Genomic DNA, 72,089 nt, shown 5'->3' with positions numbered 1-72,089 from the left:
TATGCTATTACAGTTGTCCCAATTTCTTTCCCTTTGTTCCCCTCCACCCAGTGACCCCTCCCTCCAGTTGTCCCCCCTTAGTCCATGCCCATTGGTTGTGCATATAGTTCTTCTCAACATCTTCCTATCTACTCCGCTCCCTCCTACTATGCTTCTTAATTCCTGCACCATCTCCCTTTCTTTCCCCCCTTCCCCCTCCCCACTGACCGACCCCCAAATTGTTCCCCATACCTATAATTCTTTTCCCACTCTCATTGCCTACTTAGTCGGCCTCTGTTTTATTTCCCTAGTTTCTGTTGTTGGTTGTTGTGATACAGTTTTCATTTTAATGTTCATAGTTTTGATCCTCCTTCTCCTAAACAAGTCCCTTTAACATTTCATATAACAGTGGTTTGGATCTGAACTCCTTCAGTTTTACTTTGTTCTGGAAGCAATTTCTCTGCCCTTCTATTCCGAATGACAGCTTTGCTGGACAGAGTAATCGTGGCTGTAGATTTTTGCTTTTCATTACTTTGAATATTTCTTGCCAGTCCCTTCTTGCCTGCAGAGTTTCTTTTGAGAAATCAGCTGATAGTCTTATTGGGACCCTTTTGTATATAATTCTCTTCTTCTCTCTTGCTGCTTTTAAGATTTTCTTTTTATCCTTAGTTTTTGACATTTTGATTATAATATGTCTTGGTGTGGTTCTCCCTGGGTCCAGTTGTTTTGAAACACTCTGGGCTTCCTGGACCTGTAAGTCTATTTCCTTCCCCAAGTTAGGGAAGTTCTGCTTCATTATGTTTTCACATAATTTTTCAATTTCTAGTTCTTCTTCTTCACCTTCTGGCAACCCTGTGATTCGGATGTTGGCCCGCTTATAGCTGTCCAATAAGTTTCTGAGCCTCTCCTCATTTTCCTTACTTCTCGTTTCCTCTTTCTGCACTGGTTGATTGTTTCTTCCCTATGTTCTGATTTGTTGATTTGATCCCTGGTTTTCTTGCCCACACCACTAGTTTTGTATGTGTTTTTGTTCATTTTAGCAGGACTAGCCTTCATTCCTTCCCCATCTTGTTTAAGATCTGCTGTTAGGTCTGTAAGCATTTTATAACCAAAGCTCTGAACTGAGCCTCAGAAAGATTTTCTTTCTGCTGAGCCATTAGATTAGATATTTGCTATCTGGTCAGCTGCGTCACCGGGATCTCTATTATAATCTGTGCCATCCTGACAGTTTTGTGTTTACCTTTGCTTCCTGGGCAGGGCTGTCACACCTCCTACACTATAAGGGGCAGAGCCCCATGCACTCGTCAAAACCGGGCGACCCATCTCACCACACTGTGGTGTTTTCTGCGGGGGTGGGGGTCCAAGATGGATTCCTGCCGTTCACTCTCCGCAGAGAGACTGGGAACCTCCTCTTCCGTCCCCGCCCCCTCCAGGCCTCACAGTCCAAGGGAATGGAGGTCTGGCTTCCCCAGCTTTGGAATTGTAAGCTGACGGGTCTGGTCTGCAGCCAGAGGTGCTCCCCAGGCGCTTCTTGCCTCCCCCTAAATACGGGTATCTGTGCTTACCGCTGTCCTGCCTCTGTCGCTGCTGCTGCTGCAGACAGCACAGCTTGAACTCTCCTCCCAGCTTTGCCCCTCCTACCCCTCCAGATGAGCACCACTTCTTTATAACTTCATATGTTGGATTTGCATTTATTTTCTGGAACTTCCGGTTACTTCTGGTTTTGCAGTAGTCGTATTCCCTCTTACTTGTGGAGGGAGATGGAGCGTGTCAGTCTAGGCCTACATTTTGGCCAAAAGTCTCCTGTGTTTCTTTGCTTCCCTGTCCCAGGGAGAGCTGTCGCTCCTACTATGTTGTGAGAGGCAGAGCCTTAGGCAACGGTCAGTATGGGCGACCTGTTTCACCACGTTGTGGCGCTGTATTCAGGAGAGGGGTCTGAGAAGGAACAATGCCACTTGCCCAGCACTCGCCCCTTTTCCAGGCACTTCTCCTACCTCAGCCCAGACCAGCGCCCCTCTAGCTGCTGCCCTGGCCATCATTCCCAGAGTGGGTGGGTCTGCAGACATTCTAGGACCATGGGGGCCCTTTAAACAAGGAGACTCTGCTGAGAGACTGACAATTTCTGCCTCCGTCCCAACCCCCACTGGTTTGCACAGTCAAAAGCAATGAGGCTTGATTTTCCCCGCTGCTGGGACCATAAGCTTCAAGGTCTGGTGAGGAGCTGGGAACATTCCCCAGGTGTCCCTCCTGACTTAAAACATATAACTGCGCTTTCCGCCAGCCTGCTGCTGTTGCCACTGCTGCCACTACCACACTGTGTCCTCTCTGCCCCGGCTCCACTTCTCCTACATGTCTGAATAAGTATTTCTTCTTTATATCTTTCTTTGCTGGACTTCCGTGCACTTTGATTTTATGGAACTTCTGATTGTTTCTAGTTTTGAGGTAGCTGTATTCTTTCTTAGTTGTGGAGGGAGACACAGCGTGTCTGTCTATACGCCTCAGTCTTGACCGGAAGTCGATCATGTTGTCATTTTAATGTTCATAATTTTGATCTTTTTCTTAAGTAAGTCCCTTTGACATCGCATATAATAATGGCTTGGTAATTATGAACATTTTTAGCTTTACCTTGTCTAGGAAGCACTTTATCTGCCCTTCCATTCTAAATGATGGTTTTGCTGGATAGAGTAGTCGTGGTTATAGTGTCTTGCTTTTCATCACCTTGAATATTTCTTGCCAGTCCCTTCTTGCCTGTAAAGGTTCTTTTGAGAAATCTGCTGATGATCTTTTTTTTTTTAATTAATTTATTTATTTTTGTTTATTTATTTATTTTTTTATTTGTAGAGAGAGGGAACAGGAGAAATAGAGGGAGAGAAATGTCACTGTGTGGTTGCCTCTCACTTGCGCCCCCAACTTGGGACCTAACGTGCAACCTAGTCATGTGCCCTGAGTGGGAATGGAACCAGCGACAATTGGCTCGCAGGCCGACGCTCAATTCACTGAGCCACAGCAGGTAGGGCTTTCAGCTAATAGTCTTATAGGAACCCCTTTGTAGGAAACTCTCTGCTTTTCTCTTGTTGCTTTTAAGATTCTCTCTTTATCTTTAACTTTTGGCATTTTAATTATGTGTCTTGCTGTGATCCTTATTGGGTCTAGCTGTTTGGGACTCTCTGTGCTTCTTGGACTTGTATGTCTATTTCCTTCACCAAATTTGGAGAGTATTCCTTCATTATTTATTCACATAAGCTTTCCATTTTTGCTCTTCCTCTTCTCCTTCTGGCACCCCTATGATTCAGATATTGGCACGTTTAAAGTTGTCCCAGAGGTTCCTAAGCCTCTCCTAATTTTTTTCAATTCTTGTTTCCTCATTTTGTACTGGTTGACTGTTTTTTTCTACCTCATGTGAAGTGTTGAATATGGTCGGGGATGCTGAGATAATTCCAGCAAGCAGGATGAATGGCCAGTACGCTCGGAAGACTGTGGCTCACTCAGACCATCAGCCCTGAGCAGTGCAAGCACCTTCCTTTTATTGGATTTTGCAGATATGCTAATTAACAGGGAGGGTCCAGGAATGAGCTCACAGGCACATTCCAGGAATGATTACAATGTACTTGAAACTTACAACAGAGGAAGCTCAAAAGGTCAACTGAAGAGAATACTACCTGACAAACAAGTCTATATAGCATTCATAGACACGAAAACAGAAATGCAATCACTTACTCTTTTAAGGCTAAGGAACGGATGCACTGTTCAGAAAGCAATTAAGGTTAAACACCATTTGTACTTAGTTTTGTTTGATTTCCTTATCAACATCAGGGAAGATGGAGTACTCAGCAAGATTCTTTTTAAGTCACAGGATGTCTTTAAGATCCTGAGGCCTGAGCAGTCAGAGACTGTCGGCACTGGTGAGTCCAGCTCGCTGCTTGGATCATTAAACACCTGGACCAAGAGGCATGTAAACATACCTCAAATTAGAAGTCTTGATTTCCAGCATCACTCATGTTTCAAATCATTGATTTGAACTCCAGTTTCCTTCCCTTCATGATTTGTTTTATGTGGGTTTTTCTTTGTTTAGCTTAGCATAGCCTTCACTTTTACCTTATGCGTTTGCCATACTCAGGCATATCTGTCAATGCTGTAAGCATCTTTATCACCAGTGTTTTGAACTCTGAGTCTGTTAGGTTGGCTATCTCCTCATCCCTTAGTTCTCCCACTGGAACCTTGATCTGTTCCCACTTTTGGGCTATATTTCTTTGTATCCTCTTGACAGACTCCTGTGTTTGTTTGCCTCTGTGTCTTAGGTGGAGATGTCACTCCTGTTACATTGTAAGGGACAGAGCCTTAGGTATTCATCAGTAGAGGGCCACCAGTTTCACAACGGTGGCACTGTGGGGGTGGGTCTGAGAGGGGACAATGCTGCTTGCTCAGCACTCGGCCCTTTTCCAGGCACTTCTCCCATTTTGTATGGGACTGGTGCCTCTCTAGCTATTGCCCTCGTTGTGGTTCCCAGAGTGGGTGGCTCGGCAGATGTTCTAGGACCATGGGGGCCCTTTAAACGAGCGTACTCTGCTGAGAGACTGACAGTTTCTTCCTCCACCCAACCCCAGCTGGTTTGCACAGTCAAAAGCAATGAGGCTTTATTTTTCCCGGCACTGGGACCATGAGCTGCATGTTCTGATCTGGTGCTGGGAGTGCTCCCCAGGTGTCCCTCCCAACTTTTAAAAATGTGTGACTGTGCTTCCTGCCAGCCTGCCACTGCTGCTACCACGACCACACCGCGTCCTCTCTGTCCCGGCTCCACCCCTCCTACCTGTCTGGATGAGTATTTTTCATATCTTTGTTTGTTAGACTTCCATGCAGCTTGGTTTTCTGGAACTTCTGGTTATTTCTAGTTTTAAGGTAGTTGTATTCCTCCTTAGTTGTGGAGGGAGATGCAGCGTGCCTGTCTAGGTCTCCCTCTTTGCCAGAAGTCTGAAAAAAAATTTTTAATTAAAAAAAATGCTGTAAGATACCACTTCACACCCACTTAGATTACTATACTCAAACACACACAAAATAAAACAAACAAATTTTAAAAACCCTGTAAAATAGGGGTTGACAAGGATATGGTAAACTGAAACCTTCATACCCTGCTAATGGGAATGTGAAATGGTTTAGTTACTTTGGAAAACAGTTTGTAGTTCCTCAAAACATTAAACAGTTGCCATATGACCAAACAATTCCACTCCTAGATATAGACTCAAGAGAACTTAAAACGTATGTACAGAAAAAAAAGACAAAACTGGTACACAAATATTCATAGCTAACAAAATAGGTAAGTTGAACGTAATCAAAATTAAACTTTTGTGCTTCATGTGATATCATCAATAAAAGGAAAATACAACCCACAGAAAGGGAAAAAATATTGGCAAATGATATATCTGATAAGAGATTTGTGTCTAGAATTTGTAAAAACTCATACAATTCAATAATAAAATATTTATTACTAACTAAAAGTAGGGAAAATAAAAAAACAATGCCCATCAACTGATAAAGGATGAAAAATGTCAACATCAGTGCAATGGAATATTTGGCCATAAAAACATAGTAGTGAATTGACCACATGGACTTCCGGTCAAGATGGCTCACCTCCTCACACAACCACTTCAGAATTACAGCTAAACTACAGAACAACTATTACTCAGAACTGCCAAGAATTCAGCTGAATGGAAGTCTTATCACTACAAAATTAAAGGAGAAATCACATTGAGACTGGTAGGAGGTGTGAAAAGGTGGAACAGGGTGGCCCAACACTCATGTGTAGCAGATAAAAATCAAGAGGGATATCTTGGGAGTGAGGGGTCCCATATCCATACCAAGCCCCCTGAGCCCAGTGTTCCAGTGCTAGGAAGATAAGTCTCCATAACTTACAGCTGTAAAAACCAGCAGGAATTGAGGCTGTGAAAGACAGAAAAGTCTGGAGTCTCAGGCAGTTCCTCTTTAAGATCCCATGTACAGACTTACTCAGACTCACTCCCTCTGAGCTCCAATGCCAAGGCAGAAGCTTGAAAGGCACTAGAGTCATATGGGGAGGAACTGAAGTGTCTGGCATCAGGGTGAAATTGGGGAGGCAGCTTTCTTGCAGACAGAAATGCTGGAAGAGGTCATTGTTCCTTTTCTGAGCTCTACCCCCAAAGAGCCAGCAGACAAGTGCCATATATGAGACTCCATCAAATAGGTTGTTACACAATAGTCATGGGGATGTAAAGTATAGCACAAGGAATATAATATCCAAAAAGCATATATGCATGACCCATGGATATATGAGGATTGCCTGAAGGAGTGGGGGGGGGGTGTCAGTAGAGGGGCAAAGGGGGAAAATTGGGACAACTGTAATAGCATAAAAATAAAATATATTATAATTTAAATTTTTTAAATAAAAAAGCAATTGAGTTCTAATACATGCTACAACACAGATGAACCTTGAAAACATGATTTAAGTGAAAGAAGCCAGTCACAGAAGAACATGTATGATTCCATTTATGTGAAATACCCAGAATAGGCAAACCCATAAAGACAGAAGTAGATTAGTGGTTACCAAAGACTGGGGGACATATGGAGAGTTAAGAGGAAATGGATAGTGACTGCTAATAGGTATGGAGGGAAATGAAAATGTTTTGGAATTAGTGGTGATTGTCATACAACATCTAAATAGTTTGATGTGAAACAATACCCATTTAAAAACATAAACAATACTTATTTTCATATTGAACCCATCCAATTCAAGAGAAATTCAAGCCAAAATAATAATAATAATAATTATTATTATTATAAATACTTCAGTTAGCAGTTTTTTTAAATTTTGTTTTATTAATAAAGACTGTAAGTCTACATTCTTTACTCCTTTATTTTATTAAAGCTCATATACCCTTAAAGTCAAGATTTATGATATATCCATATTCTATATTGGAACAACTGCTCTTTGCTTGACTGGTATCAGTGTACATTGTTTATTTCCTGTAGGACCTTTCTCACATGCAGGAATTATTAAGAAATTGATTTATTTACTCTTTACTATCTTTCTCCTCCACTAGAATGTGCACCTCATCATAAGAGGGGCCATGTCTATCTTTTCACCAGTTCCTAGCATAGTGCCAGACATGGAATTGGTACTCCTAAATAAAGAAGTAAATGAATGCATTTGGTGCTTGTTTGAACTTAGGTAACAAATACCTGCAGTTATGGATGTCATCATTTAGTGAGTTATCTATCTTTGAGGGAGAGCTATTATTGTACCTTTTTTTTTTTTTCTTCTGGTTGTTATAGCAACCCACTGGTTTCCAGAGCAACGAGTTAATTCTGAGGCACTTGTTTTCCTGGAAGACCACAGTATTTTCAATTATGAAATAATAACACTATTACAAATCACATTTCTCACCCTATAAAGGGGCACTGAGAGATTTTCTCTATCTTTTACAAAGATGGCAGAGAATTAGAAAGAAACAAATCTGTTCAAACCAGAAAATGGTAGGAAAGGTAAAACAAAACAGTATGGCAAATCTGAACCTTTTCTTATTTCCTCCACAAACATCTGTGAATTTGGTTGGGTTTTCTATCCAAGTTTTTATGGAAGTTTTGAAAGGTAAGTGGTACAAAACAAACTCTAAAGAGCCCTGTTACACCTTAAATATTTTATCCTTGCCTGTTTAAATTTTCATATAAAATTAGGAAATTCTAATAGTCTTACAAAAATAGAGATTTTTCACTGAAAAAGTCCAATATAAGACACCTCTCTATCCTTCCTAGCAACCCTCACATTTTAGGGAAAGGAACTAAGAAAGGTTTTATTAAACTGGGTTAGTCATCAAAGAATACCCATTATTATTAGTTCAATAACACAGGTTTATCTGGGCCATGCAACTAACCATGAACGTAGCTTTTAAAAGGCAGAGTCTATTTTCTAATGATGTATACATGTACTAGGGAGAGTCAGGCACCGTTCAGTTGCAAGCTAGATTAATAAATACTTCACTACACCCTTCCTCTGTGCAGTTCTGAATGCTTTTCTCATGCATAGAGTTGTAATACCCACTAGTAAGCAGTACCATTATCTTATCTAAAGAAGTTATATTGCAGTTGCAAATAACATCCTGGGCTTTGACATTATAAAACCAGTAACCATCTAAATGTTCTATATTCAGCCATCTTCAATAACATACAATGGGGATAATGGAGATACTGTTGGGGGGACAAAGAGAAAGATAAGGAAAGTATAGCATATAGTGTTAAGATAGCAGATTTAGTATCAGAATCCCTGGGGCATTTTGATAACATATTTATAAGAACTTTATTTTTGTCTTCTAGAAATATGTATACTTGTTTATTCTTTTAAATATGCACTGAATCATATACAACATTAAATCAAATGCCAAACCTTTGAGATAGCTGAATCTAGATATCCAACTATTGATAGATATTAAAAATGGTCCACTAAAATGGAAGGTTTGCCATGGAGGATCAAATATTCAGCCACACAGATCATATAATAAACGCTTGATAGAGTCATAGTCTCCCAGGTGTAATTCTCTGCTTTAAGAGTTTAGATATTCAATTATTACCATACCTTGATGTGGCTGGGTTAGGGTACTGGCTCAAATTAACCAAATCATCAAGAACCAAATGTACAAAAGTCATACTGAAATATTAACTTATAATTAAAAGATATATGATTTTTTAAGTGTATTTTATTATGTTGTTACAGTAGTTCTAATTTTTTTCCCATTTGCTCCCCTCTGTCCAGTACCCCCTTTCCTCCAGCAATCCAACACCCCTTAGTTCATGTCCATGGGTCGTGCATTTAAGTTCCTTGGTTTCACCCTTTCCTATATTATTCTTAACTTCTCCCTGTCTATTTTGTATCAACAAATTATGCTTCGTAATCCCTGAACCATATCCCCATTTCTCCCACCCCACCCCCAGCTGATAACCCTGCAAATGGTCCCCATATCTATGATTCTGTTCCTATTCTGGTTTGCTTAGTTGGATTTTGTTTTTGTTTTTTAGATTCAGTTGTTGATAGTTGTGGGTTTGTTGTCATTTTAGTGTTCATAGTTTTGATTTTTTTTTTCTTAAATAGGTCCCTTTAACATTTCATATAATAATGGCTTGGTGATGATGAACTCCTTAAGCTTCACCTTGTCTGGGAAGCACTTCATCTGCCCTTCCATTCCAAATGATAGCTTTGCTGGATAGAGTAATTTTGTCTGTAGGTTGCTTTTCACCACATTGAATACTGTTTGCAAGTCTCTTCCTGCCTGCAAAGTCGTCGTCGGCGGCAGCCGTCCGTCTCGAGAGATGATGGTGTAGCTTCTTAAGAGTCTATCTGCACCGCCGAGAATGGCTGTGCAGTCCGACTCGGGAGTGACACGGTATCTGTCTCCTCCCGTGTTGAATCGACATCTTGCGATGACGCTGGAGTGTCCTCTCCAGTGAAGCTGAAGCTACAGAGCCTGGGCAGGGTGATATGGAGGGTCTGCTGTTGCCCATGCAGCAGACTCCCCCTCTCTTCGCAGCTGAAGGGTCCAAGGGAAAGATGGAGTCAATACAGCTTGGCTTCAGGTGCGCCGCAGGAGTTGCCGGTGTTGACTACAACGTCAAACCGCCTTAGGGACTCCGGCTACGGATTTTCTGTCGGGGTTTACTCCCTTAGCCTTTCCCCTGAAGAGGTATGCCGCAAGGCAGCGGAGGTTTTTTGGAGTCAGTGTCCTCTGAGAAATCAGCTGATAGTCCTATAGGCACCCACTGTAGGCAACTCTCCACCTCTCTTTTGCTGCCCCCAGGACTCTCTCTTTATCTATCACCTTTGGCATCTCAGTCATGATGCGTCCTGGTGTGATCCCCTCTGGGTCCAGCTCCCCTGGGACCATCGATCCTTCCCGGACCTGTATGTCCATGTCCTTCATGAAATTTGAGAAGTTTTCCTTATTCTTTTCAATTCTTGCTTCCTCATTCTGCACTGGTTGAATGTTCTTTTCTTCCTTATATTCCAAATGATTGATTTGAACCCTGGTTTTCTTCCCTTCACCATTGGTTTTGTGTGTATTTTTCTTTGTTTCACTTAGCATAGCCTTCACTTCTTCTCTTATGCATTTGCCATACTAAAGCATATCTGTCAAGCCTGTGAGCATGTTTATCATCAGTGTTTTGAGTTCTGACTCTGTTAAGTTGTCTTATCTCCTCATCTGTTAGTTTGGCTATCTCCGTGTCGCTTAGTTCTCCCACTGGAACCTTGATCCATTCCCTCTTTTGGGCCATACTTCTCTGTCTCCTCATTTTGACAGGCTCCTGTGTTTGTTTGCCTCCGCGTCCCAGGTAGAGCGGTAGCTCCTGTTATGTTGTAAGGGGCAAAGCCTTAGAGATTCGTCATACAGGGCAACCTGTTTCACCACGTTGTGGCACTGTATGTGGGGGAGGGGTCTGAGAGGGAACAATGCTGCCCTCCCAGCACTCGCCCCTTTTCCAGGCACCTCTCCCACTTCTGCACTGGACTGGTGCCTCTCTAGCTTCTGCCCTGGCCATCGTTCCCAGAATGGGTGGGTCTGCAGATGTTCTGGAACCATGGGAGTCCTTTAAACAATCGGACTCGGCTGAGACCAGCAGTTTCTGCCTCCACCCCAACCCCCACTGGTCTGCACAGTCAGAAGCAATGAGTCTTGATTTTCACTGGTGCAAGGACCATGAGCTACGAGTTTCGGTGAGAAGCTATGAGTGCACCCCAGGTGTCCCTCCTGACTTTTTAAAACGTGTAACTGCACTTTTCACCGGCCTGCCATTGCTGCCACTGCTGCTGCTGCTGCAGCTGCTGTCGCCGCCACCACACCATGTCCTCTCTGCCTGGCTCCACCCCTCCTACATGTCTGGATGAGTATTTCTTTATATCTTTGTTTGCTGGACTTCCATGCAGTTTGATTTTCTGGAACTTCTGGTTGTTTCTAGTTTTGAGGTATTTGTATTCCTTCTTAGTTGTGGAGGGAGATCCAGCATGTCTGTCTACACGTCCATCTTGGCCGGAAGTCCAGAAATATATATAACTTTCAAACAGACTAGATAGAGACTGATGATTCCTAACCAACACATATTTTCTGATCCAATCTTCATGAAACAAATTACTGTCAGAAGGTTGTTTCATGGACTTGGATTTAGAGTTTACAGAGTAAGTTTGAAAATTTTAAGAATAGTATCAAGGCAATGTGAAAAGCAAGTGCATTTGCCTTCACTGCAGGATTAGACCTGAATGGACAGTCTTTGGATAGAGTTGAATATACAATGCCCAGAATGATATGGCCAAGTCTTTCCTAGGCTTCCATGTTGGAACTCCTCCCCATCCCCCTGGCTACCACATACTTTCTTTTACCATTCCACCCTACTCACCCTCACACACACACATTATTTCTGTAGCTACATCATTTGCTTAATCAGATTAATGGTAAATTTGTGGAGTGGGACATATTTTGCCACTTTAAGATTACAAATCTTTTCTGATTATTTTCTTTCTAATTTAATTCTTTAAGGGGTACCATAAATATCCCAGTTTTCAATTTTATATGTGTCTAGAGGGTTGAAGGAACATGCATATATTTCTGGTCTCCATGTACTACTAAATCCTTAACTTATTACCAGTATATCATTAATCATAGATCAATGTTTTGGTTGTCTTAATATCGCTAATTTTTATGAAATGGCAATATGCAGAGGGTACAGAAAAGGACATCTTTTCGATGTTTATGATGAATTTTATAAATTTGGAAATGAATCAGTTATATGATTTCTGGTGTAAGTTCAGTAAAATATTGAACATAATTCCATCCTGTTTTTCCCATGGTTGGAACATGTAAATATTGAAAGATTAATTACTACGGTCTCCTCAATTTAAAATGGAATTTTATTTTTATTTTTTTAAATTTTTTATTTTTGGTTTTTCAATTACAGTTGTCCCATTTTTCCCCATTTCTCTCCCCCACCCAGTCCACCCCTTCTCCCGTAATCATATCGCTCCCCGTTGTCCGTGTCCATGAGTCATTTATACACGTTCTTTGACTAAACCCTTCCCTTACTTATCCCCCTTCTCTCCCTCCCCCCTCCCCTCTATTGACTGCTATTCTGCTCTTTGTTCTATTTAGTTCTTTTGTTTGTGTTGTTCTTTAGTTTCCTGTATTAGGTGATATCATATGGTATTTTTCTTTCTTTGCCTGGCTTATTTCACTAAGCATAATTCTCTCTTGTTCCATCCATGGTGTTGCAAATGGCAGGAGTTCCTTCTTTCTTTCTGCTACATAGTATTCCATTGTATAAATGTACCACAGTTTTTTGATCCACTCATCTACAGATGGGCACTTAGGTTGTTTCCAGCAATTAGCTATTGTAAACAGTGCTGCAATGAACATAGGGGTGCATAAGTTCTTTTGAATTGGTGTTCAAGATTCTTCGGGTATAATCCTAGTAGTGGAGTCGCTGGTTCAAAAGGCAGTTCCATTTTTAATCTTTTGAGGTAATTCCATACTGTTCTCCATAGTGGCTGCACCAGTCTGCATTCCCACCAACAGTGCAGTAGGGATCCCATTTCTCCACATCCTCGCCAGCACTTGTTGTTTGTTGATTTGTTGTTGATGGCCATTCTGACTGGTGTAAAATGGTATCTCATTATGGCTTTTATTTGCATCTCCCTGATGGCTAATGATGTTGGGCATTTTTTCATGTGTCTATGGACCTTCTGTATGTCCTCTTTGGAGAAGTGTTTGTTCAGGTCCTTTGCCCATTTTTTAATTGGGTTGTTTGTTTTCTTGATGTTGAGTCATATAAGCTCTTTATATATTTTGGAAATAAGTCCCCTGTCTGTGATGTCATTGGCAAATATGTTTTCCCATATGGCTGGTTTCCTTTTCATCTTGCTGATGTTTTCTTTTGCTGAGCAGAAACTCTTTAGTTTGATGTAATCCCGTTTGTTTATTTTTTCCTTTATTTCTCTTGCCTTAGGAGATGTATCCGTGAAGATATTGTTATGTGAGATATCTGAAATTTTCTTGCCTGTGTTTTCCTCTAGGACTTTTATGGTGTCGTGGCTTACATTTAAGTCTTTGATCCATCTTGAGTTTATTCTCGTGTGTGGTGTAAGTTGGTGGTCTAGTTTCATTTTTTTGCAAGTCCCTATCCAGTTCTCTCAGCACCATTTGTTAAAGAGGCTCTTCTCGCTCCATTTTATGTTCCTTCCTCCTTTATCAAATATTAATTGACCATATGTTCCTGGATTTATTTCTGGATTCTCTATTCTGCTCCACTGATCTATATGTCTGTTCTTATGCCAGTACCAGACTATTTTGATCACAGTGGCTTTGTAGTATTGTTTGATATCTGGTGTTGTGATTCCTCGTGCTCTGTTCTTCTGTCTCAAGATTGCTTTGGCTACTCGGGGTCTTTTTTGATTCCATATGAATTTTTGGAGTATTTGTTCTAGGTCTGTGAAATATGTCATTGGTGTTTTAATAGGAATTGCATTGAATCTGGAAATTGCTTTGGGTAGTATGGACATTTTGATGATGTTGATTCTTCCCATCCAAGAACATGGTATTTGCTTCTATTTATTTGTATCTTCCTTAATTTCTTTCTTCAATGTTATGTAATTTTCAGAGTACAGGTCTTTTATCTCTTTGGTTAAGTTTATTCCTAGGTACTTTATTTTTCTTGTTGCTATAGTAAATGGTATTTTCTTTTTTGTTTCAGTCTCTGATATTTTATTGTTGGTGTACAGAAATGTCTTAGACTTCTGTATATTAATTTTGTACCCTACTATTTTGCCAAATTCACTTACTATATTGAGTAGTCTTTTAGTGGCGTCTATAAGATTTTCTAGGTATACTATGATGTCATCTGCATATAATGATAGTTTTACTTCTTCTTTCCCAATTTAGATGCCTTTTATTTCTTTTCCTTGTCTGATTGCTGTGGCTAGAACTTCCAACACTATGTTAAATAGGAGTGGAGAGAGTGGACAACCTTGTCTAGTTCCAGATTTCAGGGAGAATGCTTTTAGTTTTTGTCCATTGAGTATGATGTTGGCCTCAGACTTCTCATATATAGCCTTGATTATGTTAAGGTATGCTCCCTCTATTCCCATTTTGCTGAGTGTTTTCATCATAAATGGGTGTTGTACTTTATCAAATGCTTTTTCTGCATCTATTGATATGATCGTGTGATTTTTGTCTTTCATTTTGTTTAGGTGATATATTATAGTTATTGATTTGCAAATATTAAGCCATCCTTGCATCCCTGGGATGAATCCCACTTGATCGTGATGTACGATCTTTTTGATATATTGCTGGATCCTGTTTGCCAAAATTTTATTGAGGATTTTAGCATCTATGTTCATCAGTGATATTGGCCTGTAGTTTTCTTTCTTTGTTGTGTCTTGACCTGGTTTTGGGATTAGGGTAATACTGGTTTCATAAAAAGAGTGTGGGATTTTTCCCTCTTCTTGGATTTTTCCGAATAGTTTGAGGAGGATAGGAGTTAGCTCTTCCCTAAATGTTTTGTAAAATTCACCTGTGAAGCTATCCAGTCCAGGGCTTTTGTGTACAGGGAGATTTTGGATTACTGTTTCCATTTCCTTCTTTGTCATTGTCCTCTTGAGACTTTCCACTTCTTCTTGATTCAGTTTTGGAAGGTTGTATGCTTCTAGAAATTTGTCCATTTCTTCTAGGTTGTCAAATTTCTTGCCATACAGTTGTCTGTAGTAATTTCTTACCATCATTTGTATTTCTGTGGTATCAGTCGTGATTTCTCCTCTTTCGTTTCTGATTTTGTTTATTTGGGTCTTCTCTCTTTTTTTCTTGATGAGCCTCGCTAGAGTCTTGTCGATTTTGTTTATTTTTCTGAAGAACCAGCTCCTAGTTTTGTTGATCTTTTGGATTGTTTGTTTAGTCTCTATGTCATTTAATTCTGCTCTGATCTTGATGATTTCCTTCCTTCTTCTTGCCCTAGGCTTTGTTTGTTGTTGTTGTTCTAGTTCTTGTAGCTTTAGGGATAGGTTTTATATTTGAGATTCTTCTATCCTTTTCAGATAGGCCTGTATTGCTATGAACTTCCCTCTTAGGACTGCTTTTGCTGTGTCCCATAGGTTTTGGGCTGTTGTGTGTTCATTATCATTAGTTTCCAGAAATTTCTTGATTTGTTCTTTGATGTTATTGTTAACCAATTCATTATTTAATAGCGTGTTATTCATTCTCCACGAGTTTGGGCGTCTTTGATTTTTTTCTCTGAGGTTGATTTTTAGTTTCAAGGCATTGTGGTCTGAAAAGATGCTTGATATAATTTCAGTTTTCTTGAACTTGTTGAGGCTTGTTTCGTGTCCTATCATGTGGTCTATTTTTGAAAATGTCCCATGTGCATTTGAAAAGAATGTATATTTTGCTTCTTTGGGGTGGAAAGTTCAATATATATCAGTTAAGTCCATGTGGTTTAGTGTGTTGTTCAATGCTTGTATATCCTTGGTGTTTCTTTGCTTGGATGATCTGTCTATTGTTGATAATGGAGTGTTGAAGTCCCCTACTATGAGTGTGTTGTTGTTGATATCCTTCTTGTGGTCTTCTAGTATGTTGAGTGCATATATGTTTATCAATGTTATATCTTCTTGATGGATTGTCCCTTTAAGTATTATGAAATGTCCTTCTTTGTCTCTTTTTATTGTCCTTGCTCTGAAATCCGTTTTGTCTGATATGAGGATTGCTACCTCGGCTTTTTTTTCCAGTCCATTTGCTTGGAATATTTTTTTATATCCCTTTACTTTCGGTCTATGTAAGTCTTTTGTTTTGAGGTGTGTTTCTTATAGACAGCAAATATGTGGGTCCTGTTTTCTTATCCATTCTATTACCCTATGTCTTTTAATTGGATCATTTAATCCATTTACATTTAAGGTTATTATTGACGTGTATTTATTCATTGCCCTTTGTACCTCTGTTCCTCTTCTCTTTTTTTTTTCTTCTCTTCTTTTTTCTTAGAACACTTCCTTTAGCATCTCTTGCAATGCTGGTTTGCTGGAGATGTATTCTTTTAGTCTTTCTTTGTCTGAGAAACTCCTTATTTCACCTTCTATTTTGAATGAGACTCTTGCTGGGTAGAGTATTCTTGGTTGTACGCCTTTGTTTTTCATTGCTTGAAGTATTTTTGAGCATCCCCTTCTGGCTTGTAATGTTTCTGTTGAGAAATTGGTCGATAGCCTTATCGGAGCTCCCTTGTATGTTATATGCTGTTTTTCTCTTGCTGCTTTTAGGATTCTCTCTTTGTCTTGGAATGTTGCCATTTTAATTATGATGTGCCTTGGAGTGGGTTTTGGGGGGTTCCTCTTCATTGGAACTCTCTGTGCTTCCTGAACTTGTATAACTTTTTCTCTCATCAGGTTCGGAAAATTTTCTGTCACTATTTCTCCTATCAGTTTTTCAATTCCATGTTCCTTTTCTTCTTCCTCTCTTATTCCGATGATGCTGATATTGTTTCTTCTCATGCTATCCTGTGATTCCCTTACATCTTGTTCATATTTTTTCAATCTTTTTTCATTTTGCTTTATTGTCTGGGAGTTTTTCCTCTAGATTATCTTCTAACTCACTAATCGGATCCTCTGCTTCGTTTAGTCTGCTTTTGACTGATTCTACTGTGTTTTTCAGTTCAGAGATTGAATTATTCATTTCTTTCTGGTTCTTGTTAATAGTTTGTATGTCTTTTTTTATGCTGGTGTAGTTCTCTGCAAGTTCCCTGCAATTTTCTTGGAGCTTCTGGTAACTTCCCTGGAGGTTGTCATAGTTGTTTTTAAGGTTGTCAAGTATATTGAGCTTCTTCACCACCATTGTTTTGAATTCCATGTCTGACATTTGGGCTATGTCTATTTCATCTACCTCTCTTTCTGAGGATTCCTCTTTTCTTTTCATTGAGAGGTTATTTCTGTGTCTTACCATATTGGATTCTTCTTGTTTGTTTTTATTTTGGGGGGATGGTCTGCTTTGACTTCCCACCTTTGTGGTGTGAGATTCTTTATAGGAGATATAGGGGTTTCAGTGGTGCAGTCTCTTTGATCTCCTGAGCCTGATGTTCTTGGGTTACCCTTTATGTCGTTTGTTTATGCTGTCTGGTTATATTCCAGATGTTCTTTGGTAGGATCGTCCTTCTGGCTAGTTGATTGAGAGTTACTCTATCCACTTTGTCTTTAGTTCTTTTGTGGAGATGCTGTTAAAAACATAAGCACACAGCCCAGGCAAGAGACCCACAACCTCAAAAATACCTCCCACCCTCTATCCCGCTATCATCAGCCAACGAGCCAGTATTAATATAAATGTAAAGAGATTAGAGCTTTTATACTATAAGAAGAATAGATAAGAGTTGTTTTTAGGGAGGAAAAATATGGTTTTTGATAGAGGGGATGATAGATTAATAATAGTTGAGACTATGCAAGCCAGTAGGTAATATTTACAGTGTATGTTAATAAAAATAGAAGAAAGGGATGGAAAAATGCAGAATATAGTAAGAAAGTGGGATTGTATTGTATTGGGTTTATATAGTAATTCTATTTATTTAGAGTGAAAGGGGGGCTAAACTAGACACACAAACAAATAAACAACGATTAAAGAGAAAGAATGAGAAGGAGAGATTATATAAAACGCATTAGAGATATAGTTTGTTTTTCTTTTATTTTTTCTCCCCCTTTTCTCCTCTCCTCCTTTCTCCTTTTTTTAGGGAAGGGGAAAAAAAAGAAAAGAAAAAAACAAAAGGAATGTTTTTACTCAGTTCAGCCTTGGTGTGTCGTCTTCTTCTTCTGCATCCACAGCTGGTTTAGTGTGGAAGTTCAGAGGTTCTTGTTCCTTGCAGCAATGGTGTGCGCCCGCGGTGGCTGGCACAGTGCGCTCCCTTGCCGCCCACTGGAGCCAGGTAAAGTGCCCTTTCACGCACGGCCCTGCACACGCGGGGCGGCCCGAGAGTTTTCCTGGGGCCTGCCCAGCTGCGCTGTGCTCCGGGAGCTTGTCTCTTGCCTCCCAGTGCGGGGTCCCAGACACTTGGGCACAGTGGAAGTGAGCGACTGGTGCCTATTGTAGCTGTGCTGAGGTGTTTTTGTGCTCATGTGCCTGTGCGCATGTAGTACAGCCTGAGAGCTAACCTTAGTCCCACTGAGCCAAGCTCCAGGAGTTGGTCTCTCGCTTCTCAGGGTGGGGCCCCGGACACTCTTGCACAGTGGAAGTGAGCGTCTGTGAGTCTCTGCTGCCTGCGAGTCTCTGCCGCCTGCTGTTCCCGTGCCGCAGCCGCCCGCCTTCTTGCACCCCTCTGGGCGGGCACGAGCAGAGCCTGAGCAAGTGGTCTGTGTTCCAGCCTGGGGCCTGGCACCCACTGGAGCTGGCTATGGGTGTCTGCGCATGGTCTTCTGCATGTTCAGTGGGCCATCCCTGTGCCCGTTGGGGCACTGATCTTATGTTTGTTGGGGCATGTCCAAGGGGCACCTGGACTCACACCCCGCGCACCTGGGCCAGTAAATGAGGGCACTTCCCTATGCTCGCCTGCGTGACCCAAGGAAAGGGTTGGGGAGTGGACGAGCGCGCCTCTGCGCCTGCACTCCTCAAGAATGTCCTACCACCCCCAAACTTTCCACCCCTCTCTGCAGTCCACAAGAGAAAAACATAAAGGTAAATTATGTTCTCACTTGCCCAGCAGCACGCTGTCTCCTGTCCTTCAGCGCCAATGCCACTTGGTCGAGTCCCGTCTCTGCCAACAGACAGAGATCCGCTTTCCTCCTGACTCCCCTCTGGGGAAGCCTGTGGTCGCCAAAAAGCCTTTATGTACTTCCAGCTGCAGCTCAGGCAGCCACCCCAGTCAGGAATCCCATTTCGTCCCTTTTTCTTCCGCTATCCTCACTAAACAGGTTGTTCCCAGATGGTTTTTCTCTAATCGAGCAGTTCCAAGGCTCAACTCCTGCCAGTGTCCAGCTGCTCACTGAGATGTTCTGTGTGCAATTAGTCCAAACTACAGACGGGTCTCGGGAGCCTGAAAGCGCAGCCTCCCCTCACTCCTTCGCCATCTTCCTCTCTTCTAAAATGGAATTTAAAAAAGCACAATCTTGATAGAAAGTATAAAGCAAAATTGTTTTTTGTGTAGAAATGCAGTAATTGCACAAATTTTAGCAAAACTTGTCTTCAGATTTCTTAGTTTCATTAAATAAGTAAAATGTTGTATGTTAGCATATAATTTAATGTTTAGCATGAAGGGGATACTCTATGTATATATTAGTGCCTTAGAATATTATCAACGAAATGTTCAACATACAATAACAGGTATCAGTCATACCAAGAACCAAGTAAAATCACAACTTGAGTAAGAAAAGACAATTAACTGATGTCAACACAAATAAATCAGATGTTGGAATTATCTCACAGTCTTTAAAGCAGTTTTTAAAATTCTTCAATAACTTACAAATTCTCTTCAAACAAATGAAAAATTGAAAACCTAAGCAAAGAGATTGAAATTATAAAAAAGAATGAAATGAAACTATAAAGCTGAAAGATACAAAAACAGAATAAAATAAACTCTACTGCAGCAATTTTAAATCTTTTTGATCTCATGACACAAACTAATTGCTAAAATTCTGTAGTACACCAAAAAAAATATATTTTTGTTGATCTGACCAAATAAATTGGTATAATTTGGTTCATTCATACAGGATGGCTTTTTTAAAAAGTATAAAGTATATTTTATTGATTATGTTGTTACAGTAGTCCCAATTTCTTTTCCCTTTTCTCCCAGCATCCCCCTTCCCTCCAGAAATCCCACCCCTCTTAGTTCATGTTCATGGGCCATGAATATAAGTTCTTTGACTTCACCCTCTCTTATATTATTCTTAACTTCCCCCTGTCTATTTTGTACCAACCAATTATGCTTCTTATTCTCTGCATCACTTTCCAATTTCTCCTCAATTTCCCCCGCAGCTGATAACCCTCCAAATGATCCCCATACCTATGATTTGTTCCTATTCTGGTTTGCTTAGTTGGATTTTGTTTGTATTTTTTAGATTTAGTTGTTGATAGGTGTGAGTTTGTTGTCATTTTAATGTTCATAGTTTTGATCCTCTTTTCTTTAATAAGTCTCTTTACATTTTATATAATAAGGGCTTGGTGACGGTGAGCTCCTTTAGCTTTACTTTGTCTGGGAAGCACTTTCTCTGCCCTTCCATTCTAAATGATAGCTTTGCTAGATAGAGTAGTCGTGGTTGTAGTTCCTTGCTTTTCATCACATTGAATACTTCTTGCCAGTCCCTTCTTGCCTGAAGTTTCTTTTGAGAACTCAGCTGACAATCTTCTAGGCACCCCTTTGTAGGTAACTCTGCTTTTATCCTTCTGCTTTTAAGATTCTCTCTTTATCTTTCACCTTTGGCATTTTAATTATGATATGTCTTGGTGTGGTCCTTTTTGGGTCTAGCTTGTTTGGAATTCTCTGTGCTTCCTGGACTTGTATGTCTATTTCCTTCGCCAAATTTGAGAAGCTTTCCTTCATTATTTTTTCACAAAAGCTTTCAATTTCTTGCTCTTCCTCTTCTCCTTCTGGCACCCCTATGATCTGGATATTGGCACGTTTAAAGTTGTCCCAGAGGTTCCTAAGCCTCTCCTAATTTTTTTCAATTCTTGTTTCCTCATTCTGTACTGGTTGACTGTCTTTCTCTTCCTTATGTTCCAAATCATTGACTTGAACCCCGGTGTCCTCCCTTCACCATTGGTTTTCTGTGAATTTTCCTTTGTTTCACTTAGCATAGCCTTCACTCCTTCCCTTATCCGTTTGCCATACTCAAGCATATCTGTCAAATCTATGGCCATCCTTATCACCAGTATTTTGAACTCTGCGTCAGTTAGGTTTCCTATCTCCTTATCTGTTAGGTTGGCTATCTCCTTGTCACTTAGTTCTCCCACTGGAACCTTTATCCGTTTCCCCTTTTGGGCCATACTTCTCTGTCTCCTCATTTTGACAGACTCCTGTGTTTGTTTGTCTCTGTCTTAGGTAAGTTGTCACTCGTTACATCGTAAGGGGCGGAGCATTATGTATTCATCAGTACAGTATAATACATTTCACCACGCTGTGATGCCGTATGTTGGGGAGCGGCTCGAGAGGGAACAATGCCACCCACTCAGCACTCACACCTCTTCCAGGCACCTCTCCTATCTCCATATGGGACTGATGCCTTTCTAGCTGTTGCCCTGGCTGTGGTTCCCAGAGTGGGTGGTTCAGCGGACATTCTAGGACCATGGGGGCCCTTTAAACAAGCGGTCTGTGCTGAGAGACTGGCAGTCTCCTCCACCCCAAACCCACCAGCCTGCACAGTCAGAAGCAATGAGCCTCTATTTTCCCCAACACTGGCACTGTGGGCTGTGTGGCCTAGTCTAGTGCTGGGCGCGCTCCCAGGTGTCCCTCCCAACTTTTTAAAATGTTTGACTGCATTTTCCACCAGCCTGCCACTACTACTGCCACCGCTGCCGCAGCTGCTGCAGCCACCACACCACGTCCTTTCCACCCCAGCTCCACCCCATCTCCACCCCTCCTACCTGTCTGGGTATTTCTTCTTTATATATTTGTTTTTTGGACTTCCATGCAGCTCAATTTTCTGGAACTTCTGGTTGTCTCTAGTTTTGAGGTAGTTGTATTTCTTCTTAGTTGTGGGGGAGATGCAGCGTGTCTATGTAGGCCTCCATCTTGGCCAGAAGTCCAGGATGACTACTGTTGCATTGCTATTGTCATTTTTTTTACTTGACAATCTCAGGGAAAAGAGGTCAGTGCCACTAACTAAAAAGTCAAGTATTGTGTGTTTTAAAAATTGTAGTGTATTAACCCGTACTTAAAACAGATTTTCCCTAATCTATTCCTGTCCTCCCAATTTCCAAATCCTGCCACAGTTTTTTACAGAGCACTTATTGCCACTGGCCAGACCAATATTTTACTTATTTTTTTCTGTTTAATGTCTGCCTTTCTCCAATAAAATGTAAGCTTGATGACAAAACATGCAGTTTTGTCCATGTTGTTTTTACTGCTGTGTACCTAGCATCTCAGAGAGTGCTTGGCCTATGAAAGATCCTTATTGAACAAATAAAATGAACATTAAAAAAATTTGTTGTGTAGTCTTGGCTGGTGTGGCTCAGTGGATGGAACACCAACCTGTGAACCAAAAGGTTGCCGATTAGATTGCTTGTGAGGGGAGAGCACATGCCTGGGTTGTGGGACACGTCCCCAGGTGGGAGCATGTGAGAGGCAACCAATCCATGTATCTATTGCACATCAATGTTTCTCTCCTTCTCTTTCTCCCTCCCTTCCCCTCTCTCTAAAAGTAAATAAATAAAGTCTTTTTTAAAAATTGTCATGGCACACTGGGTGAAAATCACTACTCTACTGATTAGGCCGAACTGTAGAATGGAGATGACAGAGGATAAAATCATTATCCTTCAAGAAAGATCAATAAAATTTACCAAGCAACAGAGAGAAAAATAAACTAGGAAAAAAATGAACTATGGGACAATAATAAAATAACCAACATTTGTATCACTGAAGTCTCATGAGGGCAGGAAGAAAGTGAGATTGAAAGAATATTTGGAGAAATAATTACTGAAAACTTCTAAAATTTGTTAAAATACATGACCTACAGATTCAAGAAGCTAAGCAAACCCTAAACGAGATAAACATAAAAAATCCATTCCAAAATACATCATAATTAAAGTTCTTGAAACTAAGATAAAGAAAAAAAGTCTTAAAAGGAGAGAGAGAAATGACACATTACCTGTAGGACAATATCAATTTGAATGACAGTGTATTTTTCATCTGAAACCACGGAGAACAGAAAGTACTGCCAACTGCAACGCTCGCATCCAGCAAAACCATCCTCAAGGAATGAAGGGGAAATAAAGGCATTCTCAGATGAATGAAAAATGAAAGAATTTTTTGCCAGCAGACCTATATTTAAAGATTGCAAAGGATATAATAAAAGAAAGTATCTTGCCCTGGCTGAGTAGCTCAGTCTGCTGGAGCATTGTCCCATATACCAGAATGTTGTGGGTTCACTCCCTGGTCAGGGTGTGTACGGGGGGCAACTGAACACTGTTTCTCTTTCACACTCTCTCTATCCCTTCCTCGCTCTCTAAAATCAATAAACATATCCTCAGTGAAGATTTTTAAAAAGGATCTTGTAGTGTAAGGAAGGAAGAAGGAGCAACAGAAAGAGCAGAAATATGAATACACACAAAAGCATGTTTTATTATACAATGGTATATTTTATAAATAATAACTTTTATAAATCATGTTTGATGGTTGAAGAAAAAGTAACACTATCTAACATTCAAGATAACAATGATTAAATATAAGGAAGGTAAAAGTAAAAGGGCCTAAGATGAAGAAGGTCCCACAATTATCTCAAAATGGTAAAATGTTGATTACAGAAGACTATGATAAGTCTCATAGGCATATTTTAATACCAAATCAACCACTAAAAACCATACAAAGAGATGCACTAAAAAGTACTACAAATAAATAAAGACTAAATCCCCCAAATGTTTGAGTAACTCACAGGAAGTCAAGAAAGAAAAAAGAGGAACAAAAATTAGAGGAAACAAAAAGAAAATAAATAATAGGTGACATAATGCTAGCATATCAATAATGACCTTAACTGAAAATAGTCTAAAACACCAAGCAAAAGAAAGAGATAAACAGAGTAGATTTTAAAAAAGACCCAATTATCTGTTGTTCATAAAAAATCACTTAAAATTCAATGACATAGGTTAAAATAAAATAATGGAAAAAGATACACTATGCAAATATTAATTTTTAAAAACCAGGAAAGGCTATGTTGCTATCTGAAATAGTAGACTTCAGAGCAAAGAAAATTACTAAAGTGGAGGTGAGATGACAAATGACTACATTAAATAGTAATAATATCAGTGGACTAAGAAAACATAATGATTTCAAATGTGTAAGCACCAAACCACAGAGCCTTAAAATACATGAAACAAAAACTGATAGAGCTGAAAGGGAAAACAGGCAGCTCCACAATTATCATTGGAGAATTCAGCATGACCTCTTAGCAACTGATATTATTAATAGACAGAAAATCAACACGGACATAGAAGATTTGAACAATATGACTGAGGCAGTATAGTAAGAATCTAGGGTCATTCCTTGTCAAGTGGAATAAGGGCAAACTGAGACAAAATAATTAAACAAGGCCAAACAATTTGAGTAAGTTACAGTAAATCACAAGGTTTTATCTTCCCTAACAAAGGACACATAGGAACAAATAGTTTACATATTCAAGACTGTTCTGGTGGAGACATGAAAAGCAAGGACCTACAAACAAGATTTTTCTATCCAGCAAAGTTATCATTTAGAATGGAAGGGCAGATAAAATGCTTACCAGACAAGGTAAAGCTAAAAGACTTCCTCATCACCAAGCCATTATAATATGAAATGTTAAAGGGACTTATTTTTTTAAAAAAGGAGATCAAAACTATGAACATTGAAATGACAACGAACTCACAACTATCAACAACAGAATATATTTAAAAAAAAAAAAACTGAGCAAACAACCAGAATAGTAATAGAGTCATAGGTATGGGGATCATTTTGTTAGAGAACCCCTAGGCTGCTCCAATTGAAAACAAACCCACGAGCTCTTTAGTTAGGGGCCCGATTGCCCGCCGCCAAAATCGTGACTCTTAATACCAGAGTTTGGTGAAAAGAAAAAGAATAGTTTATTTAACAGTTATATAGATTTAGTTATTTGCGGATTTCTGTTAAGTCTTATGTTCTTTAAGACACCCATAAACACATATTCTTGCCTCCCTCTACCAAACCAAACCAGGCTAGTTTTAGAAAAGTTAGAGAAACCGTTTCCCTACTTTGCAAACACAGTTCAGCTTTACCAGTAGCTGCCAATCATTCAATTCTGATTGGGGAGACCTCGTCTGTGTTATGGGGTCCACCAGCTTTTAATCCAGAACCTCGTGGATTCTCAGCCTCCTTGTAAACTGTATAGTTAGTCCTTTTGTGATCCGCACAGTCAGCCTCAGCGTCAGTCAAATCCACACAGTCCGCCTCAGCCTTAGTTAAATCCACACAGTCCACCTCAGCCTCCGTCCAATCCACACAGTCCGCCTGCCTAAAATGTCTGCCGCTTATTTTTAAATCCCTGACTACGTCCTCTGATGCAGTGGGTGCGGTAACCAGTTCTGACCATTCACAGAACCTCACACAGGCTCTGTGTGCTTTCTCCATACCATCCCTTGGTTCAAGTCCCCTCCCATCTACCTGAGGCTTTGGATGCATTAAAGCCATTTTGCATAAAAAAATGACACTAGCCACCAGCCTCAGGCATGTGGAAGCATTCTAAAAGCTGCTTCCTTCTCCCCATCCCCCAGCAGCAAACTCTGGGGATTTTTGGACTCCCCTGTTTCTGTAACAATTTGGAGGGTCATCAACTGGGAGGGGGAAGTGGGAGAAATGGGGAAATGGTGAAGGGATTAAGAAGCATAATTGGTAGTACAAAATAGACAGGGGGAAGCTAAGAATAATATAGGAAAGAGTGAAGCTAAAGAAATTATATACATGACCCATGGGCATTAACTAAGAAGGGGTGGGACTGCTGGAGGGAAGGGGGATACTGGGTGGAGGGGAGCAAATGGAAAAGAAATTGGGACAATTGTAACAGCATAATCAATAAAATATACTTAAAAATAAATAATAAATATACTTAAAATTAATAATACTTAAAAATACACTGTGCCAGATATATCCTTTATAAAGCTGACTATGTTAAGGCTGAACTTGAGAAACTGGGGCAGAAGTATCAAGGAACTCTTAAGGATCACCAAGGATCCAAGATTTGAAAAATTACCATGCAGACACAAAGGGAATCTATGCAGATGACTCCTTATACAGAGAGTAACTCAGCACAAGTGTTACATTGTGTTCAATGGTTTGTTACAGAAACAGGGGAGTCCAAAAATCCCCAGAGTTTTCGGCTGGGGGATGGGGAGAAGGAAGCAGCTTTCAGAATGCCTCTGCATAACTGAGGCTGGTGGCTAGTGTCTTTCTTATGCAAAATTGCTTGGATGATTCCAAGGCCTCAGGTAGATGGGAGGCGTCTTGAACCAGGGGATGGTATGGAAAAAGCACACAGAGCCCAGGTAAGGTTCTGTGAATGGTCAGAACTGTATGCAACACCCACTGCATCAGAGAACGCAATCAGGGATATATAAGCAGCTGCGGACATCTTAGCTTGCTCTCGCTCTTGCGAGCTCCCTCCATGTGACTTGGAGGAGGGGGCCTCCAGGCTGCTTTAAGAAGAGGCTCTCCCCATGCGGTTTTGAGAAGGAGAGGAGAACCGTGCAGTTTGCAGGAAGAAGGCAGTTTATAAGGAGGCTGAGAATCCAGGCGGTTCTGCATTGAGAGCTGGAGGGCACCACAGTACAGAAAGGACCTCCCCAATCAGAATTGAGTGATTGGCAGCTGCTGGTAAAGCTGAATTGTGTTTGGAAAGTAGGGAAGCGATGTTTCTGACCTTCCTAAGACTGGCCAGGTTTGGTAGGGGGGAGGCAAGGATATGTGTTTATGGGTGTTTTAAAGAACATAAGACTTAACAGCAGAAATCCGCAAATAATCTAAATCTATATATCTGTTAAATAATTCTTTTTCTTTTCACTAAACTCTGGTATTGAGAGTTATAATTCTGGTGGCGGGCAATTGGGCCCTTAACTAAAGAGCCTGTGGGTTTGTTTTCAATTGGAGCAGCCCAGGGGTTCTGTAACAGGTTGGCCTATACCTTAAACAAGAATCAGGAAAATCCCTGGAGTTCCCAACATATACATTTCTAACCACAGGTATAACATTGAGTAGATGCCAGATGATTATGGAACTCCTGAGTTCTAATTCTTAAAAGACAAAGTTCTGCTTTTCTTCAACCAGCTTTCTCTGTTGCCAGTTTATTAAACATACTACAACATGAATTATTATTCCACTCACCCATTTGCTATGTTAAGAGTTGAGTGTGTTAAATACACTCACTTTTTGATGTTTTTAAAATGATATTTTGTATCATTTTAAAATTTGTTGCATCTTTTTATAAACCAGATAACTTCTCACAACTTTAAAAAATTGATATATCAAAGAGAAAATTTCAGAGAATATTTAAAAATAGAATTGATTTTCAAGTGCAAATATTGACTACAACATACCAAAATAAGTTGGATTCAGCTAAAGCATTCTTGGAGTGAAAATTGCAGCACTAAATTGCTTACATCAGACATGATAAAGGAATTGAACTAAAAAATCTAAGTTCCTGCCTTAAAGCACTAGAATAAAGAAGACAAGAATAAACCCAAGTTAAGTAAAAGGAGCAAAAGGTCGGAGCAGTTGAAATTGAAAATAAAATGTTAGAGAAAAATCGATGGAATAAAAGACTGGTTCCTTTTAAAAATCTATAAAATCACCAGGGATGTGCAAAAAAATGAAACTAGACCACCAACTTACACCACACACCAGAATAAACTCAAGATGGACCAAAGACTTAAATGTAAGATGTGACACCATAAAAATCCTAGAGGAAAACATAAACAGGAAAATTTCAGATATCCCACGTAACAATATTTTCACTGATACATCTCCTAAGGCAAGGGAAATAAAGGAAAAAATAAACAAATGGGACTATATCAAACTAAAGAGTTTCTGCTCAGCAAAAGAAAACATCAGCAAGATGAAAAGGAAACCAGCCATATGAGAAAACATATTTTCCAATGATACATCAGATAAGGGATTGATCTCCAAAATATATAAAGAGCTTACACATCTCAACACAAAGAAGACAGACAACCCAATTAAAAAATGGGCAAAGCCTGGCTGCTGTGGTTCAATGGATTGAGCATCGGCCTGCGAGCCAAGTGTCGCTGGTTGGATTCCCAGTCAGGGCACATTACTAGGTTGCACGTCAGGTCCCCAGTTGGAGGCGGGAGTGAGAGGCAACCACACAGTGATGTTTCTCTCTCTCTCTTTCTCCTTTCCCCTCTCTCTAATAAAATAAAATAAAATAAAGAAACAAACAAATAAATTATTTTTTTTAAAAATGAGCAAAAGACCTGAAAAAACACTTCTCCAAGGAAGATATACAGAAGGTCCAGAGGCATATGAAAAAATGCTCAACATCACTAGCCATCAGAGAAATGCAAATAAAAGCCACAATGAGATACCACTTTACAGCAGTCAGAATGGCCATCAACAACAAATCAACAAACAATAAGTGCTGGCGAGGATGTGGAGAAATGGGAACCCTAGTGCACGGTTGGTGGGAATGCAGACTGGTGCAGCCACTATGGAAAACAAGATGTAATTTCCTCAAAAAACTAAAAATGGAACTGCCTTTTGAACCAGCGATTCCACTATGAGGATTGTACCCAAAGAATCCTGAAACCCCAATTCAAAAGAACTTATGCACTCCTGTGTTCATAACAGCGCTGTTTACAATAGCCAAGTGCTGGAAACAACCCGAGTGCCCATCTGTAGATGAGTGGATTAAAAAACTGTGGTACATTTACACAATGGAATACTATGCAGCAGAAAGAAAGAAGGGACTCCTGCAATTTGCAGACAACATGGATGGAACTAGAGAGAATTATGCTTAGCGAAATAAGCAAGGCAATGAAAGAAAAATACCATATGCTATCACCCAATACAGGAGACTAATGAACAACACAAATAAATGAACAAAATTGAACAAGAAACAGAAAAACAGTTATCGGGGGGGAGGGGGTTGGAGGGAAGGGGGTAAGCAGGGGACGGGTTTAGCAAAGGAACTAATATAAATAACCCATGACCATAGACAACGGGGTAGGGATGGACCATGGGAGAATGGGTGGGCTAGGTGAGGGTAAAAGTGGGACAATTGTAACAAAAACAATAAAAATAAAACTAAAAAAAAAAAAAGAAAAAACCTAACAATTCCTAGATGTAAACATGTTATTTTCAACTGTATTAAAATGTAATTTCAATGTAATCCAAAATAAATAAATACATAAATAAATTTTAAAAATTTATAAAATTGATAAACTTTTTGCAAGACTGACAAAAATTAAAAGAGAGAAAACACACATTACCAATATAAGGAATGAAACCTAACATGTCCCCATATATCCTGCAGCCATTAAGATAATAATGGAATACTACAGAAAACATTGCACTCAGAAATGTGACAACTTAAAAGTAATAGACTCCTTTTCAAAAACCACAAACTATCGAACAACTAAGATGAAATAGATTATCTCAATAATTCTATAAATAATAAAGAAATTGAATTTATTTAAATAACTTCCTCCGAAAGAAATTTCCATTCTGGATGGTTTCACTGGAGAATTCGACCAAACATTTAAAGAGGAGTTAACACCAATCTTACATAATCACTTCCAGAATAGGAGAGAATTTTCCAATTCATTTTTGAAACCAGTATCACTCTGATATCAAAACTGTTGTGTCTACAGAGGTGAGACTGAACACTCTGAGGCAGTGTATAAAGCAAGCAAAGGTTTATTGTTGGCGGTCTGGCTGAGACCTGGGTCTCAAACAAAACACCGACCTCGAATGGGGTTTAGGGCAGGGTTTATACAGGGTCTTTTCCTTCTTCTGTGAGTAGTAGCCTTGGGAAGCGGGGACTGGGCAGGGCCGCAGGAATGTCTTGGCAGTAACAGGAACAGAGATTTGCAGGGCCACAAGGTTATCTCTAGCTGCAACTGCAGCCTCTTAGTCACAGTTGAATTCTTGTAAACCAATTATCTCTGCAAAAGGCTAAACATTTTGCAAGACATAACTTCACAAGAGTTATAAACAAGTCACCATGATATAGAAGGGGAGGTAGGGGATATGGAAAGGAGCTGGGCGAGGGTCTCTCAGCTTGTAAATCACTGGGCGGTTATAACAAAACCATGCAAAACCAATACAAAAGGAAAACTACAGACCATACCTGTCATGAACAAATACAAAAATACAACAGATACAAATGTGTACAACAATCTATGAAAAGAATTATGTGCTGTGACCAAGTGGGATTTATTTCAGGTATGCAAGGCTGATTTAAAATGTGAAGAATCAATGTCATTTGCCAGATCAAGAAACTAAAAAATAAAAATCATATCAATTGATGCAGAAAAAGCATTTGACAAATTCTAACACCTATTCATGATTTAAAAAAAAAAATTGTTGAATTTACTGAGGTGACATTGATTCACAATAAAACATCATCTGCACACTGCATCGCGCACCCATCGCCCCAAGCAAAATATCTTTTTATCTTCATTTCCTCCCTTTGCCCACCTCAACCTACCCTCAACCCCATTTTACCTCTAGCTATCACCACACTGTTGTCTGTATGTATGTGTTATACATATATATGGGTTGGTTGTTGTTTTTTTATTAATCCCTTCACCTTTGATCCAGTTCCCAATCCTTCTCCCCTCTGACAGCTGTCAGTTTGTTCCATGTGTCCATGCCTCTGCTTCTATTTTGTCAGTTTATTTTGTTCATTAGATTCTACATATAAATAATATTATATGCTGTTTATCTTTCTCTGACTAGCTTATTTCACTTAGCATAATAATTTCCAGGTCCATCCATGATGTCACAAAAGTAGTGTTGCACTGTGTGAATGTACCACAGCTTTTATTTTTTAAACATACTTATTTATTTATTCTTTAGAGGGAGAAGAAGGGAGGGAGAAAGACAGGGAGAGAAACATCAATGTGAGAGAGAAACACAGATCAGTTGCTTCCTTGCATGTGCTCCTAACTGGGACAGAACCTTCAACCCATGTATGTGCCCTGACTGTGAATTGGACTGGCAACCCTAGCTTTGTGGCATGTCACCCAACCAAATGAACCGTCGGCGGCGGCAGCCGTCCGTCTCGAGAGACGATGGTGTAGCTTCTTAAGAGTCTATCTGCACCGTCGAGAATGGCTGTGCAGTCCGACTCGGGAGTGACACGGTATCTGTCTCCTCCCGTGTTGAATCGACATCTTGCGATGACGCTGGAGTGTCCTCTCCAGTGAAGCTGAAGCTACAGAGCCTGGGCAGGGTGATATGGAGGGTCTGCTGTTGCCCATGCAGCAGACCCCCCCTCTCTTCGCAGCTGAAGGGTCCAAGGGAAAGATGGAGTCAATACAGCTTGGCTTCAGGTGCGCCGCAGGAGTTGCCGGTGTTGACTACAATGTCAAACCGCCTTAGGGACTCCGGCTCCGGATTTTCTGTCGGGGTTTACTCCCTTAGCCTTTCCCCTGAAGAGGTATGCCGCAAGGCAGCGGAGGTTTTTTGGAGTCAGAGTTTTCCTTCTCTGACGTGCCCTGACTGGAAGATCGAACTAGCGACACTTAGCTCGCAGGCCGACGCTCAATCCACTGAGCCAAACCAGCCAGGACAAAATGAACCACACTGGTCAAAACTGTATCACAGCTTTTTTTTTTTTTTATCCACTCATCTATTGATGGGCACCTGGGCAGTTCCCAGATCTTGGCTATTGTAAATAACACTGCACTGAACTTTGGAGTGCATATATTCTTTCTAATTACTGTAGTGGGATTGCTGGGTCAAAAGGCAGTTCCATTTTTAAGTTTTTGGGGAAGCTCCATACTGTTTTCCACAGTGGCTGCACCAGTCTTCACTCCCAAGAACAGTGCACAAGGGTCCCTTTTTCTTCACATCTTCATCATCACTGTTGTTTGTTGATTCATTGATGGTAGCCATTTTGAAAGGCATGAGGTGATATCTCATTGTGATTTTAATGTGCATCTCTCTGATGATTAGTAACACTGGGCATATTTTTCAAATAAGTTTTCAATTTCTTGCTCTTTCTCTTCTCCTTCTGGCACCCCTATAATTCAGATGTTGGTATGTTTAAAGTTGTCCCAGAGGTTCCTAATCCTCTCCTCTTTTTTTTCCTATTCTTGTTTCTTCTTCCTGTCCCAGGTGCATGTTTATTTCTTCATTTTGTTCCAAATTGTTGATTTGAATCCCAGCTTCCTTCCCATCACTGTTGGCCCCCTGTATGATTTTTTCTTTATTTCACTTTGTATAACCTTCACTTCTTCCTTTATTTGTGTCCATACTCAATCATTTTTCTGAGCATCCTGATCACCAGTGTTTTGAGCTCTGCATCAGATAGCTTGGCTATCTCTGTTCCATTTAATTCTTTTTCTGAGCTTTTATTCTGTTTTTTTCATTTGTGTCATTTTTGTTTTGTCTCCTCAATTTGGCAGCCTCCCTGTGGTTGTTTGTGTGTATTGGGTAGCGCTGCTTTGACTCCATGTCTTGGTAGTATAGCCTAATATAGTAGGTGCCCTGTAGGGTCCAGTGGCACCGCTTCCTCTGTCACTTAGCTGGGTACTGGAGGTGCACCATTCGTGTGGCCTGAGTATACCCTCCTCTTATAGTTGAGCCTTGGTTGCTGTTAGCAGATCAATGGGAGGGATTTACCAAGGCCAGTCAGCTGCAAAGACTGGCTATGACCACTGACCACCAACCTTCACCCTCCATGAAGGATCGGCTGTGCAGGGACTGAGTGGTGATGCTTTGATGTGGTCTGTAGCTGTCCACAGGGTGCACTGGTCCTGGGGTTTCCTGGGTGGTGCAGGACAAGGTCAGCCCCCACCTGAGTTTTGCCAGAGGCACCCTGCCTGAGCTATAAATCAATCTGAGATGGCTGCTATTTGTGCGGGGCTTGGAGAGTAGCAGGTTAAACCAAGCTATCAATCTATGCTGTCTGCTGGTAGTGCTGGGCCTGGAGCTCACTGAGACCAACTGTTGCTTGTTTGATAGGATTTAGGAAATTGTGAAGCATGAGCCAAGACCAGCCATTCATATGGAAGACTAGCTTGGGTGGGCCCCTATATGGAATGGGGCAGAGTCTCTGGGGATCTCCAAGGCAGGTTAAACATAGTTAGCCAGGTTGATGGAGTCTCAGATATCTGAGGGTGGGAGGGTTTAGAAAAGAGACAATGACCTCTGCTCACCTTAATGCCAGACACTTGAGTTTCTCCCTATATTCCACCTGTGTCTTTCAAATTGCTACCCTGGTGCTGGAGCTCACAGGGAGTGAGTCTGAGTAGATGAGTTTGTGTGTGGGTTCTTTAAAATGAACTGCTTGGTGCTCCAGTGGTTTCTTCCACCAACTCAATCCCCACTGGTTTTTGCAGCCAGAAGTTGTGGAGACTTACCTTCCTGGTACTGGAACCCTGGGCTGAGGGGCTTGGTATTTTATCCACCACACATGGGTTGAGACCAATCCATTCCATGTCTGTACCCCTCCTACCCGTCTCGATGGATGTGGTTTCTTTAATTCCATAGTTGTCAGACTTCCATTCAACTCGATTTCAGACAGTTCTGCCTGATAGTTTTTTAATATTTTAGTTGTAATTTTGATGTGGTTATGCTAAGAGACGGGCCATGACAGCCTATGCCACCATCTTGACCAGGTCCTGAATTCAGTAAAGTTTCAAAAGACAAAATTAACACACACAATTCAGTTCCACTAATATACAAGAACAACAAACTATCTGAAAAAGCAATAAAAAATAACATCATTTACAACAGCATCAAAACAATAAAATACTTAGTAATAAATTTCACCAAGGAAGTAAAAAATCTGTGCACTTAAAGGTATAAGAGGTTGTTCAAGGAAATTTTAAAAGGCACAAATAAATCAAAACATAATTTGTGTTTGTGGATCAAAAGAATTGGTGCTACTCAAAGTGATCTATAGACTTAAAACAATTTCTATCAAAACTCCAATGGTGTTATTCACAGAAATAGAAGAAGCAATCATAAAATTTGCATAGAACCACACACAAAAAATATCCCCAAATAGCCAAGGAAATCTTAAGAAAGAAGAACAAAGTAACAGACATCGCACTTCCTGATTAGAAACAATAAAGCTATAGTCATCAGAACAGTAGGGTACCAACAAAAACAAAACAAAACAAAAAAAAAACAAAAAAACAGACTCACAGACCAATGGAACATAATGGAGAGCCCAGAAATGAACCCTTGCATATATGGCCAACTAACATTTGATAAGGTCATCAATAATATACAATGGGTAAAGAACAGCCTTTTTAGATCTTCCAGTCTAGATGGTGGTGTAGGTAGACACTGCATCTACCTCCACAACTAAGAAGGAATACAACTACCTCAAAACTGGAGACAACCAGAAGTTCCAGAAAATTGAGCTAAATGGAACTCCAACAAACAAAGATATAAAGAAGAAATACTCATCTAGACAGGTAAGAAGGGTGGAGCTGGGGCTTAGAGGAAGCAGTGTGGTGGCATGGTGGTACCAGCAGTGGCACCAGCAGCAGGTTGGTGGAAAGCATAATAACACATTTTTAAAAAGCAGGGAGGGACACCTGGGGTGTGCTCCCAGCACCAGATCAGACTGTAGAGCTCACAGAACCAGTGCTGGGGAAAATAAAGTCATGTTGCTTTTGACTATAAAAACCAGTGGGGGTTAGAGTGGAGGAAGAAAATGCCAGTCGTTCAGCAGAGTCCACTTGTTTAGAGGACCCTGACAATCCTAGAACATCCTCAGACTCACCCATTCTGGGAACCACAGCCAGAGCAACAGCTAGAGAGACGCCAGCCCCATACAGGAAGTGAGAGAAGTGCCTGGAAAAAGGGCAAGTGCTGAGTAGGCAACAGTGTTCCCTCTCAGACCCGCCCCCAACATACAGTGCCACACCGTGGTGAAACAGGTTGCCCAGTACTGATGAATACCTAAGGCTCCACCCCTTACAATGTAACAGATGCAACAGCTCTACCTAAGACACAGGGGCAAACACAGGAGACTGTCAAGTTGAGGAGACAGAGAAGTATGGCCCAAAAGAAGGAATGGATCAGTGTTCCAGTGGGAGAACTAAGCGACAAGGAGATAGCCAACCTAACAGACTAGGAAATAGCCAACCTAACAGACTCAGAGTTCAAAACACTGAAGATGAAGATGCTCACAGACTTGACAGATGAGATTAAGTATGACAGATGCATAAGGGAAGAAATGAAGGCTAGGCTAAGTGAAACAAAGGAAAATCCACATGAAACCAATGATGAAAGGAAGGGAGCTGGGGTTCAAATCATCACTACTAGATGACCCTTCTCACCATACTGTGGCATTTTGTGTGTGGGGGCAGGGGTCCAAGATAGATTCTTGTTGTTTACTTTCTGCTGAGGGATGGGGAGCTTCTTCCTGCATCCCCACCCCTTCCGGCCCTCACAGCCCGAGGCAATGGGGGTCTGACTTCCCCAGTGTTGGAATCGAGAGCTGATGGGTCTGGTCTGCACCCAGGGTGCTCCCCAGGTGTTTCTTGCCTCTTTTTAAATACAGGTGTCTGTGCTTACCGCCATCCCACCACCATTGCCGCAGCTGCCGCTGCCAGCACAGCTTGACCTCTCTGTCCCGGCTTCTCCCCTTCTACCCATCCGGACAAGCACCACTTCTTTATAACTTCATACGTTGGACTTCCATGTAGCTTTATTTTCTGGAACTTCTGGTTATTCCTTCTTACTTGTGGGGGGAACAGAGCATGTCCATCTAGGCCTCCATCTTGGCCAGAAGACCAGGATATGGTTTTTTTAAATTGATTTTAAAGAGAGAGGGAGAGAGAGAGACATCACTGTGAGAGAAACATCTATCCATTGCCTCCAGTACTGCTTAGACCTGGTACCAAACCATAACCAGGAATAGAATCCGCAGCTCTTTGTTGTATGGATGATGCTTCAACCACCTGAGCAACATGGCCAGGGCTGCTCATCAGTTCTTGCATGCTGTCTACTCTATCCTTGTAGTTGTTTTCAGTTCCTGGCCTGATAATTCCAACAGACCTTCCATGTCTGGTTCTGTTTTTACTCTGTACCTTCAAATTGCCTTTTAATTTTTTTTTTTTTTTTTTTTTTGATAGCTGGGCATGATGTACTAAGTAAAAGGAACTGCTATAAATAGGCCTCTATTAATGTGGTGGTATGATGTCAGGGAGTAGAAATGTTCTTATTCTATGGTTATGTTACAATCTTATAGGTCAGGGGTCCCCACTCCCAGGGCTGCGGACAAGTACTGGCCCGGGCCTGATAGGAACCCAGCTGCAAGCAGAGTTGCCTGAGCTTCTCCTCTTGTCCCTCCTCTCGCCCCATCCACCCATAGGCGGGGAGCCAGTGAAGCTCACCTGAGCTCCACCCCCCCCCCACCCCACCCTCCCCTTCCACAAAACTGGTCCCTGGTGCCAAAAAGTTTGGAGACTGATACTGTAGTGAACCTATGTGTCTGAACTATTAGCTTTGAAAGTGTTTTTATTGTTTTCCTTCCCTTTAGGTGGGGTAGAATTGGGATAGAGTGGGCTGGAGTTGGATACGTCTCTTCACCCACCTGGAAGGCTAGAACTGATTTTCTTTAAATCAGTTAGGCTCTGGTTAACTCATTTCTCCTGAGGGCAGTCCTTCTTAAGAACAGAGTGCTCTGGTGTATTTAAAAGTGGTTCCTTTTCCCCCTCCCTTTGGAAGTATGAGGGAATTTTTCTTTCACATTTACTATGAAAACTTGTCAAGCTCCTGCAGGTATCTTGCAATATCGTGGGGCCCTTCCATGACTGGGTCCTCTGGAATTTGCAACTCTAGAGTTATCCACACTGAGCCTCCAGCAATTCGTCCATTGCATTTCAGATTTTCCTACCAAGGGCACTGGTTGCTGCAGCAGTTTCTGCCACTGTGCTGGTAAGGTGCTACTCTGTATTGGTCTGTGTCTCCAATCTTGGAGCAGCTGTGTCCTCCCTTCTCTGACATCCAAGAAGTGCTGTTGATGTTCAGTTCATTCTGCTTTGTACTAGTTAGGAGACAGTGGTGACTTCCAAGCTCCTACATGCAAAACCAGAATTGTCTTGCACTTTTAAATTATGAAACATAAAGTTCGTGTTGTAACCCCTTAGTTTTGTAACAATTATTGGTGTTTAGGACACAGTGTAAAATCCCTTGCACTTGGATTCAAGATTGGTCTTTTGGTGGTATCTTTTCCAGTTGATTAAATCTCTAATTTGAAGATCAGGCAAGGGCTGTGGTGGGAAAGGAAACCTGACCTGTTGATGATAAATATGAGTGTATTTAATAAGATTTTTGCAGTATATAAGAATAGCTGTTGGATTAGATGAAATGAAGGTCACCTAAGGACCAGAGGTGGTAAGGAATCCTCATTGGCCTGCCAGCATTATTTCATAAGGAACTAATCAATGTTGACTCAAGGATTATCAGGGCTAAGTGCAAGATTTTGGTCATGTTGAGTTCCTCAGATAGTTTGGCTAGTTTGAATTTAAGAGCATTGTTTGCCTGTTTTATTTTCCCAGAGGATTGAGGATGGTAAAGATAGTAACATTTTAGGCTATATAGAGAATTCTTCTGTTACAAGAGAAGAACAAAGGGATCCCCAAGCTTAGCTACAATTGTGGCAGTAGCTTGTTTGCAGAAAAAGCTTCTCACTATCCTGGAAACAAGAATATGCATATCCTTCCTTTTTGTGTATAAAAAGAGAAAAGGATGGTGAGTAATTGGAAAGTCCAAAAGCAAGAGAAGAACATAGAAATTTTCAGGTTTTGAAATGCAGACATGGAAGGAAAATCCCAATTACGGGACTGTGCTGTTTCCTTAGTCAAGGTGCATAGGGAGAGGCAATAGTGAAGAAGCTAGGGATCAGTTCCATCAGTAGCCTGCTAATCCTATCAACCCTCAGAGCTGTCTTTTGTTCTCAGGGAATGGGGAGTTGATGATGTGGTTAATATATTTAGAGGACAAAATCTTCCCTTCACAGGAGACAGCATGTCCTAGATAATGCTCTTGAGGGGGCTAAATAATTGCATTTTGTTTTTAGAAACTTTATGTGTGTTAAGGGCAAAAGCTTGGAGCAAATTAGTTGTCAAAATCAGGTAAGCAGAGAACAAGGTCATCTACATACTAGATAAGGAAGGTATTGTGGGGCAAGGTTAAATTTCTCAGACTTGCATTTAGGGTCCTAGAGAAATAATTAACCCCTATGGCGTGGCAATAAATCCCTGAGACATGGCAATCTATGTGCATTATTGATTTTTCCATGTGATGGCAAAAAGGATATTGTGAGTCATAGTGAAGAGAAAAAGAAAAGAAAAAAGAAATATATATATATATAAATTGATGACTGTGAAGTGAGTGATGTTGTCTGGAATATAAGCCAGAATGGTATTGGGTTAGGAAGTAGAGCAAACCTGTGTTCAACTTTTTATTTCTTGCAAGTGTTGGACTAGTCAATAACCCTTACCATTGGGATTCTTTACTGTGGGTATCATAGTATTACAGGATATGTTGATAGGAGGCCTTGAATCATGGCTGAAAATTTTGAAGGGCTTCTAATTTTAAGTATGTTACAGTAATCTTGGGAATTTCATGGAAGGTTCTATTTCTACTTCAAGATGTTCAGTCTCTAAGATTTAGCTTATGTCAGTGGAGTGAACAGCCCAGAGGAGTCAGGTACTTTAGTTAATATAGTTTGTTCTTAAGCGCTTGGTGGTTTTTTATAGAAACAAGGAAAGTCTGATGCTCAATGAGAATCATAGAAGGGCAAAGGTACATAGATGTGGAGTCAGGGACTTCAAGGGTGAGGCATTTGGGGAGAGACAAAAAATACTGATATTCCTATAGGAAAGTAAATCTCTTCCCAGAAAGATTAGTAGGATAGTGGAGCTAAGCAGAAAGCCATGCTGTAATGAGAGATACTAGTGAGGCCAAAAGAGATTTAGACAAAGGCAAGTCATGTGGTTGATTATCATGTCACTGCAGTTATGGTTTGTGTACTCCCAAGGAGGGTAGTGGTGGGGAAATAAAAGATATTTGTATTAGCTTTCTAGGACTGATATGGCACTTTGTTATGTACCACAGACTGGGTGGCTTGAACAAAAGAAATTTATCATCTCACACTTGTGGAGGCAAGAAGTCCAAGTTAAAGATATTAGTTCCTTTTGAAGGCTGTGAGGGAAGATCCTTGGCTTGAAAATGGCCATCTTCTCTCTATGTCTCTTTGCATCATCTTCCTTCTATACATGTCCTAATTTCCCACTTTTATAAGGACACTAGTCATACTGGATTAGGGCCCACCATAATACCTCATTTTAATTTGGTTACCTCTGTAAAAACCCTATCTTCAAATAAGGTCATGTTCTGAATTATTAGGGATTGGGGCTTCAATATATGATTCTGGAGGCATTCTGGAGGAATATTAGTGTTAATGGTGAAATCGTTGCCCCTGTGTCCACTAGGAACTTAATGGGATGTCCATTAATGATAATGATTATCCCCCCATGCACCTTAAGAGTTAGTTGTTGATTTTACTTATATATGTGGAATCTAAATAAAATAATAAACAAGCAGAGCGGAAACAGACTCACATACAGTGAACATTTTGATGGTTTCCAGATGGGAGAGGAATTGGGAAAAGATGGGTGAAAAAGGTGAAGGGATTTAGAAGTATACATTGGTACTTATAGAATGGTCATGGGATATAAAGTATAACATAGGGGATATAGTCAATAATGTTGTAATAACTATATATGGTGTCAGATGGGTACTAGATTTATCAGGATGATAACTTTGTAAGTTATATAAATGTCTAATCATGGGTTGTACACCTGAAACTAATATAATATTATACATCAACTGTAATTTAAAAACTAAAAAGAGTTAGTTAGTTGTTCCCCCTAAAAGGAGTGTTTCTCTGAAGAAAGTCGTTAAGAGATGGATTTTTGGTCTTTTACTGACTTTTGCATTTTGAGGCTGGTAATACCAAGTCTTGTTTCTTTTCTTTACAATATCTGTAATTATCTCTATCTATGAAAGTTTTGAAGAGAGCAGATTGTCCTGACTTGTTTCCTTCAAAATAAGTTGTAAGGTCTTGACTTTGCCTTGTTTTGATTTGACCTTTTCTGTAACACATTCCTTGTGATGTTAAGCTAGTGTATGTATTTCAGAGAGAGATAACCTCACTAATTTACAATATATTTGGAGTATTCTCTTTAATTTCTGGTCATAGCCTTAATGAAGCTAGTGACTAATGTAGAAAGGGTTCAGTCATTTGAGTAGTCCTTCCAAATATTTTCTAAACTATTTCTATAGATAAGAGATAGATTTATCTCTGTATTATGCAATCTTTTATCTTTGACCAATCAAATTAAAAAAATTTTTTTTAATTTACCCTCACCTGAGGACATTTTTTTTTTTCATTGCTTTTAAAAAGAGAGGAGGGGAGAGAGAGAGAAAAACGTCAATGCAGGAGAGAAACATTGATTGGTTGTCTTCTTGTACACACCAGACCAGGAATGGAGCCCGCAATCCGGGTATGTGCCTTGACCAGAAACTGAACTCATAAAGTTTTGGTCTATGGGACGACGCTCCAACCAACTGAGCTACACTGGCCAGGGCTGTCCAATCAATTTTTAAAGGAAGACAGTGGGGATGAATTCTAAAAGCCCTATGATGTTAGCCTGTATGAAAGCCTCTAGGTGTTCTGATTTCTTTGAAGGTCCTCTTGAAGAGTGGCTCATTTGGCTTTTCAAACAATAAAATGGCATCTCTGGGGCCCACTGGAAGTGGCACAAGTTGTTATAAATTATGGATCCCAAGAGAATATATCCCAAAGTGATTACTAGATTCTTCCCTCCTTTTATGGAGATCCAGAAAAGCTTTAATGTGGACTAATGGTAAAAGAGACAGTCTTTAAGAGACTGTTCAGTTTGAGGTAGACAGGAGATATTTTATTTTTGAACCTCCTCATACCAAGCAAAATGAGCTGACCATTGGTGAGAAGAGATCTTATAGCACTAACATTTTGGGGCACCTTGTAAATAGACAGGCTTAGGGAAATTCCAAGTGTCTCAAGTGGGCCCCTGGAGTTCTAAGTTGTCTTCTGAAAAATTCTGCCGTTTTTCAGAGTTAAGAATCTGAATTTAGACCTTAGTAGTGAAGCCTATAATTGGTGAGAATTTGGAAGACCCTTGAGAAATGGGTTGAGAGTTTCCCATAATACTAAGGCTAAATAATAGCTAGCAACAAAACAAAACCAAGATATGGGTTTAGGCAATTCCTAACAAAACTAAATATCGTCTTCCCATAGGACCCAGCAGTCACTTTCCTGGGTATTTACAAAAATAAGTTGTAAATTTATGTCCATGAAAAACCCAGCACATGAGTATTTATAGCAGGTTTATTTGCAATTGCAAAAATTCAAAACAAACAAAATGTCATTTGGTAGGTGAATGGATAAGTAAACTGTGGTATATCCATACAATAGAATATTATTCACTAACAAAAAGAAATGAGCTATCAAGCCATGAAAAGTAATAAGGAATCTGAAATGAATATTGCTAAGTGAAAGAAGATTCCTTTTTAAAAATCTAATTTATTGGGGTGACATTGGTTCACAAAACCATATTGGTTTCAAGTGTGTAACTTAATTAAACCTTATCTGCACAATGCATCATGCACCCATCACCTCAAGCAAAGTCTCTTTCTGTCCCCATTTCCCTCCCCTTTACCCACCTCCACCTACTCCCGCCCCCCTTTCCCTTTGCTTATCACCTCAATGTTGTCTGTGTCTGTGTTTTATATATATGTTTTTTTGGCTAATCCCTTCATGCTCTGACAGAAGGTATCTTAAGACTGCACACTGTATGATTCCAACTATGTGACATTCTGAAAAAGGTAAAACTACAAAGACAGTAAGATCAGTGGTTCCTAGTAGATGGGGGCAGGTAGGAAGGAGAAGTCATAAATTGATTGAACAGAGGATTTTTTTTAATTTGAATTTTTATAGGAATTTATTTCAGCCCAACTGACAACACATGCTTGGGAGCAAGATCTCAAATGCTCCCCCAACACACAGGATTTTTAGGGCAGTGAGAACTATTCTGTAGGATACTATAATGGTGGATACGTAACATTTTATGTATCTCAAAACCCATAGAACTGTACAAAAAGAGTGAACCCTAATTAAACTATATACTTTAATTAATATATCAGTATAAATTTGTCATTTGTAATAAATGCATACACTAATGCAAGCTATTAACAATAGGGGAAACTGAGAGGTTGGAGTATATGAGAGCTCCTTGTAACATTCTGCTGGATTTTCCAGTAATCCTAAAACTGATTTTAACAATAAAATCTATTATTAAAAAATGTATAAACAAAACTTAAAGGGATCTCTGCAGAAACATGCAGGGTTTTAAAATTTTTCCTACAGACTCGATTTCAAATGAGTAGGTACTTCATCTTTTATAAATGCTAGAAGAAAAGCTTAAACATTGAAACTATGCGTACTACATAATTTATTAATTATTCTAATAAATATGTATTCAGAGAACCCTATGTATCCTAGGCAATTTATTTCATATAATCCTAAAATAATGCTATGAGGGAGAACTCAAACAATTGATAAATACTAGAATGGGCGCCTAATTTGGATTCCAAACTCAAAGTTCTACCATAACACCGAATCTAGAGAACTAGCTATTTTCAATTTCGTCATCTGAAACAATGAACGGCCGATAAATCTCGCGATACTATTGAAACTACTATTCCCAACCTGCAAAGCGGCTCCTGCCCATCAGCCTATGCCCGCGGATCTGGAGCGCCCCCGGCATGCCTCGAGGCGCGAAAGGCCACCTGGGCACCGTAGTTCTGAACGCCTAGCGATATTGCCAGCGCGGCAGAGGCGGCTCTGGCGGATTCAGCCAGCGGGTTCAGTGAGGGCGAGCTGAGGTGGAGAAAGGGCGTGGAACTGGTAAAGGGTGAGTTGGCACGGTCTACGCGATAAAGGCAGGTGGCACCTTGGCACGGGGCTGAATTAAGTACATGGACTCGTGTTGTGGTCTCTCCGGAAACACCGTTATCTTTGTGCCCGCGATAGCAGGGTAAGGAGGTAGAATCCGGTCCTAACCTAGCACCCGATCTTGCCGTCACTACCCGCCGCCATCTCCACCATGCAGTCCCGGGAAGACGCTCCGCGTTCCCGCCGCCTTGCCAGTCCGCGTGGTGGGAAACGGCCCAAGAGGATTCACAAGCCCACGGTTTCGGCTTTTTTCACGGGCCCAGAGGAGCTGAAGGACACGTCTCATTCTGCAGCTCTGCTGGCACAGCTCAAGTCCTTCTACGACTCTCGGCTGCTATGTGATGTGACCATCGAGGTGGTGACGCCTGGCAGTGGGCCTGGCACAGGCCGCCTCTTCCCCTGCAACCGTAATGTGCTGGCTGCCGCATGTCCCTACTTCAAGAGCATGTTCACCGGTGGCATGTACGAGAGCCAGCAGGCGAATGTGACCATGCACGATGTGGATGCCGAGTCCTTTGAGGTGTTGGTGGAATACTGCTACACGGGTCGTGTGTCCCTGAGTGAAGCCAACGTGGAGCGCCTTTATGCCGCCTCTGACATGCTACAGCTCGAGTACGTGCGGGAAGCCTGTGCCTCCTTCCTGGCCCGCCGCCTTGACTTGGCTAACTGCACCGCCATTTTCAAGTTCGCTGATGCCTTCGGCCATCGCAAGCTGCGATCACAGGCCCAGTCCTTTATAGCCCACAACTTCAAGCAGCTCAGCCGGATGGGTCCGATTCGGGAGGAGACTCTGGCAGATCTGACCTTGGCCCAGCTGCTGGCTGTCCTGCGCCTTGATAGTCTAAACATAGAGCATGAGCAGACAGTGTGTCATGTGGCCGTGCAGTGGTTGGAGGCAGCTCCCAAGGAACGAGGTCCCAGCGCTGCAGAAGTCTTCAAGTGTGTCCGCTGGACACACTTCACTGATGAAGACCAGGATTACCTGAAAGGGCTTCTGACCAACACCACTGTGAACAAGTACTGTCTGGACCTTATTGAAGGGGCTCTGCAGATGCGATATGGTGACATGTTATACAAGTCTCTGGTGCCAAAGCCGGGGTGCAGCAGTAGCAGCTCTGTTGTATCCACAGCAGAAAATCCACCCCAGAGGCTGGGTGTGTGTGCCAAGAAGATGGTGATCTTCTTTGGTCATCCTAGAGATCCTTTTCTGTGCTGTGACCCATACTCTGGTGATATTTACAAAGTGCCGTCACCTTTGACCTGCCTTGCTCACACTAGGACTGTAACCACTCTGGCAGTCTGTATCTCTCCAGACCATGACATCTATCTAGCTGCCCAGCCAAGGAAAGACCTCTGGGTGTATAAACCAGCCCAGAATAGCTGGCAGCAACTTGCAGATCGCTTGCTCTGTCGTGAGGGTATGGATGTGGCCTACCTCAATGGTTACATTTACATCTTGGGTGGACGAGACCCTATTACTGGACTTAAATTGAAGGAAGTGGAATGCTACAGTGTTCAGAGGAACCAGTGGGCACTTGTAGCTCCACTACCCCATTCTTTTATCTCCTTTGACCTTATGGTAATTCAGAACTACCTTTATGCTCTCAACAGTAAGCGCATGTTCTGTTATGATCCCAGCCACAATATGTGGCTGAAGTGTGTTTCTCTTAAGCGCCATGACTTTCAGGAAGCCTGTGTCTTCAATGATGAGATCTATTGCATCTGTGACATCCCAGTTATGAAGGTCTACAATCCAGTCAGAGGAGAATGGAGACAGATTAATAATATTCCTTTGGTGTCAGAGACGAGCAACTACCGGATCATCAATCATGACCAAAAATTGTTGCTGATCACCTCACGCACCCCACAGTGGAAAAAGAACCGGGTGACTGTCTATGAATATGACATTAGTGGAGACCAATGGATTAATATAAGTACCACATTAGGCCTCTTCCAATTTGATTCTAACTTTTTTTGCCTCTCAGCTCGTGTTTATCCTTCCTGCCTTGAACCTGGTCAGAGTTTCCTCACTGAGGAAGAGGAAATACCAAGTGAATCTAGCACTGAATGGGATTTAGGTGGATTCAGTGAGCTGGATTCTGAGTCAGGAAGTTCAAGTTCTTTATCTGATGATGATTTGTGGGTACAGGTAGCGCCTCAGTGATAAGCACAGGATTCGCAGTTTGTTGTAGATAAGTTGAAACACTAAGGTGTTTTATTGCTTTGGAAAGTATCTATAGAAATACCCTTTCCCTTTACAGGAAAAAAAAGATCGATTGATTTCAGGTTTTCTTTAGAAAGGGTATTGTTTGAAATACTAATGTAATTTAAAGTTAGAGAATTTAAGCACTCCAAAAAGTAAACCTATTTAATAATTTACTGTTCTAAAAGTCCAGTACTGATTTGATTGTATAGAATGTTTATGTTTGATTATGCTAATTTTACCTTACATTTTGTTTAGTGCCACAAGTACAGTAACTGGAATTTTAAGTTTTATAATAGAAAACTGACTGGATTACTAGATGTGGTATTGAAAGTATATATTTTCTTTGAGAACAGTGTGGAAGATTTCTAAAACTTTAGGAGATTTTTACAAAGTGTGTTCTAACTTAAATATAGTTTGCTAAGTTTTAGTTTAGTTTCCTCCTTTTTTTGTGAAGAAAAAAATGCACATATGTTTAAATGTGACTGAATGATGATTTATAATGTGACTGAATGTAATATTTCACAGAATGTCATTGCCTGATAGCAAAAACAAAATAAACCAGGATTCTACTGTTGGAAAATAAATTTCAGTTTTAAGTTTATAATATAAAATGTATATTTGCAAATGGTGACCAGTTTTCCATCTAAAAAGAATTCTATTCTAGCAGTGTCACCAATCATCTACAGAGCTTAAAAACAAAAACACAAAACCTCCAGTAACGTGCTTTGTAGGTTCATGTTTTTTAATCTATACTTGGTACATGCTTCATTGAATCAGAGGAATAATCCTTTTTTCCACTGGATGTGATTGTGTAAATTTTTATCCATTGTCTTAAAAAGTTACTGTGATTCTTAAAATATTTTGGCTGTATAGTTTTAGTGTTCATCTTAGAAGATTTGTCAGCAAGATGTAATTATTCTTTACTGTTTTGTGAGATAATATTGGTTTTGAAAATATGTATAAGCTAAGGACAGTATTTTATTGATTAGTAGTTATTGTATCTATCAACTATAAAATCAAGTACCAGCTGTTTTGTGCAGCACTGAAATATTCTGTCAGTTTTGTAAGTCACTAAATGTTATTATCAGCTTAAAGGTATTTTTGTATTAAAAGTTTACAGTTAAAGAACATAAGTGGATGACGACATTTGGGGCCAGTAGTGAAAGTATATTTCATCTAAAATATATTCCCTATGCAGTGGTACCCATGGTTATTTTATTAGGGTATTTGTATCTGTTCTGTGTTTCTCTGTGAATCAATGTTCCAGTCTTTGTTTCTGTCATTGTATGTAAGAAAAAGTCTAGAAATAGAAACTAAATCACATAAAACTGACATTGTTAAATACAAGAATATAAATTCTTACCTCTTGAGGTTTCTAGATATGGTTGTCATTATTCATATACTTAATAAATGACCAGATGCTTATAGTGTATGAAGTTTTCTATACCCAATTAGAATTATCTTCATTTAGTAACATACTAATTTCTTTTCGATGTGTATTTGGTAGTGACAGAGTGCTAACATTTCATACACCCTGGCAGAGTGCTGAGGCATGTGCTCTCACAGTTGGGAAACTGAATTTTTGAACAAAGTAATATAGGATGAAAATGAAGAGAAGGAGACAAACAGGGTTTTAAAAAAGAGTCTTCAGAGCCATTTTTATTGGCCATTTGAAGATTCTACAAAACATTCGTGTTTAACATTTTTAGTGAAATAAGATGCTTGTCCTAGCAGTATGTGTTCTTTTAAAAGGTCAGAAATGCTTGTAGTTGCCTAAGGCTAAATTTTGTTCCATTTGCCATCAGGGTTGTTGAAAGCACTGTACTTAACACAAGGCTCTTTCTCAGTAGTGTTATTTTTGACCAACTTTTTCTTCACCAGTAACTTCTTTTGCTAGCTTTTTGTTTTTTCATGTTGAAATAGGACAATGTTTATTTCATCCATATTATCCTTCTACAGAACTAAGGTCTGCAACCAATTTATAAAAAGACAAATTCTCCAATTTATCATTTTCAACCTTCCAATTAAAGTCTAAGCCAAATGGTAGTAATATCTTCATTTACAAAGAGGTTTCTTGGGAAGAATTTTGGTTTTATGACATATTGTGAATTAGGGAATAGATGTTAACCATTATTTTATAGATAAGTGATTTGTATGTGATTAGTTACAAATAAAACTGGTACTAAAACCCAGACTTTCTGGCTTTTTAATTAAGTGTCTCTGCTGACTGTATACAACCCTTGCTTTTGCAGTAAATGACATAACTAGCAGTGTTGAAATACCTTCTTAAGAGAGAGCACCATTGTCCTAGTTTTCAAATTAATCATTACATCTGTTACAGAGAGAAAGGGGGTTCTTTCACATGGCACATTGGTGTAAAACCCAACAACTAGTGTTGAGGAAAACAGGTCTTTACAATATTCCAACGCGGGGAGGGAAGTGAGCACTTCAGCTCAGAGCCCTGTTCTCCCATGGGACCCAGGACTTCCCTGGCTCCCCAAAAGGCTATAAGCCAAAAACATGTCCAGAATTTCCCCATCCCTTATCTGTCATCTGTTTCCTTCAGGATCTGGGGTACGATGTCATCAGCCTCCCTATAACAGTCCAGGAAAACATGTACTTTCCCCTTTCAAAGCCACATGGCATTCTCCCTTTCAAAGCAGCATGGAGTTCTCCTCTGCCCTTCTTGCAAACTGCATGGACCTCCTCTCCTCCTTCCTCCCTCTCTCCCTCTCTGAAATGGTTGCCATCTATTTTTAAATCCCTGACTGCCTCCTGTGAGGCAGTGGGTGTGGTAACCGTTTCTGACCATTCACAAAATCTTGTGCAGCCTCACTATTTCATAGTCAAATCCCTTCCCATCTCCTTGGGGCCTTGGAAGAACCAAAGCCATTTGCATAGCTAAGACACTAACAACTAGCCATAGTCATGCAAAGACATCTTAAAAGCTGTTCCCTTTTCCCCATCCCCCAACCCACAGGCTCTGGGGATTTTTGGAGACTCCCACTCTGTAACACATCTTTTAGCAAATTCTTAATACTATGTTGTAAGCAGGACTCCTATTGTTTATTAGATTTAGAATAACCTTAATTATCTTGTGTATCTGTTTCCATAGTCTGAAAAGCTCAAAGGGCCCAAATTTTTTCAAGTTCTTTTTAGTTCAAATGATAAGTGGCATTAGGGTTTCCAAAGGATGGTAGTAGAATTTCATTTAGCAATTAGCTTGTCTATATATGGATTAAAGACAAATTAATTTTTCATTTTTAGTTGAGCTGGAATTTTAAAATTGTACCTGATCTTGTTGAGAATCTTGGGAAAGCTTTTGATCCATTTCCACCAAAAGGCAAATATTTATGACACTTTTGAAGCTCATCAGACCCAAGGTAAGTGTGCTTGCGGCGATCTCTTTCTCATACCTGCTTAAAAACTTCCACACCCTTTTCATCATTATAACTAACTTAAAGGAACATTTATTTTAGTAAATTTGATAAAGCAGGATAGTATTAAGAGGCAGACTTATTTATAGAAAATGTGACTATTAGTAGAATCTCAAGAGTTAATATTATTTTTAGAACCAACAAGGGAGTTCAATATATACAAATCAATTTAATAGTAATAAAAATGTAATGAAAAAAAGATCTGTTCACAAAAGCTGCCAAACCTCAGAGTACCATGGAAGCAATAGATTTTGTGCAGAATAGGAAGAAGGACCCCCCTCCTTGACTCTGAGCCAGTGGTCCCCCAGGCCTGTTTCATCAAACTTCCATTCCTCACACCTTTAAACCTTGAGGACTCAACATGGTCTGAGGTAGAGGGAGAGGAGGGGATATGTTTTGCGTAACATTCTATATATATCTGAGACATATTTTCTCCTAAAGCAATCTAGCCTGTGCAGAGTCACCTCTCTCTACTGGAGTCAAACTTGTACATTCTTACCCCCAAAACTAAAATTGCTTAGAACTACCATATCTCAATCAGGAATATTTTCAGGGAGGGAATACACTATTCATTAATTCTGGGAACACTAGTTAAAAAGGACTTTATGTAAATGTCAGGCAAAATATTTCTTCCAAAACAGGTATGTTTGTGCCTTAAAGAAAGAGAAGAATTAGGATTCTCAGTTGTAAACAATATTACCTTAATTTAGATCATCTTAAGAAAATAAAGTAGAATGTTTTGCTCATTGTAACTGAAAAATTCAGCCATATCATTCACTTCAGGCATAGCATGAGCCAGAATCTCAGTGTCGTCGGGGCTTTCTTTGTACAGAGAAGATATCACAGATGTCTTCTCTCACTTTATACATTAGTTAGGATTTAGGTGTGATTATCTATACAGAGACCTTATAGTTGTTTTAATAAGATAGACATTTCTCACATAAAAAGTTCAATCCATTATGTTGGCCCTGAGCTAGAAAGTTATCTGAGACCAGGCTTTCCTGTTTTCCTGTTATGCTCTGCTTAAGAGTGTTGTCTTGATCCACGTGCTACGAGGTAGTTCTCCCTTGTATTCCTATTCTAGTCATCAGGAAGGGAGGAAGGAGAAGGGGAAGAAATACCATTCCCCATAAGGGAGAGTTGGGCACATTGCTTCCAGTCACGTGGCATTGGTCAGCTCTTAACTACATGGTCACACCTCATTGCAATGGTGCTTTGAAGAGGCAGTTTTTATCCTGGCTCAACATGTATATAGTTAAAATGCAGGGATTCCTTATAGAAAAGGTATTAGGTTAAATAGCAATCTGCCATACCATACATGTGTCTGGCCAGATTTTATCACATGGCAGCCAAAGTGATAACACCATCCCAGGATTACTGCAGTTGACACAACATGGACCAGGCCTTCCACCCAGGAAAAACTTAGGGAGTTTCCTAGGCTCTTGCTGTTGCTCTGTACAGAAAAGGCAAGGGCACTTGATCTTGTTTTGATTAAATGAAACTTCATAGACTACTGCATGCTGGTAACCTATATCATGAGCCGAAGTCTAGTCTTGGCATTATATCATGGAATGTTCCAACTTCCTTAAAGGAAAGAAAAGAGAACTGAAAATGGCTCTGTATAATCAATTGCACTATTAATTATCTTAAACAACAAATGTTGCTTCTGTTAAATAAATAAGATATGAGAATTATAGAGTAATAAAAACTGACAATTTCTTAGAGCAAGCTAGGCTATTTAGCAACATTCTAACATTTTCTGTGCCTAGATCATTTTTCTATGAATGCTGTCTATTCCTTTCCCCCTCTGTTGAAACCCACACCATTAGCCACAATAGTCTATGCAAAACTTAGTTTCTTGAGCTTGCTTTGGCAGTACATAAGATGACCATGGCCCCTGTACAAGGATGATGTGCAAATCCGTGAAGCGTTCCACATTTTTTTAAAAAGTTTCTTGGTAAATTCTTATACTGACTTCAGGTTAATCATGTCACATTTTGTGTTTGTGAAAACTTCAGAACAATTGCCAAAGGATATTTTGAATAATTGCTTCTGTCAAGTACATGATATAACTTTTATCATTATCATTTTCATTACAAATACCCAAACTTATTTTTAAAACACACTCAACCGTTATTTTCATATAGAATCCTAACCTCTGCCAGCAAATGAGTAATATTTCAGTTGTAGTCATGTTTCTATTCTTATATGAACAGACTAAAAGACTCCATTTTCTGTTTCACTTCTACGAAATCTCTTATAAACCTAAAGGCAAGAATTTAAATATAAACCATGACTGGGCTCTTCTCCATATTTTGTACGTATACTGCTTATTTAGTATCATGGTCCCATTATTTTCTCTCCTGTATGGCCTTCCTCACATGCTGGAATTACTGAGTTTATTGATTTGTTTTACTCTTTATTATTTGTCTCCTGCACTAGAAGTGCACTTCATCAGGAATGATAACATCTTTCTTTTCCACAGGTTCTAACATAGTGCCAGGAAGAGCATAGGTGCTTGATGAATATTTGTTGAACAAAGACATAAATGTATTTGGTGCTTGCTTGCATTTATATGAGAAACCATTGCATTTAGGGCTCTCATCTTTCTGTCAGTTTTCCAGCTTTGAGGGAGAGCTATTATTAAACTCTTTTGCCGGGTTGTCATAGCAACACTCTGGCCTCCAGAGCTACAGGTTAGTTCTAATGGGCATATTCTGCCAGACTTCCAAACACTGAGTATGTTCAATTATGGGATAATGATGCTATTATAAATCACATTTTTCACAGTATATATTTCTCTCTGTCTTTTATAAAAATTGTGGAAAATTAGAAAGTAAATATGCTCAAAACAAGCCTTTTCATAAGCACCTGTGAATTCATTTGGGTTTTTTGTCCACGTTTTTAAGAAAGCTTTGGAAGTTAATTGATACAAAACAAACTGTAAAGAGTTCTGGTATTGCTTAACTATTTTGTCTTTATCTCCTCCTTGCTCGTTTCTTAAATTTCATGCTAAATCAGCAAAGGATAATAGTGTTACAAAAATTGAGATTTGCTCTGAAAAGGTCCAAAATCAGGTACTTCCTTCCCCCATTCCTTTCACTCACATTTTAATGTCAGGAAGTGAAACAGATTTTATTAAACTAGAATTGTCATCATAGAAAGCTCATTATTATCAGTTCAATAAAACAGAGTGTATAAGGGCCCTCAACCAGCCATGAATGTAGTTTTTAAAAGGCAGAGTCTATTTTCTAATGATATATACCCTAAAGGGATTTTACATGTATATTTTGCTGTATTTTCTTTTCTGCAAGTTTTGGTCATGTACTGGGGAGACTGAGGCACCATCCAGGTCCAAGGTAGATCCCATAATGAATACTTCATTACACCCTTCCTCTGTGCTGTTGTGATTGTAATACTCATCAGTAAACAATTACATGACTTGACCTGACTGGGTCATTCAGTTGGTTAGAGCATCATCTCAATAGCCAAGGTTGTGGATCCCTGGTTAGGGCACATACAAGAATCAACCAATAAACGCATAAACAAGTGGAACAACAAATAGATGTTTTCTCTCACCCTTCCTCTTTCTCTGTGGAGAGCAGTACCAATAAAATGGCATTGGTCCAATGAAGATAGCATAAAGTATGCAAAACAAAGTAGAGTCACTTATGTCAACTAAAAGAGCTTTCACTCAGCCATGACACTGGCCCAAGAGGAAAACTGCTTAAGTCACTCTAAGACTCCTCTGGCAGGGAGCCTCGTCGGCAGCCGTCCGTCTCGAGAGACGATGGTGTAGCTTCTTAAGAGTCTATCTGCACCGCCGAGAATGGCTGTGCAGTCCAACTCGGGAGTGACACGGTATCTGTCTCCTCCCGTGTTGAATCGACATCTTGTGATGACGCTGGAGTGTCCTCTCCAGTGAAGCTGAAGCTACAGAGCCTGGGCAGGGCTCTTTTAGTTGACATAAGTGACTCTACTTTGTTTTGCATACTTTATGCTGGCAGGGAGCACACTTAAGATATCTACCCACATGGTCAAAGAAGACACATCTGACAAGGAGACCCAACTAAGATATCGCCCATGTGATCAGAATAACCATATCTGCAGAGTGGGACCACCCATAGATAAGCTCCTGGAGAAATTCCACTCTTAATAGCAGGGGTGTCAAGCAAAACAGCTATGTACCACCCATACATGCTTGGGCCAATTCCAAACTTGGCATCAAGAGTGCCAAGACATTTATCAAAGGGACCTGGAAGGGTGGAGTACACCACTTTTCAGGTACAACTGAGGCAGGTTTCAGACCACTGCTGAGACAGTTGAGCTCCACACATCAGAGTGCTGCCCCATACCACACTGATCTCCATTGGCATCGGCAACCGGAGGCTCTGCCCTACTGCACTGAGGACCTCACCTGCCCTGCTGCCCACCTGGTTCCAGAGATCCTTCCTTGCAAGATGCTGACAACTCCTCTGCTCACTGTACTGTCTCCCAGACCTGCAGACTGAGACTCTGGGACTCTGGTTCATTGTCCACCATTGATTGCTGTGCGTTTCTGTGTTACAATTCTCTTAGATTGTTAAAGTGTAAGTAGAATTTTAATGCATATTGATGTACTACTTTGAGTGAACCTGCATTCAGTAAAAGCTGAGTGAATAGCATAGTTACTATGTGTGACTATTGTCTATTCCTTGGTGCTGGGCTGCTTCGGAGGCACCTAGCCGAGCAGCTGCCAAGCTGACTTCTAGTAAAGACCATATCACAAACAGGCGCTTGTGATACTCTCATCCATTTTTTATTTTTATTTTTATTTCTAAGTATATTTTATTGATTATTTTGTTACAGTAGTCCCAATTTGTTTTTCTCCTTGCTCCTCTCTTCCCAGTACCCCCCTTTCCCTCCAGCAATCTCATCCCCCCTTAGTTCTTGTCCATGGGTTGTGCATATATATATTGATTGGCTTCACCCTTTCCTATATTATTCTTAACTTCCCCCTCTCTATTTTGTACCAACCAATTATGCTTCTTAATCCTTGAACCATTTCTCTCCCTTCCCCCTCCCAGTTGATAACCCTCCAGATAATCCCCATACCTATGATTCTGTTCCTATTCTGGTTTGCTTAGCTGGATTTTGTTTGTATTTTTTAGATTCAGTTGTTGATAGTTGTGAGTTTGTTGTCACTTTAATGTTCATAATTTTGATTTTCTTTTTCTTAAGTAAGTCTCTTTGACATTTCATATAATAATGGCTTGGCAATGATGAACTTCTTTAGTTTTACCTTGTCTGGGAAGCACTTTATCTGCCCTTCCATTCTAAATGATAGCTTTGCTGGATAGAGTAATCTTGGTTGTAGGTCCTTGCTTTTCATCATGTTGAATACTCCTTGCCAGTGCCTTCTTTCCTGCAAAGTTTCTTTTGAGAAATCACCTGATAGTCTTATAGGAACCCCTTTGTAGGTAGCGCTCTTCTTTTATCTTGCTGCTTCTAAGATTCTCTCTTTATCTTTCACATTTGGCATTTTAATTATGGTGTGTCTTTGTGTGGTCTTTCTTGGGTCTAGCTTGTTTGGGAATCTCTGTGCTTCCTGGACTTGTATGTATATTTCCTTTGCCAAATTTGGGGAGTTTTCCATCATTATTTTTTCACATAAGCTTTCCATTTCTTGCTCTTCCTCTTCTCCTGGCACCCCTATAATTCAGATGTTGGCACATTTAAAGTTGTCCCAGAGGTTCCTAAGCCTCTTCCCTTTTTTTTCAATTCTTGTTTCCTCGTTCTGTACTGGTTGACTGTTTTTTTCTTCCTTGCGTTCCAAATCATTGACTTGAACCCCGGTTTCCTTCCTTTCACCATTAGGTTTGTGTTGATTTTTCTTTGTTTCATTTAGTATAGCTTTCACTTCTTCCTTTATGCGTTTGCCATACTTAAGCATATCTGTCAAGCCTGTGAGCATCTTTATCACCAGTGTTTTGAACTCTATGTCTCTTAGGTTGGCTACCTCCTCATCTGTTAGGTTGGCTACATCCTGGTCACTTAGTTCTCCCACTGGAACCTTGATCCGTTCCCTCCTTTGGGCCATACTTCTCTGTCTCCTCATCTTGACAGACTTCTGTGTTTGTTTGCCTCTGTGTCTTAGGTAGAGCTGTAATACCTGTTACATTGTAAGGGGCAGAGCCTTGGGTATGTGTTAGTATGGGCAACCCATTTTACCACGTTGTGGTGCTGTATGTGAGGGAGGGGTCTGAAAGGGAATAATGCCACTTGCTCAGCACTTGCCCCTTTTCCAGGCACTTCTCCCCCTTCCATATGGGACTTATGCCTCTCTAGCTGTTGCTCTAGCCATCATTCCTGAGTGGGTGGGTTTGCGGATGTTTTGGGACTGTGAGGGCCCTTTAATCAAGCGGACTCTACTGAGAGACTAGCAGTTTCTTCCTCCACCCCAGGCCCCCCTGGTTTGCACAGTCAGAAGCAATGAGGCTTTATTTTCCCTGGCTCTGGAACCGTGAGCTGCACGGTCTGGTGTGGTGTGGGGGGCACTCCCCAGATGTCCCTCCCTACTTTTAAAAACATGTGACTACACTTTCCACTGGCCTTCTGCTGCCGCCGCTGCTGCCACCACCACACCGTGTCCTCTCAGCCCCGACTCCACCCCTCCTACCTGTCTGGATGAGTATTTCCTCTTTATATCTTTGTTTGCTGGACTTCCATGCAGCTCGATTTTCTGGAACTTCTGGTTGTCTCTCGTTTTGAGGTAGTTGTATTCCTTTTTAATTATGGAGGGAGACGCAGTGTGTCTACCTATGCCTCCATCTTGGCTGGACGTCTCAAATCAATTTTAAAAAAACAACTGCATAACTTTATTTAAAAGAAATTACAGTATATTGCAATTAGCTTACCTGGGCTTTGACATTATAAAAACAATAACCATATCAATACATTCAACCATCTTCAATAAATAATATATAACTAAATAAGTCAATCAGAAAAAGACAAATACCATATAATTTCACTCATGTGAAATGTAAAAAACAATATAAACAAACAAACTAAACAGAAACAGACTAATGTTTACCAAAGGGGAGGAGCAAGGGACTGGATGAAAGAAAGTGAAGGGATTAGATGAAGAACATGTATGCATCACCCATGGACACAGACAACTGTAGGGGTGGGGGCTGGGTGGAGGTGGGCAAAGGGGAAAAAAGAGGGACAACTGTAATAGCATAAACAATAAAATATAATTAAAAAAAGAAAAGCAAGACCCAACTGTATGCTGCCTAGAGGGATTCATTTGAGTTTAAAAACATAGCCTGACAGTGATGGGATGGAAAAATTTTTTTATGTAAACGGAACTAAAAGAACAGAAGAAGCTATACTTATATCAAACAAAATAGACTAACAAAAGACAAAGACAGCTATTATATAATGAAAAAGACATCAATTCATCAAGAAAACATAACAATTATAATATTTATTCATCAGCATTATCTAGGTAGCTCAGTTGGTTAAAATATCATCCAATATACCAAGGTTGCAGGTTTGATCCCCAGTCAGGGCACATACAAGAATCAACCAATAACTAAGTGGAACAACAAATTCAAGGCTCTTTTGCCTCTTTCTTCTCTCTTTCTCTATGAAATTAATAAATAAAAAACTTAAAAATAAATATTTAGCCCTAACCAGTGTAGTTTAGTTAGTTGGGTGTTGTCTCGCAAAGCAAAAGGTCGCGTTCTGATTCCCTGTCAGGGCATATGCCTGGAATACAGGTTTGGACCCTGGTCAGGGAGCGTACAAGAGGCAACCGATCTATGTTTGCCTCTTACATCAATGTTTCTGTCCTTTTCTTTCTGTCTCCCTCCCGTCTCTCAAAAAATAATAACAATAATAATAAAATATTTTTAAATAAAAATATATATTCATCATTATTAAAGCATCTAGTTATATAAAACAAATATTAGTAAACTTATAGGGAAACGTAGTAATACAATGATAGTAGCAGGCTTCAGTATTCTACTTTCAACAATAAATAGACCATCCAAACAGAAAATCAATATGAAATAATTGAACCTGAACTACATGTTAGACATATTCTCCAGAGTACATGGAATATTTTCCAGGTTAGATCATATGTTTGGCCACAAAAAAATAAATTTAAAAAAATTTGACACAAAAAACAAAAGCAACAGAAGCAAAAATAAACAAGTGGGACTACATCAAACTGAAAAGCTTCTGCACAGCAATGGAAATACTCAATGAAATGAAAAGGCAGCCTATGGAATTAGAGAAAATATTTCCAAACCATATGTCTGATAAAAGATTAATATCCACAATATATAAGGAACTCACACAGCTCAATAGCAAAATAAATAAACCCAATTTTAAAAATGGACAACTGACCTGAATAGACATTTTTCCAAAGAAGACATCTACATGACCAGTAGGTACATGGAAAGATGTTCAACATCGCTAATTATCAGGAAATACAAATCAAAACCACAATGGGATATCACCTCACAACTCTCAGGATAGCTAGTATCTAAAAGACAAGTAGTAAGAAGTGTTGGAGAGAGTTTGGAAAAAAAGGAACATTTCAGCATTTTTGGTGGGAATGTAAACCAGTACACCCATTATGGAAAAGAGCATGGTGGTTCCTTAAGAAATTAAAACTAGAACTACCATAAGATCCAGCAAGTGCACTTCTGGGTATATATCCAAGGAAACATATCTCTGAAATCTTTTTTTGAGATCAGATATATATCTGGATTCCTATATTCATTGCAGCATTATTCAAAATAGTCCAGATATGGAAACAATCTAAGTGTCCATCAATGGATAAATGGATAAAAAAGTGGAGTATATATAATGGATTATTATTCGGCCTTTAAAGAGAAGGAAATCCAGCCCTGACTGGTGTGGCTCAGTTGATTGGGCATCATCCAGCAAAGCAAAAGGTTGCTGATTCCATTCCCAATCATGCCTGGGTTGCAGATTCAGTCCCTAGTCAGGTCATGTACGAGAGGCAACCAATCAACGTTTCTCTTCCTCTCTTTCTCCCACCCTTCTCCTCTCTCTAAAAATAAATAAATAAATTCTCTAAAGAGAAAAAAAGAAAAGGAAATTCTGCCGTTTGCAAAGTGAAATAAGTCAGACACACCACAGAAAGACAAATATTGCATGGTATCACTTATATGTGAAATCTTTTAAAAAATAAGAAGTTGTACTCAAAGAACCATAGAGTAGAATGGTGGTTCCTAGGAGCTTAGGGGTGTGGGAAATGAGAAGAGGTTGGTTAGAGGGTGCAAACTTTCAGCTGTAAGATGAATAAGTTTTGAGTATATAATGTATAGTATGGTGTCTGTAGTTAATCATACTGCATCATATACTTGAATTTTCTAAGGGAGTACATCTTAAGTGGTCTCACAGGAAAATATTTAAATAAAGTAACTGAGGTGATGAATGTGGCAATTACTTTCATTGTGGGAATGCTTTCACAATGTATTTGTCTATCAAAACATCACTGGCCTTGGCTGCTGTGGCTCAGTGGATTGAGCGTTGGCCTGCGAGCCAAGTGTCGCTGGTTCGATTCCCAGTCGGCACATTACTAGGTTGCACATCAGGTTCCCAGTTGGGGGCGTGAGAGGCAACCACACAGAGATGTTTCTCTCCCTCTCTTCTTTTCCCTCTCTCTAAAAATAAATAAGCAAACAAACAAACAAATAAACAAATTATTTTTAAAAAACACATCACACTGTACACTTTAAGGAAACTACTTTTGTGGTCAGTTGTAGCACAATAATGCTGGGGGGAAAGGAATATATAACTTTGTTACAGAACCCCTGGGCTGCTCCAATTGAAAACAAACCCACGGGCTCTTTAGTCAGGGGCCCGATTGCCCGCCGCCAAAATTATAACTCTCAATACCAGAGTTTAGTGAAAAGAAAAAGAATTGTTTATTTAACAGTTATATAGATTTAGTTATTTGTGGATTTCTGTTGTTAAGTCTTATGTTCTTTAAAACACCCATAAACACATATCCTTGCCTCCCCCATACCAAACCAGGCTAGTTTTAGAAAAGTTAGAGAAACCGTTTCCCTACTTTCCAAACACAGTTCAGCTTTACCAGTAGCTGCCAATCATTTAATTCTGATTGGGGAGACCTCGTCTGTGTTATGGGGTCCAGCAGCTTTTAATCCAGAACCTCATGGATTCTCAGCCTCCTTGGAAACTGCATAGTTAGTCCTTTTGTAATCCGCACAGTCAGTCTTTTCCTTTTCAAAGCAGCAAGGTATGTCCCTTCCTTAAAACTGCATCGTCAGTCCCAGTTAAATTCACATAGTCAGCCTCAGCCTCAGTCAAATCCGCACAGTCAGCCTCAGCCTCAGTCATATCCACACAGTCAGCCTGGCTAAAATGTCTGCCACTTATTTTTAAATCCCTGACTATGTCCTCTGATGCAGTGGGTGCGGTAACCAGTTCTGACCATTCACAGAACCTTACCTAGGCTCTGTGTGCTTTCTCCATACCGTCCCCTGGTCCAAGACCCCTCCCATCTACCTGAGGCTTTGGATGCATTAAAGCCATTTTGCATAAAAAAAGACACTAGCCACCAGCCTCAGGCATGTGGAGGCATTCTGAAAAGATGCTTCCTTCTCCCCATCCCCCAGCCACAAACTCTGGGGATTTTTGGACTCCCCTGTTTCTGTAACAACTTCTAAACAGAGTTAATAGGTATGGCAATCCCTGATCAACGCATTATTTGTGTTATCCAATTTTCATGAGAGAAAAGATATCACATTTCTTGATTTCAAAATTTATTACAAAGCTACATTAATCACAACAGTATTATGGATGGGAAAATATGTCCTATAGAAATTAACCTCACAGAACATTCTGATCATAAACTACTAACTGGGTAGAATGCAGGCCTATAATTTTTTTTAAAAGTATGTTTTATTGATTATGCTGTTACAGTTGTCCCAATTCTTTCCCCTTTGCTCCCCTCTGCCTGGTACCCGCTTCACTCTGTAAGGGATAAAGAAGCCAGTGTCTCTCAAAACAGTAGGAGATAATTAACAGATGAATCATGGAAAAGGAGTAAGGAAATGACATTCTGTATCTCCTCACACATATTTCTGGGATCAAAAGGAGGAAGATTGTCATCACCAAACACAGAGAAATGGGAAGATGTAGCTAGATAACTTTGCAAATGAGTTGGAGATAGACCTATAACTAGATTACCCTGAGTTAATCACACCCTTAATTAAATAGTTAATTGTGTTAGATTGTGGACGCAGATTAACCAGTAATAGAGAAACAGGGGAGAAGGAGAGGGGAGCAGGAGCTATTCGCATTAGTACAAAACCAGTTTTCTTTGTCTATTTCACACACTCATGCCCCTAGCTGTTTGTGAGCCTGACTGCAGACTCATGAATGAACACCTTGATTTGCTTTTGAAGTCCTGTCCTGGTGTTTTATCCTGAGCATTTCTCACAACTCCAATAATCCTCCTTCTTAGTTCATGTCCATAGGTCATGCTGTTACAGAGTGGGGGTGTCCAAAAATCCCCAGAGCCTGTGGGTTGGGGGATGGGAAAAGGAAACAGCTTTTAAGATGCCTTCACATGCCTGTGGCTAGTGACTTTGGTTCTTCCAAGGCCCCAAGAAGATGGGAGGGTTTTTTGGACCATGGAATGGTACAGGAAGAGCATACGCAGCCTGCGCAAGGTTCTGTGAATGGTCAGAACTGGTTACCACACCCACTGCATCAGAGGACGCAGTCAGGGGTTTAAAAATAAGAGGCAGACATTTAAACTAGGTTCTCCATGTGATTTTGAGAAGGGAGAACACCTTTGCGGTTTTTGGAAAGGAAAGGGAGAACATCATGCAGCTTTGAAAGGGCAAAGGGAGAACCATGTGTGATCCAGTGCAACATGGCACATGTTTTCCTGGAGTGTTATATGGAGGTTGATGACCTCATACCCCAGATCCTGAAGGAGACAGATGACAGATAAGGGATGGGGAACTTCTGGGCATGTTTTTGGCTTCTAGCTTTTTGGGGAGCAAGGGAAGTGCTGGGTCCCGTGGGAGAACAGAGCTTCGAGCTGAAGTGCTCACTGTCCTCCCCAGGTTGGGATATTATAAATAAAGACCTGTTTTCCTCAACACTAGTTGTTGGGTTTTACACCAAAGCACCATGTGAAAGAACCCCCTTTTGCTCTGTAACAATGCGTGTAAGGTCTTTGGCTTCTCCCTTCCCTATACTATTCTTTTTTTAATTTTATTTTTATTTTTGTTTTTTTTTAACTTCTTTCTTTTGTCCTAAACTATTCTTACCATCCCCCTGTCTATTTTATTCCTACCAGTTATGCTTCTTAATCCATGAACCATTTCCCCCCATCTCCTCCTTTCCCCTCCCAGCAGACATTCCTCCATATGATATCCATACCTATGATTCTGTTTCTGTTCTGGTTGTTTACTTAGTTTGCTTCCTTCTTTTTTTTTTTTTTAGATTCAGTTGTTGATAGTTGTGAGTTTGTTGTCATTTTAATGTCCATATTTTGATCTTCTTTTTCTTAAATAAGTCCCTTTGACATTTCACATTATAATGGCTAGGTGATGATGAACTACTCCCTCCAACCCAACCACCACTTGTTTTTACAGCTTGAGGTAATGAGGGTTTATCTTCCCAGTGCTGGAACCTTGGGCTATGTGGTCTGTTTTGCAGCTGGGATCGCTCACTCCCACGGTATCCTTTTTGATTTTCATCTACCACAGGTGAATGTGGGACCTTCTGTTCTGCTGCTGCTACTGCTGCCTACACTTATCCAAGCCTCTCTGCCCCATCTCCATGACTCTGATCCTCCTACCCATCTGGATGAATGTGCCTTCTTTATGTCCTTGGTTGTCAGACATCCATATAGCTTGATTTTCTGATGGCCTGGTTATTTTTTATTTTAATTTTAAAAAATATGTTTTATTGATTATGCTGTTACAGTTGTCCCAATTTCCCTTCCCTCTGCTCCCCTCCACCAGGTTGCCCCCCTTCCTCCAGTTGTCCCCCACTTTTAGTCCATGTTCATTGGTTGTGCATATAGTTCTTCTCAACATCTTCCTGTCTATTCCATTCCCTCCTAGTATGCTTCTTAATTCATGTACCATCTCCCTCCCTCTCCCCCTTCCTCCTCCCTGCTGACCTACCCCCAGTATGTTCCCCATACCTATAGTTCTTTTTCCACTCTCATTGCCTATTTAGTTTGCCTTAGTTTTGATTCCCAACTTCTGTTGTTGGTTCTTGTGATGCAGTTTTCATTTTAATGATTATAATTTTGATCCTGTTTCTTCTAAACCAGTGCCCTTAACATCTCATATAATAGTGGTTTGGATCTAATGAACTTCAGTTTTACTTTGTCCTGGAAGCACTTTATCTGCCCTTCTATTCTGAATGACAGTTTCGCTGGATAGAGTATTCGTGGCTGTAGGTTTCTGATTTTTATTACTTTGAATATTTTTTGCCACTCCCTTCTTGCCTGTAGGGTCTTCCTTGAGAAATCAGCTGATAGTCTAATTGGGACCCCTTTGTACATGATTCTTTTCTTCTCTCTTGCTGCTTTTAAGATTCTCTCTTTATCTTTAATTTTTGACAATTTGATTATAATGTGTGTTGGTGTGGTTCTCCCTGGGTCCAGTTTTTCTGGAACTCTCTGTGCTTCCTGAACCTTTAAGTCTATTTCCTTCACCAAGTTCAGGAAGTTCTGCTTCATTGTTTTTTCACATAATTTTTTAATTTCTAGTTCTTCTTTTTTGCCCTCTGGCAATCCTATAATCCGAATGTTCAGTCTCTTATACTGTCCCAGAGGTTTCTGATCCTCTCTTCACTTTCCTTACTTTTTGTTTCCTCTTTCTGCGCTGGCTGACTGTTTGTTCCTTCTCTATGTTCCAGTTTGTTGATTTGATCTCTGGATTTTATTTCCTCACCACTTGTCTCATATGTGTTTTCGTTTGTTTCAGTATGAGTGGCTTTCATTCCTTCCCTGTCTTGTTCCAAATCTTTTGTTAATTCTGTAAGCCACCTTATAACTATAGCTCTGAACTGAGCCTCTGAAAAGTTTCCTATTTGTTCGTCTCTCAGGTTCCTCAACTGCTGCCTAGTGAGCTGCATCGCTGGGATTTCAATCGTTGTCTGCTTCATGCTGACAGATTAGTGTTTTCTTTTGCTTCTTGGGCAGGCTGTAGGGGGCGGAGCCCCATGTACTTGTCACTACCCGGCAATAGGTGGTGGTCTGCAACCTTTTTCACTGCGCTGTGGGGCTTTGTGTGGGGGCGGGGGTCCAAGATGGATTCCTGCCATTATTCTCTGCTGGGAGACCAGGATTCATCCCCCCACTCTCTGGGCCTCTCCGTCCAAGGCAATGGGGGGGGCTACTTTTCCCAGCATTGGGGTCGCGAACTGCCAGGACTTGACTGCAGCCTGGATTGCTCCCCCTGCCTCTATCCCCACTGCTCCCACAAACAGCACCGCCCAACCTTTCCATTCCAGTTCCAATTTCGCCCCTCCTACCCGTCCGGACAAGCACCACTGGTTTATAACTTCATACCTTGGGCTTCCATGTAGTTTTATTTTCTGGAATTTCTGGTTATTTTTTGTTTTCAGGTAGTTGTATTCCTTTCTAGTTGTAGAGGGAGACCGAGCGTGTCTCTCTAAGCCTCCATCTTGGCCGGAAGTCTATTTTTTGTTTTTGAGATCTGGTTGTAATTCTTTCTATGGTGTGCAAGGAGGGAAAATGTGTCTACCTATGCCTATATCTTGGCTAGAAGCCCATAATTTCTTCAGTGAAAGGTTTGAAGCCAGCCCTATCCACTTTTCTTCTTTCTTTTTCAAGATTATTTATTTATTTATTTATTTATTTATTTATTATTTATTTATTTCTAGAGAGAGGGGAGTGGAGTGAGAAAGAAAGGGAGAAAAACATCAATATATGGTTGCCTGTCCCACACCCCCAACTGAAGACCTGGCCCACAATTTAGGCATGTGCCCTGACTAGGAATAAAACCGGTGACCCTTTGGTTCGTAGGCCAGCACTCAATCCACTGAGCCACACCAGCCAGAAGTTTCTGAATTCCTTTCTGATAGTGAAACCAGAAAAGCTGGTGTTTGTGCTGCCTGTCATCTACCAGACTCAATAGGTAGAGACGAGGATTGAATCATTATGGGCGCTTTATTCAAATGGTTGGCGATATGAGAAGAGAGCGGGTTTGTACCCTAACAGACAATCTTAAATTCCATTATAAATGGAATTCATAAGGAGAAGAAAAGTCTAGGAAAGGGGTTTGGAATTCAGGGAAAGGTTAACCAGATAAAAAGCTGCAGCATTCTGTGTCCTGGGCACAGTGGTCCTTGTGCCCTGGTTGGTGGTCTTTGTGTCCTGGGCATTGGTCTCTGTGTCCTGAGAGGTGGTCACCATGAAGTACAATGGCTCAGATACCATCTTGATTGCTTGCAGTCCTCCTGATGCACAAAGGTGGAACTGCTTATGGTTACCTGGAGTCAAGGTGGGTCATACCCCCAGTTCCTGAAACAATAGCTTTTTATATATATTGATTATGAAGCTTTATTAACTGTTACCTGTAACTAAAATTTTCCAACATTTGAGTCCCCCATTAATAGTAGAGATCTGGCTTTTTATTTCATTTGTGTTTTCCACATCTGTAGTTCAGGAAAACTCTGACTCCAAAAAACTTCCGCTGCCTTGCGGCATACCTCTTCAGGGGAAAGGCTAAGGGAGTAAACCCCGACAGAAAATCCGGAGCCGGAGTCCCTAAGGCGGCTTGACGTTGTAGTCAACACCGGCAACTCCTGCGGCGCACCTGAAGCCAAGCTGTATTGACTCCATCTTTCCCTTGGACCCTTCAGCTGCGAAGAGAGGGGGGTGGTCTGCTGCATGGGCAACAGCAGACCCTCCATATCACCCTGCCCAGGCTCTGTAGCTTCAGCTTCACTGGAGAGGACACTCCAGCGTCATCGCAAGATGTCGATTCAACACGGGAGGAGACAGATACCGTGTCACTCCCGAGTCAGACTGCACAACCATTCTCGGCGGTGCAGATAGACTCTTAAGAAGCTACACCATCGTCTCTCGAGACGGACGGCTGCCGACGACGACGACGACAACGAGTTCAGAGCTGGATTCACAACTGATAAACATTTTGATTTATTAACACTCGTATTTCAAGGTGATAACTCTGGTTTATAAGACCAAGAAAACAGCAATTATGTTATATGCTGTATTCATTGTCTTTAGCAGAGTTTACCTTATTTTTTAAAAGAAATATGCTCTACACTTATTATGTTTTGCTTTTTTTTTTTTTTTTTTACATGAAAAAGTGGCTTTGGTCACAATTTCCATTGTGGCTTTTATTTTCACTTTAAGACAGCCCAGATGTTTGAAACAATGCCACATTTTTAATAATGATGAAGTCAGAAATTGACAATATGGAGATATTTTAGTAATGAACCTGAGCTTATTAAGAATCTATTGCAAAGCCCTGGCTGCTGTGGCTCAGTGGATTGAGCGTTGGCCTGCGAGCCAAGTGTCACTGGTTCGATTCCCAGTCAGGGCACATAATTAGGTTGCACGTCAGGTCGCCAATTTGGGGCGTGAGTGAGAGGCAACCACACAGTAATGTTTTTCTCCCTCTCTTTCTCCTTTCCCCTCTCTCTAAAAAATAAATAAGTAAATAAATAAATTATTTAAAAATTAAAAAAATAAAAAAAAGAATCTATTGCAGGACTTCATGAAATATATATCTTTAAATGGACTATCCAACACTAAATTTATTTGTGCATCTGATGTGGGACTCAAATGTTGGAAATTTTTAGTTTCGGGTAACAGTTAATAAAGCTTTGTAATCAATGTATGTAAAAAGCTATTGTTTCAGGAACTGGAGGTATGACCCACCTTGACTCCAGGTAACCATAAGCAGTTCCACCTTTGTGCATCAGGAGGACTGCAAGCAATCAAGATGGTATCTGAGCCATTGTACTTCATGGTGACCACCTCTCAGGACACAGAGACCAATGCCCAAGACACAAAGACCACCAACCAGGGCACAAGGACCACTGTGCCCAGGACACAGAATGCTGCAGCTTTTATCCGATTAACCTTTCCCTGAATTCCAAACCCCTTTCCTACACTTTTCTTCTCCTTATTAAAAGGGCCTGTTTATAATGGAATTTAAGATTGTCTGTTAGGGTACAAACCTGCTGTCTTCTCAGATCAGCGGCCATCTGAATAAAGCGCCCATAAAGATTCAATCCCTGTCTCTGCTTATTGGGTCTGGTAGATGACAGGCAGCACAAACACTGACTTTTCCAGCTTCATATCTACATTAACGTTAATGCACCTTTGATGTACCAGAAGTAATACTCCTGAAGGGGATATTAAACCTCAATAGAGCACATAATCTTGTTAACTACCCTGTAATCCAGTCCTCACCTTGCTTTTTCCAACCTTCCTTACATTCCCTCCTTGATTTCAAATGCATAAAAGAGCTGCAAAATTTATTCTTAAAATAAAAAACAAAAAAAAAACTTTATATATTGATTTTAAAAGAGAGGATGGGAGAGAAACATTGGTTTGTTATTCCACTTATTTATGCATTCATTTGTTGAATTTTTAAAAACTTATTTTGAAAAGAGAGAGAGATTTTACCGAGAAGGGTCCCCCAAATTCCCCAGAGCCTAGGTTTGAGGGACGGGGGAAGGGGACAGCTTTCAAGATACCTTTGGATATCTATGGCTGGTAGCTAGTGTCTTACTTATACAAATGGCTTTGGTTCTTACAAGGCCCCAAGGAGATGGGAGGGGTTTTGACCATAGAATGGTGAGGAAAGAGCTTTGGGGCCTGCACAAGATTCTGTGCGAGGTCAGAACTGGTTACCATGCGTCACAGGCCGCAGTCAGGGATTTAAAAATAAGGCAGCAGCCATTTGAAGGAGGAGAACCATGCAGCTTTGAAAGGGAAGAGAGAAACATGTGGCTTTGAAAGGCAGAAAGGAGAACCATGTGGCTTTGAAAGGGAAAGGAGAATTCCTCATGGTTTGCAGGAGGCTGTGAACGCCACGTGGTTCTGAATTAAGAGCTGGAGAACACTGTGACACAGGCAAAACCTCCCCAATCAGACATGGATGATTGGAAGCTGCCAGTAAAGCTGAACTGTGTCTGGGACGTAGGGAAACGGTATCTCTGACTCTTCTATTCTAAAACTAGCCTGGTTTGTCAGGAAGCGACAGAACTATGTGTTTGTACATGTTTTAAAGAAAGTAAGGCTTAACGGCAGAAATCCACCATTAATCTAAATCCGTATAACCTTTAAATAAACAATTCCTTTTCTTTTCACCAAACTCTGGTATTAAGCATTATGCTTTTGGCGGTGGGTAATTGAGCCCCTCATAACTGAATAGCCCATGTGTTCTGTATCAATCTAGGCAGCCCTTGCGTTCTGTTTCAGAGAGAGGAGAGAGAGAGAGAATTTGTTGTTCCACTTATTTATGCATTCATTGGTTGGTTCTTATATGTGCGCTGATTGAGGACTGAACCTGAAAGCTTGGCTTATTGGGACAATGCTGTAACCAACTGAGCTACCCAGCCAGGGAAAAAACTGTTATTCTTTAGAGCATTTAAGATCTTCCTCCCTCGTATATACCATCAGTTTGGCTCAAATAAACACCTATAAAAACTGTCTATAGGTTTGGACATTTTTTTTATGTTGTGGTATTGGCATAAAAAAAGACATATAGACTAATGGAATAGAATTGAGAGCCCAGAAGTGAACCCATAGATATATGGCCTATTGATTTTGACAAGGGTGCCAACTTGTTCAATAGGGAAAAAATAGTCTATTCAACAGATAGTTCTGAAACAACTGGATTTTCACGTGTAAAAGAATAGAGTCCAATTTTGAAAATGAAAAATAGATTTAAATAGGCATTTCTCCAAATACACAGATGGCCAACAGGTACATGAAGATATGGCCCAATATTGTTAGTCATTAGGGAAAGATAAATAAAAATCGCAATGAGATACCACTTCAGATCTATTAGGATGGTGATGATGATGATGATGATGATAGTAATAAAAAGAAAACAAAGAGATAAAAATTGGAACTCTCATACATTGCTGGTGGGAATGTAAAATGGTACATCCACTGTAGAAAGTAGCTTGGCAGTTTCTCTAAAAGATAAACATAAAATTATTATATAACCAGCGATTCCACTCCTAGGTATATATTCAAAACAACTGAGAATAGGAACTCAAATATGTGTTTGCTAGTGTCCACTGCATTATTCACAATAGCCAAAAGGTTGAAATGATTCAGTGTTCATCAGTAGATGAGTGACTGAAGACTGTGTGGTGTGTATACACACAATGGAATATTATGCAGCTATAAAAAAGAAATGAAGTACTGATACATGCTACAACATGGGTGAAACTTATAAACATCATGCTAAGCTTAGACACAAAAGAACAGATATTGTATAATTGCAGTTATATGAAATATCTAGTATGGGAGCCCAGAACAAGTTACCCCAAGACATGCCTCAATGGTATGCAGATCGCTTTGAGTTAAAGACAACTTTAGCTACAGGCTCAGGAAAAACTTCTATGTCCCTTCACCCCCAAAGAGTTTGAATTAGGGGTCTTGTCTATAATAAGCTATTATTAGAGATAATTCCTTTTGACCTATCTATCGGCAGCCGTCCATCTCGAGAGACGATGGTGTAGCTTCTTAAGAGTCTATCGCACCGCCGAGAATGGTTGTGCAGTCCGACTCGGGAGTGACACGGTATCTGTCTCCTCCCGTGTTGAATCGACATCTTGCGATGACGCTGGAGTGTCCTCTCCAGTGAAGCTGAAGCTACAGAGCCTGGGCAGGGTGATACGGAGGGTCTGCTGTTGCCCATGCAGCAGACCCCCCCTCTCTTCGCAGCTGAAGGGTCCAAGGGAAAGACGGAGTCAATACAGCTTGGCTTCAGGTGCGCCGCAGGAGTTGCCGGTGTTGACTACAACATCAAGCCGCCTTAGGGACTCCGGCTCCGGATTTTCTGTCGGGGTTTACTCCCTTAGCCTTTCCCCTGAAGAGGTATGCCGCAAGGCAGCGGAGGTTTTTTGGAGTCAGAGTTTTAGGACATGGCAAACTTCTATTTATTATCATCTTGTAATGACCTTTTGAAGTCCCGAAGGTACTTCATTACCTCATCCCTAACTCAGCTTATCTTATATACCTCAATCACCCTTTCTGTCTCTGAACCTCTGGTGAATGTGGGCTCTCTGGCTTTCTCATGTAAGTATGTATTAAATTGGGTTATTTTCTCTTGCTAGTCTCTCATGTCTATTTGATAATTAGACCAGTCAGAAGAACCTTGAGAGTAGAGGAAAGTTTGTTTCTTCTCCACAGTAGAATAGGCAAATTCATAGAGACTGAAAATAGACTAGAAGATATCAATATAAGGTACTGGGGGTAAGGGAGAATGGGAAGTTATTCCTTAATGATTATAAAATTTGTCTTAGAAAAATGTTTTAAAAATAGATAGTGGTATTGGTATTAAAACATATTTTTTTCTTTCTTTTTCTTTTTTCTTAAATTCCCAGAAGTACTGAAATACTGAGCTGATGCATGGAATGAATGGATGGAGCAAGTTCCTATTCCATTTCCCTGTTCAAAAAATTTATTTAATGTATTGTCCTCAGATAGAGGACATATCAGATATTAAACTGATAAGAACATATACTATACTTGATCTTAGCCAAAAAGCTAAGGAGCCATAAGCATAATCTCTAAATAGAGGTTTTTTTGTTTTTATGTCAGAGATGAAAAAGAAAATAGCTTCTTAGAATCAATAATTCATTGACTTTTAAAATTTTTAGGTTTAAAAAAATACTTTTCAATGAATATTTATTATTATTTAAGCCATGATTCAGGATCCCTGGGTGGGATGTACCAAGGTAGCCCTTCACTTCCCTGGGAGAAGGATGGAGGATGGAGGAGAACTACCACATTGTTTTCCAAAACTGCTGTACCATTTTGCAATCCTACCAGCAATATAGGAAGATATCAATTTCTCTACAGTAAAAAAATTTTATTTCTTTTTTAAAATTAAAGCCATCCTAGTATGTGAAGTGCATTCTGATTGTTGTTTTGGCTTGCATTTCCCTGGTATCAAATAAGTAATGATGTTGAACATGTTTTTCATGTGCTTCTTGGCCATTTGTATAGCTCACTTAAAGAAATGTCTTCTCAGATCCATTGCTCATTTTTCAGTTGGGTTGTCTTTTTATTGTTAAGTTGTAAGAGTTTTTTATGTATTCTGGATTCTATTGCCTTATCAGATATATAATTTACAAATATTTTATCCCATTCTATGTACCATGGGCTGAATTGTGTCCTCCAAAATTCATATGTTGAATTTTAACCACCCCAGTACCTCATTTCATGTCTGTATTTAGAGATAGGGCCTTTAAAAGAAGTAATTAAGTGAAAATGAGGCCCCCTAGTGAGACAGGCTAGTAAGCGAGGAAAAATAGTATAGGGAAACTGAGACAGATATTTAAATGGATAAGCAGTTTACAGTCATCTAACAAATAGCAAAATCCTAGCTTCCTAACCAAGGACACTTGAGAGAAAATGGTTTACACTTCTCTTCCTTAACCAGAGGGTAAGTAGCTTAAATCACCCTACTCAGGGAGATAGGTAACAGAAAACCAATCAGTGCCATTTGTGTCAACCACCCTCAAGGATGGATAAAGTCAGGGAAATAAATCTCATTTTGGCGCATCTGCATAAAGCTAATGAATATCCTATTGAGATACTCCCATGATACATTTTCTAAACACCCAACCTTTAAAACCCTTAAAATGAAGGACCCAGCACTTAAATCTGACTTTCTGGGGAAGTCTAGGGCCCTTTCCTTCTCCCTCTTCTTCTCCTCCTCTCCCCTAGGTGTAACAGAACCCACGGGCTGTTCAGTTATTAGGGGCCCAATTGTCCGCCGCCAGAAGCATAAGTCTCAATACCAGAGTTTGGTGAAAAGAAAAGGAATTGTTTATTTAATAGTTCTATAGATCTAGATTATTTTCGGATTCCTGTCATTAAGTCTTATTTTCTTTAAAACACCCACAAACACATAGTCCTGCCTCCCCCTACCAAACCAGGCTAGTTTTAGAAAAATCAGAGATACAGTCTTCCTACTGTTACAGAACCCCTGGACTGCTCCAATTGAAAACAAACCCACGGGCTCTTTAGTTAGGGGCCCAATTGCCCGCCGCCAGAATTACAACTCTCAATACCAGAGTTAGTGAAAAGAAAAAGAATTGTTTATTTAACAGTTATGTAGATTTAGATTATTTGCGGATTTCTGCTGTTAAGTCTTATGTTCTTTAAAACACCCATAAACACATATTCTCGCCTCCCCCCTACCAAACCTGGCCAGTCTTAGGAAGGTCAGAAACACCGTTTTCGTACTTTCAAAACACAGTTCAGCTTTACCAGCAGCTGCCAATCACTCAATTCTGATTGGGGAGGTCCTTTCTGTGCTGTGGTGCCCTCCAGCTCTCAATGCAGAACCGCCTGGATTCTCAGCCTCCTTGTAAACTGCCTTCTTCCTGCAAACCGCATGGATCTCCTCTCCTTCTCAAAACCGCATGGGGAGAGCCTCTTCTTAAAGCAGCCTGGAGGCTCCCTCCTCCAAGCCACATGGAGGGAGCACATGAGAGCAAGAGCAAGCTAAAATGTTTGTCTGCAGATGCTTATGTATCCCTGACTGCGTCCTCTGATGCAGTGGGTGTTGCAAACAGTTCTGACCATTCACAGAACCTTATGTAGGCTCTGTGTGCTTTTTCCATACCATCCCCTCGTTCAAGACCCCTCCCATCTACCTGAGGCCTTGGAATCATCCAAGCAATTTTGCATAAGAAAGACACTAGCCACCAGCCTCAGGCATGTGGAAGCATTCTGAAAGCTGCATCCTTCTCCCCATCCCCCAGCCGCAAACTCTGGGGATTTTTGGACTCCCCTGTTTCTGTAACACTACTTCCCAGATGCAGTTCAGTTTTACCAGCAGCTCCCAATCATTCGATCCTGATCAGGGAGGTTTTTGCCTGTGTTGCGGTGCTCTCCAGCTCTTAATGAAGAACCACGTGGAGTTCCCAGCTTCCTTGTAAACCTCATGGCATGCTCCCTTTCCTTTCCAGCTGCATGGAGTTCTCCTTTTCTCAAAACTACATGGTGTTCTCCTAGCCAAAATGTCTGCTGCCTATTCTAAAATCCCTGACTGCATCCTGTGACTCAGTGGGTGTGGTACCCGGTTCTGACAATTCACAGAACCTTGCACAGACTCTGTGTGCTCTTTCTGCACCATTCCATTATCAAAACCTTTCCCATCTTCTTAGGGCCTTGGAAGAACCAAAGCCATTTGTGTAACAAAGACACTAGCTACTAGCCATAGTCATGCAAAGGCATTTTAAAAGCTGTTCCTTTTTCCCC

The 72,089-nt window shown here is 40.4% G+C and overlaps 1 protein-coding gene, 1 non-coding gene and 1 pseudogene across 2 annotated transcripts; 2 read left to right on the top strand and 1 right to left on the bottom strand.

Annotated features, from left to right (window-relative positions):
* Positions 1 to 42,767: 42,767 nt before the first annotated feature.
* Positions 42,768 to 47,294, top strand: LOC149996071 (kelch repeat and BTB domain-containing protein 6). The gene has a single exon (XM_090258640.1). The coding sequence runs from the start codon at positions 43,065 to 43,067 to the stop codon at positions 45,075 to 45,077; it is 2,013 nt and encodes a 670-aa protein (XP_090114766.1). The 5' UTR covers positions 42,768 to 43,064; the 3' UTR covers positions 45,078 to 47,294.
* A 3,107-nt stretch (positions 47,295 to 50,401) lies between these two features.
* LOC149996070 (U6 spliceosomal RNA) lies at positions 50,402 to 50,498 on the top strand (annotated as a pseudogene).
* Positions 50,499 to 69,178: 18,680 nt separating this feature from the next.
* Positions 69,179 to 69,374, bottom strand: LOC149996069 (U2 spliceosomal RNA). The gene has a single exon (XR_016507521.1). It is a non-coding gene; the product is annotated as a U2 spliceosomal RNA (small nuclear RNA).
* Between the last annotated feature and the right edge of the window lie 2,715 nt (positions 69,375 to 72,089).

Source organism: Furipterus horrens, unplaced genomic scaffold (genome assembly GCF_987537825.1).
Source record: "Furipterus horrens unplaced genomic scaffold, mFurHor1.1.pri manual_scaffold_12, whole genome shotgun sequence".
Lineage (NCBI taxonomy): Eukaryota > Metazoa > Chordata > Mammalia > Chiroptera > Furipteridae > Furipterus > Furipterus horrens.
The sequence above is the reverse complement of the archived record's forward strand: the minus strand, read 5'-3'. Positions and strand labels throughout refer to the sequence as shown.

Excerpts from the sequence above, each read along its gene's own strand:
- LOC149996071 (XM_090258640.1), top strand. The coding sequence starts at position 43,065 with ATGCAGTCCCGGGAAGACGCTCCGCGTTCCCGCCGCCTTGCCAGTCCG.